Genomic DNA, 71,816 nt, shown 5'->3' on the forward strand with positions numbered 1-71,816 from the left:
AAACACACCTGGGTAAAAAGTACTCAAAATTTTTAAAAATCAGATTGAATTTGTGAAATTTCAAAAGTTCAATTGCCTGTTCTTATGAACAAAAAATTAAAGAAAAAGTGTTTTGATTTATTCATACTTCTGCACAATTTTTGTCTTGCTCATTTACTGAGGGTGCAAATCGCCAATGGTTGACTCCCTGTTGAGTTGAGGCCATAGTTACGGTCGACTTTTTTGTTCGTCTTGGTCTATAACATCTTCCCACCAAGTTTCGACAAATTCCGTGGAACTCAATGTGTGCCGAAGTCATAGTGCACTTCCTGTTTCGTGGGCGAATGGTTGAACTCGCCAAAATGCCAAGATTTGCTGTGGCCATGCCGTTTTGAATTCGCAAAACCTTTCGATAACACTTCACATTTGATGTGTCTTGTAGAAATTGCCGTGATTTTTCTATGTCGGTGCGACAATCGCGCTCGAATGCGTTCACTCATTTACGAAGGGTGCAAAATCGCCAAAATGGATTCCGAAAATTTAAAATGGCCGACTTCCTGTTGAGTTTAGGCCATGGTTACGTTCGACTTTTTTGTTCGGCTTCATCTATAACACCTTCCCACCAAGTTTCGGGAAATTCAGTGGAACTAAATTAGGGGGCGCTATAAAACCCCAGTTTTTATGCGCGTTAACCGCCTCAAAAATGACCGCAAAGCCACGGATATAAACAACATCCTGTCTCACCGTGTGTGATTGCCACTGTGATGGTGTAACACTGAAAGTGCACATGTGAACATGTCACCTGACACATAATTCATCGCCACGGAGTTGTGTGAATCGGGACATTTCAAAGCCAGAACTCTTCAAATGTTAGACCCCTGTGACCATCCATCATCCAATCCATTATATTATGCATTTATTTCCAACACTTTTTCAAAGCGTGCGTGAAATATGAAAAGAAAAAAAATCTCCGAATCTTTTCCCAGGTCCTGAAGAAACAACTTTTATTTGATCCAGATGTTTTTTTTTAGATTCATATAATCTACTCAGACAAAAACTGTGTTTCTGTGAGTTTCTGCTACTCCTGGATTCATCTCGAGTCGTGTGCTGCACAAACCCGTCTCCTAACCGCCTAAAATATGAGTCGCGCTAGCCTTACATGGATATAGCAGTTGTTGGCTCAGCCTCTGGTTGTGGTGAGAACATCGTGTGCCAAACATGTGGTTTGGGTTAAGTGGGAGAGGATGCGAGGGCACACTGACATGTTGTAACTCGGTGGTAACGTGCATATGCTTTTAAATGCCCTTCTGCAGCACTCCCGCTATATTCGATAGCTTCACCCCCGATGTTGTTGAGCGCGAGACGGAAGCGCAGACGTCGACGTTATGTCCTTGACTCGGATTAAACCGTCTCCCTCTTTTTTTCCCTTAATCTTTTAGCCGACATCGGATCCACATCTGGCGCTCGCACACAGCTGCTTTTCCTGTTAAAGCGAAGACGAGCACAGATATTTGTGCACGGCGCAGCGGCTGTGAATAAGCGCAATAGTGGATTTATTAGCTTTAAACGTCCCTCCCGAGTGCTGACTCTGCTGATAACGTGTCATCGGTTAGCTTAACTTAGCATAAAGGACGATTAAAATCAGCCGAGTTGGCGCCCGTATAGGATATCGTGTTTAGATTTAATACATGAGAAAATGGCGGCATAAAAAACACACGCTGTGGTTTTCTCTTTCTCAAGGGCACGGCATCACAAACCAGCCTTTGTTCCTCCAGCTTCTGTGAATCTGTGCAATCTCTCTTTCTGTCATCGGCGCTAAGAGACAGTTGTTTCCCTTTGGTTTGTTTTCCATGTTCTAAGAAACACAAAAAAAACCAGCAGCAGTTTAGGGATGATCCGCGCTGCCATTACAGACCATAGACACGGACAGGAAGCCAATGCGGAAGTGCCTGAGACCTGTATTTCCTTGACTGTCCATTAGGGCGCTGGCTGTAAGCTGCTTTTCAGGAAGTTATACTATAGTATGTTATCCAAAATTTGACAAAAAAAAGTCCAAAAAAGATTTTGTCTCGCTCGTACGTAGGGTGCAAAACACCAAAAATGGACGGGAAAATTCCAAAATGGCCGACTTCCTGTTGAGTTGACGCCATGGTTACGATTGACTTTTTTGTTCGTCTTGGTCTATAACATTTTCCCACCAAGTTTCGGTGAAATTCGTTGGAACGCAAAGTTCGCCGAAGTCATAGGGTACTTCCTCTTTCGTAGGGTGCAAATCGGCAAAAATGGACAACAAAATTCCAATATGGCCGACTTCCTGTTGAGTTGACGCCATGGTTACGGTTGACTTTTTTGTTCCTCTTGGCCTATAACATTTACTCACCAAGTTTCGGGGAAATTCGTTGGAACTCAACGTAAGCCGAAGTCATAAGGCACTTCCTGTTTTGCGGCGGATGATCGTAATTAGCCAAAATGTGGCCATGCCGTTTTCAATCCAAGCTGCAAACCATGTGGACTTTTTTTTTTTTTTTAACGTCAAACCATTACATTTAGCCGATAACGGCGTCTAAACAAAACATTAACATTAGGTAGTTGAATTAAAAACAATCGTTTCGCCCTTCGTTAGAGACACTGGATCTTTATATTCAATACGCAGGCGTGAGAGAACGATCGGTTCTCAGCAACAATTGCATTTTCCAAATTAATATATGGTTTTAATAAGACGCTAACTCTTATGTGACACACACAAATTCTGGTGTTTTTCCGTCCAGCCTCAGCCATTAAAAGATAAACAGTTGGTTTGGCAGTAGCGGGTTTTTCAGGCCACCTACACAGAACTGGCTCCATCAGACAAACGAGTGGAACAAATGTTCTTTTGAGCCACACCAAAGCGTGTGTAGCTGTATATATGTGTGTGTGTGTGTGAGAATGGATATATCAGGAGTGCACGAATATGTGTGTGCGTGTGCGTGCGTGTGTGTAGCCGCGCTCGCCAGACGCATATTTTATTACATATTTAGATTAATTAAAAAGAAGTCCGTGCTCCTTGTTTTATAAATAACCGCAGGGGCCTCGATGAATCTGGATTACAAGATCAGACATTGATATGCGTTTTGGCATCGGCCAGTCAACAGTGTGTGTGTGTGTGTGTGTGTGTGTGTGTGTGTGTGTGTGTGTGTGTGTGTGTGTGTGTGTGTGTGTGTGTGTGTCAGAATCACATTTATTACAAACACATTTAGTTCAATCTTAAAGAGTTCCTAACAATCAGTCCATCTCATCTCGCACTTTCACTTGCGTAAAGATTCATTTTTCCTACACTCTTAGAAATAAGGGTTCCAAAAGGGTTCTTCTACAAGGGCTGAGGTTCTACCTGGAACCATTTGCTTCCGAGGTTCTACCAAGGGTTCTTGGTAACACTAACGGTTCCAGTAAGAACCATTTTGATCCAGAGAACCCAGAGAGCCAAAAATGGTTCTCCTATGAGGACAAGCCGGAGAACCTTATATGGTTCTATTATCACTTTTATTTCTAAGAGTGTAGAAACCTTCCTACACTCTTAGAAATAAGGGTTTCAAAAGTGTTCTTCTACAAGGGCTGAGGTTCTATCTGGAACCATTTGTTTTTCAAGGGTTCTTGGGAACACTAAAGGTTCCAGTATGAACCATTTTGAGAACCCTTTTAAACCCCTTTCTTGAATAAAGGGGTTTAAAAGGGTTCTTCGTGGAACCCTCCAAAAGGGTTGCAGGTGGAACCTCTATAAAAAGGTTCTACCTGGAGCCAAAAAGTGTTCTGCAATGAGGACAAGCCGAAGAACCTTATATGGTTCTACTTCACGGTTTTATTTCTAAGAGTGTAGAAACATTCCTACACTCTTAGAAATAAGGGTTCCAAAAGGGCTCTTCTACCAGGGCTGGAACCATTTGCTTCTGGTAACACTAATGGTTCCAGTAAGAACAATTATAATCCAGAGAACCCTTTAAAACTCCTTTCCCGAATAAAGGGTTTAAAAAGGGTTCTTGGTGGAACCCTCCAAAAGGGTTCCAGGTGGAACCTTCATAAAAAGGTTCTTCCTACACTCTTAGAAATAAGGCTTCCAAAAGTGTTCTTCTACAAGGGCTGAGGTTCTAGAACCTTTATAAAAAGTTTCTACCTGGAGCCAAAAAGGGTTCTCCTATGAGGACAAGCCGAAGAACCTTATGTGGTTCTACTTAGCACTTTTATTTCGTAGAGTGTAGCGTTAGCAGCGTCGCTGACGTCTAAATTCATCTCAAAAAGTGAGTTACGACGCGTCGCTGTGAAATCCGTCTTAGAAACGTTCCACACAAACACCTGAGCTCTGGTTTCGTCGTCTCTTCACAAAGACGTTTCTCACACAGATTGCAGAACACGTGCTCAGCATGTTTTTTCCCCCCCTCACATCTGGATTAAAAAAAAAAAAAACACAACCCAGATTTTGTTCTCTCTGGTGAAGTTCAGCTCAGATCACACCTCGGACCATGTTTACCTCGGTTCTCCGCTGACTCCTCGGTGAACCGGAGACGCCGTCGCGTCACTTTGACGAGCCTTTGATCCGGAAAACAAAGCCTCCAACGATGACCGATCGCGCTCGTATCTCATCCAGGCTGAAGTCACTATCACTATCAAACGTGATAAATGAACCTCTCGGTGATTTCGTGTTACTTTAAAGCACAAAAGTTCTCGTTTCCCTTGAGTTTGGCGCCGGTTCAGTTCAGTGACGTAATGTCCTGCACATGATTTCCATTAAACTACAACTAGACCTTTAAGCCATGCCAGTATGACTGCAGTTTTCCTATTTACAGTAATGTGCGCTCATCAACGGCCACTTCATTGTTTTGTTTTTTTTAGTGTCCGTACGATAAACGCGCTAAGCCGAGTTCGTTCATCTACGAAGCGTGCAAAACTCCAAATTCAAAATGGCCGACATCGCGTTGGGTAGACGTGTTCGCGGTCGGTGTCTTGTGTCACGTATGAAGTTTCGAGGCGGTCGGTCAACGTGTGGCGAAGTTATAGGGCACTTCCTGTTTCGTGACGAATTCGCCAAACTTCCGATGTTGTTCGCGGCCACGCCCCTTTTGAATCTGCGAAACCTTTAAATAACATTTTGCCTTTGATCTATCCGGTCCAAATTGTCGCATTTTTTAAATGTCCGTACGATAAATGCACTCAGCCGAGTTCGTTCATTTAGGAAGCGAGCGAATCGCCAAGATGGACGCCAAATTCAAAATGGATGACATCGCATTGGGAAGACGTGTTCGCGGTCGTTGTCTCGTGTCACGTGTAAAGTTTCGAGGCAGTCGGTCAACGTGTTGGTGAAGTTATAGGGCACTTCCTGTTTCGTGACGAATTCGCCAAACTTCCGATGTTGTTCGCGGCCACGCCCCTTTTGAATCCGCGAAACCTTTAAATAACATTTTGTCTTTGATCTATCCGGTACAAATTGCCGCATTTTTTAAATGTCCGTACAATAAACGCGCTAGGCCGAGTTCGTTTATTTACGAAGCTAGCGGATCGCCAAGATGGACGCCAAATTCAAAATGGATGACATCGCATTGGGTAGACGTGGTGTTCGCGGTCGGTGTCTTGTGTCACGTATGAAGTTTCGAGGCGGTCGGTCAACGTGTTGGCGAAGTTATAGGGCACTTCCTGTTTCGTGACGAATTCGCCAAACTTCCGATGTTGTTCGCGGCCACGCCCCTTTTGAATCTGCAAAACCTTTAAATAACATTTTGCCTTTGATCTATCCGGTCCAAATTGTCGCATTTTTTAAATGTCCGTACGATAAACGCGCTCAGCCGAGTTCGTTCATTTAGGAAGCGAGCGAATCGCCAAGATGGACGCCAAATTCAAAATGGATGACATCGCATTGGGAAGACGTGTTCGCGGTCGTTGTCTCGTGTCACGTGTGAAGTTTCGAGGCGGTCGGTCAACGTGTGGCGAAGTTATAGGGCACTTCCTGTTTCGTGACGAATTCGCCAAACTTCCGATGTTGTTCGCGGCCACGCCCCTTTTGAATCTGCGAAACCTTTAAATAACATTTTGCCTTTGATCTATCCGGTCCAAATTGTCGCATTTTTTAAATGTCCGTACAATAAACGCACTCAGCCGAGTTCGTTCATTTAGGAAGCGAGCGAATCGCCAAGATGGACGCCAAATTCAAAATGGATGACATCGCATTGGGAAGACGTGTTCGCGGTCGTTGTCTCGTGTCACCTGTGAAGTTTCGAGGCGGTCGGTCAACGTGTTGGCGAAGTTATAGGGCACTTCCTGTTTCGTGACGAATTCGCCAAACTTCCGATGTTGTTCGCGGCCACGCCCCTTTTGAATCCGCGAAACCTTTAAATAACATTTTGTCTTTGATCTATCCGGTACAAATTGCCGCATTTTTTAAATGTCCGTACGATAAACGTGCTAGGCCGAGTTCGTTTATTTACGAAGCTAGCGGATCGCCAAGATGGACGCCAAATTTGAAAATGGCCGACATCGCGTCGGGTAGACGTGGTGTTCGCGGCCGGTGTCTTGTGTCACGTATGAAGTTTCGAGGTGATCGGCGAACATGTGGACGAAGTTACAGGTCACTTCCTGTATCTCGGCCAATGGAGAGTCGGAATTCCGATGTTTGCCGTGGCCACGCCCCTTTTGAATCCGCCAATTTTTTTCAATACAGAGTCTAATGGTTAAGATCCGCGGCTCAAACTGAGCATTAGAATATGGAAGAACGTTGATTTTGAGGGGGGGAAAAAAACGCTATGATCAAAAATAGAGAAAAATAACCGGTTGGAAGTTGAAATAAAGGCAACAGTAACTCAAATAAACGCTTGTTTGATGGTTTCTGAACGCAACCCAGACACAAGACTTCACTGATGCCGCTCCAGCTCCTCCATTAGGCGTCCAATAAGTATATATCAAGGTTGTTAAATAGCTGTCACTTGTGCGTGTGAAGCTGCGCGCAGTCTAATCTGCTGATCTGCGGTGTGGCACCTGCAGTTAGCGTGGAGCAAATCCATTAAAAACATACACTCACTGTAAAAGTGAAGATCGTAATTCTTCAACCACGAGAGTTTTTAGATTCGAGGACTTTGGTGTTTTGGCCCCGAGAGTCAGAGAGTTTAGTTCCGTTTATATTTTAGCGCTCGACAGAGAAGCTAGCTGTCACAAAAAAAGTTCAAATTTGTGAACTGGATAGCTGAATTTGAACAATTGAAAATTCCACATAAATATAATTAGAGAACTGTAAATTCCATGATTTTTTTTACCGCAATTATGAAGAAAAATGTAACCCTTGAACGTCTAAGCATCAAAATGTCCGTTATTGCCTATTTTAACCAAAACGGCGTCAGAAAATGTCCTCTGAACAAGTGTAAAATCTGGCATTATTATTATCATTTACAATTTACTGCATGTTAAAATAGAGTAGTCATGCTTTAAAATTAAGAAAACATTTTTTTATTTTTTTTCAAAATTGTGTATTAAATCCAGGCTTCCTGCAACGGCGCGAGTAAAATTTACCGTAATAACCGCGACGTTTTGCTTTGACGGTAAAATGCGCGTATAAAACTTGATACAATGTGTTTTTAACATTAAAGTAAGAGGAACTATGTCAGAAAATGAGTTGTTTTGAAAACATTTTCAATTCATTTGAACCAAACTGGGCACAAAAAACGGGAAATAATCCCAGAAAAACGAAGCAATAATGTCCAAATTATGCCGAATATTTAGACGTTTCTATGTTAACAGAAATAATAATATAAAATAAATATATATATATATATGTATGTACTAAAGAAAGAGGGCTATGTTTGACTGGTGCTGGATTATTCTCCCCTCTCTTCTGTCCCAGAGCGTCTGGAACACTCAGACCTTCACAAAGACAGACTTGTACTGAGGCTTAAAACACATTATTAGTCAGACATGGAGATACAATCCCTTTGAACAGAGCTGCCCCGCGGGTCTCCATCTCAACTTGATCTAATTTATATATATTTATAAGGATTTCTGGGTAACCGCTCCAACAACACTCCGGGTCTCTTTCCATTCCAAACATTTTGTGCCCTCTTTGGAAAGTGAAATAGCTCCGAGGAGAGTTTTAACGTCGTAGTAACGCACTTGACGGGAGGTCACGTCCTGACTCACACTCTTAACGTAACAACGGCGAGGTTTATTACAGCACGAGTTCAACAGGTGTCGCTGAGGTCAAAGGTCGATCTTCACAGGAGTGATCCTAGCTGGAGAAAAGACCCGGAGCATCGTGAGCCCCTCCACATTTATACCTGAGCAACTCCCCTTTTGCATTCTCTCCAATAGACAAAGGAGTCTGCCTTTCTAGGCGGTGTTTTCACACCTCTTTGTGTACTGTAGGTATCGGGGAGCCGACTCCCTGCAGATGTCTAATTACACAATATAGAATGGACAATACACAAAAGGTGATGGGCAGTTGCAGCTCTGAGACAGAAAAATTTAATTGAAAAAATCTATGTCCAATTTCCCCAAGTATAGTACCTTAAAGTGAAAGTTCGGAATTTTGGACATTAGACCTATTTTCCAACTCAGCCGGTGTGATGGAGACGTTTGGAGACGTTTTCAAGAAATTTCATTCACTTCTTCTAGTTGCCGAGTTTGCTGGTGCTATGGCTAGCGCAAGTCAATGGTACACCTTAGCATGGCATTAGAAACACTCATACTCATACATACGTGTTAGAAAACAACGTGAAAACTTGTTAGAAAATGACGTGAAAACTTGATAGAAAACGACGTGAAAACTTGTTAGAAAACGACGTGAAAACTTGTTTGAAAACGATGTGAAAACTTGTTGGAAAACGACGTGAAAACTTGTTCGAAAAACGACGTGAAAACTTGTCAGAAAACGACGTGAAAACTTGTTTGAAAACGATGTGAAAACTTGTGAGAAAACGACGTGAAAACTTGTTAGAAATCGACGTGAAAACTTGTTAGAAAACGACGTGAAAACTTGTTTGAAAACGATGTGAAAACTTGTTAGAAAACGACGTGAAAACTTGTTCGAAAAACGACGTGAAAACTTGTTAGAAAACGACGTGAAAACTTGTTCGAAAAACGACGTGAAAACTTGTTAGAAAACAACGTGAAAACTTGTTAGAAAACAACGTGAAAACTTGTTAGAAAACGACGTGAAAACTTGTTTGAAAACGATGTGAAAACTTGTTAGAAAACGACGTGAAAACTTGTTAGAAAACGACGTGAAAACTTGTTAGAAAACGACGTGAAAACTTGTTAGAAAACAACGTGAAAACTTGATAGAAAACGACGTGAAAACTTGTTCGAAAACGACGTGAAAACTTGTTAGAAAGCGACGTGAAAACTTGTTAGAAAACGACGTGAAAACTTGTTTGAAAACGACGTGAAAACTTGTTCGAAAACGACGTGAAAACTTGTTTGAAAACGACGTGAAAACTTGTTCGAAAACGACGTGAAAACTTGATAGAAAACGACGTGAAAACTTGTTAGAAAACGACGTGAAAACTTGTTTGAAAACGATGTGAAAACTTGTTAGAAAACGACGTGAAAACTTGTTCGAAAAACGACGTGAAAACTTGTTCGAAAACGACGTGAAAACTTGTTCGAAAAACGACGTGAAAACTTGTTAGAAAACTACGTGAAAACTTGTTAGAAAACTACGTGAAAACGTGTTAGAAAACGACGTGAAAACTTGTTAGAAAATGGCGTGAAAACTTGTTAGAAAACGACGTGAAAACTTGTTAGAAAGCGACGTGAAAACTTGTTAGAAAACGACGTGAAAACGTTTTAGAAAACGACGTGAAAACGTGTTAGAAAACGACGTGAAAACTTGTTAGAAAAGTACGTGAAAACTTGTTAGAAAACTACATGAAAACTTGTTAGAAAACGACATGAAAACTTGTTAGAAAACGACGTGAAAACTTGTTAGAAAACGACGTGAAAACTTGTTTGAAAACGATGTGAAAACTTGTTAGAAAACGACGTGAAAACTTGTTCGAAAAACGACGTGAAAACTTGTTCGAAAACGACGTGAAAACTTGTTAGAAAATGACGTGAAAACTTGTGAGAAAACGACGTGAAAACTTGTTAGAAAACGATGTGAAAACTTGTTAGAAAACGACGTGAAAACTTGTTAGAAAACTACGTGAAAACTTGTTAGAAAACTACGTGAAAACGTGTTAGAAAACGACGTGAAAACTTGTTAGAAAACGACGTGAAAACTTGGTAGAAAACGATGTGAAAACTTGTTAGAAAGCGACGTGAAAACTTGTTAGAAAACGACGTGAAAACGTGTTAGAAAATGACGTGAAAACTTAGAGGCGCGATTACTATCAGCGGCATCACTAAAACCGCTGATCTGGCTGTTTTTCGCTGTGTCGCCGTGGTACAGTTTGTACCCTGAGTGGAACTCTGCTGAGCAAAGTTGTGTGAAAACAGCAGAACATCCAAGGACAGCAGAGAGTGAGAGAGTGAGAGAGAGAGTGACTTATCTGTCTGCAGCCGGCGGCCGGCACTAAATCTGTCACACAGCTCCGCTTCGCTATCCTTCAAGACTGAAGACGAATGTGCGTAACGTGAGGAAAGTGTCTGGAAAAGCACACCGGACCATTTATTTACTTTGTCTATGAGGAAGGATTCTTTCAGCTGTTAGCGTTGCGACCTCTGCACCCCCTGTAAGCACACGTTGATTTACGACAGGGCGATACCACAATATCACCCGCAGACTCCGCGGTATCCCATTGATTTGGTGCCCTGAGCCGTAACCGCCTGACGTTTCATCACTGACGACGAGATGGTTTTACGGGAAGAAGTCGAGGAGACGGATGGCTCCCCCGAACTCCCCCGGCTAGCTACGAGCTATAGCCGCTCTGTTTTTGTGTTATATTGCTGGTGCAGTAAATCTTGTGCTGACGCGTACACTTTACTACTTTTACAGTAACCGTAACCCGTCAGAATATTTACAAACAAGGTCACCTTATCTGCCCACAAGGACAAGACCTCACAATCTGTCTAACTCGTGCTTAACGAGACACTTTTATTGGAGGTCTTGCCTCAAACTGGTCTTTTTTTTTTTTTTTTAAACGGCGATGGTTTGGCAGCTGAATTTGATTTGAGAAAACACTTCTGAATCTGAACCGAATCATCAACCGCGGGTGTTTTAGTCAGAAGTTCATTTTTTTGGTGCCCTCTCAGTTAGACTAGCATGTATTTTTTAAAGTAGGGTTTTAAGTTGACCCCCAGAGTGTGAGCATTCTATAGCCGCTAACGCTAACCTTAGCATCACAACGAAAAGCCCAAACCTAACCCTTACCTAAACCCTTACTTTTTCACTAACAGTAAACTGTAAATGGCGCTTTTCCACTACACGGTTCCAGCTCGACTCGACTCGCCTCGCCTCATGGATATTTTGCTTTTCCTTTAGCGATAGCACCTGGTGCCTGCTCAGGCGACACGCGAGCAGGACGTCCGACACGAGAATCAAACTGTAGATCAGTCAAAACTAGGTAAAAAAAAATCCTGAAAACACGTTTCCACTGTCGCTACTCGACTGGCCTCGCCTCGGCACGGTTATGCCGCTTTTCCATTAGGGGCAGTACCTGGCACCTGGTACTAAATTTAGTACTACATCCGACACTAGCAATGCAGAACTGTAGATCAATTAAAAGTATGTAAAACTAAACAAAAAATCTGTAAACATGTTTCCACTGTTGCTACTCGGCTTGCCTCACCTCAACCTGGTTATTTTGTTTTTCCATTATCGATAGTACCTTGTATACCTGGTCGTATTTTTAGTAGCACGAATCAAGCCGAACAATGCCGAACTGTAGCTCAATTAAAACGACGAAAAAAATTCTCAAAAAGTGTGCTAATCTCCAACATTTAGCACATAAAAATCTACTGAACAAATCTTTATAATGAGCTGATTCTAATGATTCAGTTACACTGAAAACAACAATCACTAGTTTGTCGTGCAATTAAATTTTTCATGCAGCCGCGCTTCGATGGGACTCTGCCCACGTTGAAGGAGGTGCTACTGTGTATTGTAATGGAAAACCAACGTAAACCGAGGCGAGTCGAGGCGGGACTGTGTAGTGGAAAAGCGCCCAAAATGTCCTCCCTTTAATACGGAAGTAAAAGTCACTATGACAGACGAATGTGTGTGCAAATATAAGACATTTTTAAGTATTTTGTCTGAATTTATTTACCGGTTTCTCCTCATTTAAAGGCACATTACACTCTGACAGTGACCTCGTATTCACAAGCTAGTTTCAAGCGTTCTCGCCGAGTAACATTAGCTGATGTCTCATTGTTTTTCTGAACAGCACTCACTCAGGCTTTGTTTTAAGATACGGGGAAAGAACTCTTAGTTCTCGAACTAAAGCTGATAAAGTGCACGGTATCTACGACGACCGCGCAGCTGATATCGGGCGAGAGGGAGTCGAGTCCAGTTAGCGTCGTCTTTGTGAACATTGAAAAAACAGCTTCAGGTGGATTTTTTTTTTAATGTCACATCTGCACAGAATTACCAAGCACAGCTGTTTTCCTGCAGCTCCAGGTCAAAGGTCGACGCTGATGAATGAATGAATGAATGTGGGACAGAATAATTGCCTGTTTGTTTGTGAGCCGTCTATTAATAACATCTCTGCTGACTGGATCCAGCTCTGTTAGCGCTGTTAGCTCTGTAGCACGTCCACTTTAATTACCGCCGCCTCTTTATTTATTTTATTCACACCGACAGGAACTGTCATTAATCACCGCGACACAAGCGAGGCCTTCGCTTTTATTAGCGCAGACGTCAGCATCAGAGCTAGGGTTAGCCCCCCTCCCCCCCTCCCCCCCCGCGCTCCGTGGCGTGGTGGTAGGTGCCATTGTCACGGATCACACTGACGACTGCGCTCAGCTATGTCGAGGCTCCCTGCAAAATGTCTGTCGTCCAGTGACTAACATTCAGGAGGTTTTATATCATTAGGCGCCGTAATAAACGCTTCCTGGTACGAATTTGTGGAAGGAACCAACTGTTAGCCATTCTATACGTGGATTTGCGATCATTTTTGAGCGGGTTACCGCGCATAAAAACACTTGAAACTTTGCAAAATTGCGATATTAGCATAGTTCCTAGACCTTTGCGTTGCTCAAGGGCTCTATAGCGCCCCCCCCCCCCCCCCAATGATGTGTAGCACGCCAACATTAAGTTGCACCGAATTTCACAAAACTTGCTAGGAAGATGTTTTAGCCCAAGACGAACGAAAAAGTCCATCGGGACCACGGCCTCAACTCAACAGGAAGTCGGCCATTTTGAATTTGGCGATTTTGCGCACTTTGCAAATGGACGAACTCGGCTGAGCGCGTTTATCGTACGGACGTTTAAAAAATGCGACAATTTGTACCAGACAGACAAAAGGCAAAATGTTATCGAAAAGGTTTTGCGGATTCAAAAAGGGGGCGTGGCCACGGCAACCATCGGAATTTCGACTCTCCATTCGCCACGACACAGGAAGTGCCCTGTAACTTCGCCACACGTTGACCGACCGCCACGAAACTTCATACGTGACCCAAGACACTGACCACTAGATGCATGAAAGGCAAAATGTTATTGAAAGGTTTTGCGGATTCAAAAAGGGGCGTCGCCACGGCAAACATCGGAAGTTTGGCGACCATTCATCGCGAAACAGGAAGTGCTCTGTAACTTCGCCACACGTTGACCGACCGCTACGAAACTTCATACGTGACACAAGACACCGACCATGAACACGTCGACTCAACGTGATGTCGGCCATTTTGAATTTAGCCACCTTATTGGCACAAAACTGACAGTGAGGTGACGTATCGTGACTGCGTGCAGTCCTTGTTTAACTTGTTCTGCGGCCTCCATGTGTGTCTAACTGGTGGTTTTTTTTAATGCACTTTCTCACAGAAACAAAAGAGAAACTGCCTCTAAAATTGTGTGTGAGCCCCACGTGTTTCAGTGTAAAACCGCTTTTTTTGTTGTTTTTGCAGCATTATGTACTTTAGGGGCAATTAGGGAAAATGATGGAAATCACATTTATAAAGTTGCACAACCGAAAAACGATGTGTCTCGAAGCAGAGGATTTATGTTTGCCGTTGCAGTTCTTGCGTTGAATTCCCTCTTCCTGCAGAATCAGTGTTGCGCGGCTCTTTCAGCCAACGCAGCTGCACCGAGCCGGTCGTCCTGATTCACTGTGATGCTGACCGAACACGGGTTTGGTTTGGCCCCGAAAGGCAGCGCAGGGAGAATTCGTTCTGTGTAGACCATTAAAACGCTGATACAGAAACCTGTCACTGACTCGAGATTTATGACAAGAAAGCAACAGAAATGTCACGGTTTTTTTCGCTGCCTGCAGGAAAGGAGGTTTTTTGAAAATGTCACTTCTCAGAACGTTCGGGTCGATCCCGGCGCGCCATGTATGTCTTGGCACGTGCTGTCGAAATTCACATCGTGACATTTAATTGCAGGTTAACTGAAGGAGTTAATGCAAAACTGTCCTTATACAAAAGGATTCAGTGTTCTTCCTGAGCTCACTGGGCTAATATAAAATATCACTAACTGTGAGTTTTTGAAAGGCTGATGTCAGAGCTTTTGCACCCAAGTGTGCTTTGCCTCCAAAGTTTTTTTATTTTTTTATTTTTTTTCACTTCTGGAAAACCAGTAGCACAAAGCTTTTGTTTCATTTAGTGCAAATGGAGCCGTCAAAGGCATATGTGGTGTTTGAGGACAGATCCTTTGTGACAGGAAATGTGAAAAGGGAAATTAAAAATTTGCTTGGAAAAGCAATAAAGACGCTGCCTTTGCTTGGCAAAACCACAGGTAAGGATTACTAACTGCTAAAACAGCACGAGTGCTTGGATAAGCAATAATGTGTGTTTTTCTCTCTCTTTTTTCTTCTTCTTCTTTGCTTCTATGAATTAGTTTCACTGTCCTAACTGCAGTTCTCTCTCCGTCTGTCTTCTCCTGTGCAGCGTACGTGATAAATTAAACTCACAAATAAACAAATAAATTAAACTCTGGTCACAAATCATGTATCTGACAGACAGTGTTGGCTTTGCCACTGTCCAGTTAATGTGATAAATATTTCTCCCTCCCAACATAGAAGAAAACATCAGCATGTTATTTATCCTGTGTATATATACACATATATATATATATATATATATATATATATAGCTGAGGTTTTTACAAACATCAGATATATGTGAGCTCACATTTTCTGAACCAAAAATGATCTTCGAGAAACCTTACATGGCTACAGACATTTAGATGAGATGGCTACGGTGGCCCTGAAGGTCAAAACACGACAACATCACAGAAAACATGACAACTTACAGAAAACGCAACATTTCAGAAAATGCGACATTTCAGAAAACGCGACATTTCAAAAAACACGATATTACAGATATTATAGAAAAAGCGTGATATTACAGAAAACGCGAAATATCAGAAAATGCGGTATTACAGAAAATGCGGCATACAGAAAACGCGAAATATCACTAAACGCCACATTACAGAAAACACGTCATTACAGAACGCGAAATATCAGAAAACGCAAAATATCAGAAAACAAGACATTTCAGAAAAACACGACATTACAGAAAATGCGACATTACAGAAAACGCGTCATTTCAGAAAACAAGACATTTCAGAAAAACACGACATTACAGAAAACGTGACATTACAGGAAACGCGAAATGTCAGAAAACAAGACATTTCAGAAAAACGCGACATTACAGGAAACGCGACATTACAGAAAACGCGATATTTCAGAAAACGCGACATTTCAGAAAACACAACATTATAGAAAACGCGACATTACAGACACGATATTACAGAAAACGCAACATTTCAGAAAACGCGTCATTACAGAAAACGCATCATTACATTACATTACATTATTGTGTTTTGACCTTCAGGGCCACTGTAGATGCAATGTTACCGGTAGCTTATTTTGGCCATATTGAGGGGCCGATGACAAGCATTTCCTGGTGATTTTCTGGTTTCTGGCTTAGAAAAGATCATAGTTATATATATATAGGGTCACGTTATATTAGCCTATTTTCCTCGGAGACTTGAGAAACTGTGAGGTTCGAACCTTGAGAACGTACAAATGCAACATTTCCCATGATTCTCTGTGAATGGAGACCAGTGCAGAGATGTAAATAAGCCATGAATAATGCATTTGTGAAACATCATTGTTTTGTCTTGTTTTTTTTGTTGTTGTTGCTTCAGGGTGTGATCGGCGGAGATATTTTGGCAGCCGTAGTGTCTGCGTCTGCGCCTTGTGTCTATCTCCGATGCAAATTGTGCGGTAATTTCATCCGAGGAAGTGAGAGACAAACCCCATGGTTGAACAAAGGTCACACACACACACACACTTTACAGATACATGTCTCTCCTGAAGGACATTCATTCATTCATTCATTAAAAAAAATAGACGTATTATATATCCATATAACCTCCACACAGCTGGCCAATGACGGCACGGACGATGACCTCTCCAGTCCGTTCCAGTCTGTCACATACACTCCGTGTTTGTGATGTTCCACTGAAACACGAACAACTCTGACACTCTGATGAGGCTAAACGGCGTAGAAAAACTTCCACATTTACCACAGGACCGTGTTTTTCTCTGGACGAATGCTGCACTTTCTCCTTTGGCGAACGCACCGACTGCAGCTGCTCTAACGCTGCGGGAGAAAAAAACATTTGGTCTGGACCAGAGCCTCGGAATAAATGCAAGGTAATCCACGGCCTTGGGCCTCGAACACGTCCATTTGTAACTTCACAGGGTTTTTTCTTGGTTCCTCTTACATTGTGTCAGACAGACGAGAGAACGTGAGGTTAAATAGTTCTTTCTGCTGCTCGTTCTTTTGTTTTCGTCTCACATTAGTTCCTCGCTACGTGAATCTGAAGCTCACGTAGCCCCATTTAAGCCGGCTAGCTTGCCACCGCCAACGCTAGCTAGCTAGCCGGCTTAAGTTGGGCTACTCTTTGCGATTTTGACGACACAAAACACTAAGCTGACGCATGACGCGTTTCCATGACGACTGACCGGAAAAAGACGCACGTGACGTCATGTTTACGTGACTCGCGATTTGTCAAAATGAGTCTTTAAAGTAACGCTAAACTTTAAAAACACAGGTACGCTGGGTATTTGTTAGCGCTGCTCTTTTTCGTTTACTAAACAGACCGCAACAACAATAAACAACAACAACAACAACAAACTTAGTTAGTACAGTATATACAACAACAACAAACTTAGTACAGTCTTTACAACAACAACAAACTTAGTACAGTATATACAACAACAAACTTAGTACAGTATATACAACAACAAACTTAGTACAGTATATACAACAACAACAACAACAAGTTTAATTAGTACAGTATATACAACAACAACAAATTTAGTTGAGTATATACAACAACAACAACAACAAACTTAGTTAGTACAGTATATACAACAACAACAACAAACTTAGTACAGTATGTACAACAACAACAAACTTAGTACAGTATATACTACAACAACAACAACAACAACAAACTTAGTACAGTATATACAACAACAACAAACTTAGTTAGTACAGTATATACAACAACAACAACAAACTAAGTACAGTATATACAACAACAAACTTAGTACAGTATATACAACAACAACAAACTTAGTACAGTATATACAACAACAACAACAAACTTAGTACAGTGTATACAACAACAACAAACTTAGTACAGTATATACTACAACAACAACAAACTTAGTTAGTACAGTATATACAACAACAACAAACTTAGTTAGTACAGTATATACAACAACAACAAACTTAGTACAGTATATACAACAACAAACTTAGTACAGTATATACAACAACAACAAACTTAGTACAGTATATACAACAACAACAACAACAACAAACTTAGTACAGTATATACAACAACAACAAACTTAGTACAGTATGTACAACAACAACAAACTTAGTACAGTTTATACAACAACAACAACAAAAACAAACTTAGTACAGTATGTACAACAACAACAAACTTAGTACAGTATATACAACAACAACAACAAAAACAAACTTAGTACAGTATATACAACAACAAACTTAGTTAGCACAGTATATACAACAACAACAACAAAAACAAACTTAGTACAGTATATACAACAACAAACTTAGTTAGCACAGTATATACAACAACAACAACACACTAAGTACAGTATATACAACAACAAACTTAGTTAGTACAGTATATACAACAACAACAATAACAAACTTAGTTAGTACAGTATATACAACAACAACAACAGTCCCGTTATCGCAGAGCCAGATATTTAACCGTTGGCGTATCAGCTCCAAGTCGTGATAATGAGGATTGTAAATAATCCAGAGTGAAGGACGACTGTGAGCGTTTGTGGACTTGACTGTATTATGATTTTGTTCTGTTTCTCTTGGCTCAGTGACACAGCCAACACTGCAGAGCTGGAGACAGTGGAGTACAGTAGAGCATGCAGAACAGTAACCGAATATTAGAAATGACCTCTGGTCTCGAGCCAGACAGCACTTTTTAAACAGTTTGCTCCCCAACGAGTGTGTGTTCAGAGGGAAAGTAGCTGAATTTGTTTCTGTTTGTCTCGTCTCTGATGAGTTTTCTCATGCGAGCATTCCGCTCTTTTTCACTTTCTCGAACAGTAGTTTTCTCCGGCGCCCAGACTGATAGTGTGTGGCTTTTTCCACTCGTAATAGCTCAGCATTTCCCTAAAATGACATTGAGGAACGCTTGAGTCCGTGACTCCGCGGTTACCCCCCCCCCCCCACCCCCACGCCACACTTAAAAAAGCATTCACGTGATGTCACATTTGTTTTATTGAAACTAGCACGTTGAAAAATGAACCTTTCTTTGGCTTGTCCTCATAGTAGAACCCTTTTTGGCTCCAGGTGGAACCTGTATAAAAAAAGGTTCTACCTTTTGGAGGGTTCCACCAAGAACCCTTGAAAAACAAACGGTTCCAGGTAGAACCTCAACCCCTGTAGAAGAACCCTTTTGGAACCCTTATTTCTAAGAGTGTAGGAAGGTTTCTACACTCTTAGTAATAAAAGTGCTAAGTAGAACCATATAAGGTTCATCGGCTTGTCCTCATAGGAGAACCCTTTTTGACTCAAGGTAGAACCTTTTTATAAAGGTTCCACCTGGAGCCCTTTTGGAGGGTTCCACCAAGAACCCTATTAAAACCCTTTATTCAGGAAAGGGGATTTAAAGGGTTCTCTGGATCAAAGTGGTTCTTACTGGAACCATTAGTGTTACTAAGAACCCTTGAAAAACAAAAGGTTCCAGGTAGAACCTCAACCCCTGTAGAAGAACACTTTTGGAACCCTTATTTCTAAGAGTGTAGGAAGGTTTCTACACTCTTAGAAATAAAAGTGCTAAGTAGAACCATATAAGGTTCTTCGGCTTGTCCTTATAGGAGAACCCTTTTTGGCTCCAGATAGAACCTTTTTATAAAGGTTCTATCTGGAGCCCTTTTGGAGGGTTCCACCAAGAACCCTTTTAAAACCCTTTATTCAGGAAAGGGGTTTTAAAGGGTTCTCTGGATCAAAATGGTTCTCACTGGAACCATTAGTGTTACCAAGAACCCTTGAAAAACAAACGGTTCCAGGTAGAACCTCAACCCTTGTAGAAGAACACTTTTGGAACCCTTATTTCTAAGAGTGTAGGAAGGTTTCTACACTCTTAGTAATAAAAGTGTTAAGTAGAACCATATAAGGTTCTTCGGCTTGTAAAAAGGTTCTACCTGGAGCCCTTTTGGAGGGTTCCACCAAGAACCCTTTTAAAACCCTTTATTCAGGAGAGTGGTTTTAAAGGGTTCTCTGGATCAAAATGGTTCTTACTGGAACCATTAGTGTTACCAAGAACCCTTGAAAAACAAATGGTTCCAGGTAGAACCTCAACCCCTGTAGAAGAACACTATTGGAACCCCTTTTTCTAAGAGTGTAGAAAGGTTTCTACACTCTTAGAAATAAAACTGCTAAGTTGAACCATATAAGGTTCTTCGGCTTGTCCTCATAGGAGAACCCTTTTTGGCTCCAGATAGAACCTTTTTATAAAGGTTCCACCTGGAGCCCTTTTGGAGGGTTCCACCAAGAACCCTTTTAAAACCCTTTATTCAGGAGAGTGGTTTTAAAGGGTTCTCTGGATCAAAATGGTTCTTACTGGAACCATTAGTGTCACCAAGAACCCTTGAAAACCCCTTTCTTCGGGGAAAGGGTTTTTCAGAAGCAAATGGTTCCAGATAGAACCTCAGCCCCTGTAGAAGAACCCTTTTGGAACCCTTATTTCTAAGAGTGTTGAATATCACTTAAGGCATAAGTGCATCGATGCTGAACTCGAATGCAAAGTGAGCTCCTGTCTGCTTGAAAGTTGAGGAACCCTCAATCTCTTTGACACACTCAGGCATGTGTTCTGCAGAGCAGCTCTGGCACAGCGTCGCCGTGGCAGCGCTTCAAGCCACGATGAAATACTCGCGTGCACATGCAACACAAAAGACCTCCCGAAGCCTCTTTTTCCCTCCTTCTCCTTCTTCATCTTCGTCGTCTTCCATCTCCACAGAAGACAGATATGTTACTGTAAACTTTTCCAGACTTGAAGGGCTCTTCCGTCTTCGCACATCGCTCCATCAGGTATGCACTTCTTTTTTCAACTCTGCGGTCCAGGGGAAAGGGGAAGGGGCGTAGAAGGAACCTCAAACCCCAGACTTGATATTGGAAAAGCCAGTGATCTGTGGAGGCCAAATGGCAGCCGCTCGTACCGAGCAATTGATTGAGGGGGGAAAACGGCGGCCAAAGGATTTCCTTTCAGAGCTGGAGGAACAACGCTCGCTCGGTGGCCAAGGAGCTTGATTGTTGCTCTGCGAGTCTGTGCGAGGATCAAGGAGGACGTGAATCAGACGTGGATTATTGGCTCTGCGGGTTCCAAGAGCAACAGAGGCCGAAACACGTCTAATCTAATGTGTTAATCACGTGTGTGTGTGTGTGTGTGTGCGTGTGTGCGTGTGTGTGTGTGTGTGTGTGTGTGCGTGTGTGTGTGTGTGGCTGAAGAAATACTGAGATGACAATGAGGAAACGTGAGTTATCCCAGGATGATCCAAAGCAAGTCGGATCCCTGAAGCTTATCCAGGTTTGATGTGAGGAGTGAAGACAGGAAGTGAGGGGAGGGGCTTCTGTCTGTTATTGTACTGTTTGTATGTTTGTTTGTTTGTATGTTTGTATGTTTGTAAAGATCATTTTGAGTTTAGTTTAGTTCGTACAAGTGTACGACTGCTTTAAAATAAGCCTCACGTGCATCGTATGATACCCCATACCTGATACTAGGGTTCCAAAAGGGTTCTTCTACAAGGGCTGAGGTTCTACCTGGAACCATTTGCTTCTGAAAAAACCCTTTCCACGAAGAAAGGGTTTTTCAAGGGTTCTTGGTAACACTAATGGTTCCAGTAAAGACCGTTTTGATCCAGAGAACCCTTTAAAACCCCTTTCCTGAATAAAGGGGTTTTAAACGGGTTCTTGGTGGAACCCTCCAAATGGTTTCCAGGTGGAACCGTTATAAAAAAAAGGTTCTACCTGGAGCCAAAAAGGGTTCTCCTATGAGGACAAGATGAAGAACCTTATATGGTTCTACTTAGCACTTTGTGTACCAGGATTTTCACACGATAGCGTGTCGATGCCAAAGGTCAGAGGAGAACGACCAGGCTGGTTGGAGACAGTACACTTTCAGAAATAAGGGTTCCAAAAGGGTTCTTCTACAAGGGCTGAGGTTCTACCTGGAACCATTTGCTTCTGAAAAACCCTTTCCTCGAAGAAAGGGTTTTTCAAGGGTTCTTGGTAACACTAATGGTTCCAATAAGAACCATGTTGATCCAGAGAACCCTTTAAAACCCTTTTCCTGAATAAAGGGCTCCAGGTGGAATCTTTATAAAAAGTTTCTATCTGGAGCCAAAAAGGGTTCTCCTATGAGGATAAGCTGAAGAACCTTATATGGTTCTACTCAGCACTTTTATTTCTAAGAGTGTAGAAACCTTCCTACACTCCTAGAAACAAGGGTTCTAAAGTATTCTTCGACAAGGGTTGAGGTTCTACCTGGAACCATTTGTTTTTCAAAGGGATCTTGGTAACACTAATGGTTCCAGTAAGAACCATTTGGATCCAGAGAACCCTTTAAAACCCCTTTCCTGAATAAATGGTTTTAAAAGGGTTCGTGGTGGAACCCTCCAAAATGGTTTCCAGGTGGAAACTTTATAAAAAAGGTTCTACCTGGAGCCAAAAAGGGTTCTCCTATGAGTGCAAGCCGAAGAACCTTACATGGTTCTACTCAGCACTTTTATTTCTAAGAGTTGCGGACGACTGTTTACTTTTGTGTCTTTACCGCGAACGTTCTTGACGTGTGTCGTCCGCGTCGAGTCAAACCCGACGTCCTGCCAAAGTTTATTAGAACCACGTCGTTCTAATGTGTCGCTCACGATAAACGTATATATTTCGAAAGTGACACACTCTCGTTTCTGTTGTATTACTTTATCACAGGGGCACGAGGCAGCAGCAGGGACACTCACATGAGCCTCGGCGGTGACACACTGCCCTCGGAGCATCTGTATGTTATGGTAATTGTGGGAACGTCAGTGCGCAGACGCCCCTGACCCCCCCCCCGAGCGTGGCCGCGGACTCGTGTTTGGTTTTTTTCTGTCCGTGTCTGCAGCAGCTGTGTTTTCACTCAGTAGTAGGTGAACCTCAGCTCACTGTCTGCCGCGGCCGAACGCTTCCACAGACATCGCCTCTTTGAACCGACAACAGACGCCCGCAGCAGTTTCACGTAATGAACGTTTCCCTAATAGATATTTCCGTTGTGATATCGCAGCGTTTGTCTGCAGCTTAAAAATATAAAAACCTTCCATCTTCCTAATTAAGCCCAATTTATACTCCTGCGTAAAGTGCTCTGCGTAGCTACGCAGAGTCCTCTGCGTCGACGCAGAACCTGTCGAAGAGCCTCTGCGTCGTCTCCGGGTGCACGGAATATTTTTTAAGTGTCCGTCACTCCGTCAAGGGACTACGGAGACGGCAAGAGCTGCGATTGGTCCTCAGGACAGGCCGAGCTAAGCTGCTCTGTGCCGGCTCTCAGTGAGCACCGAGCGTCCTGACAGAGGCAGAGCTGATCCCCGCCGATAACGCCGCTGCCGAACGATAAATACGTCATATCTTAACACACACAGCACATGTTTAGACCCTAAATGGCCAATTTCTCGCCTCAAATTATCTTAAAACTGCGTTCCGTGACACAGAAAAGTGAGAAACGGCCACTTTTTCAACAACAACAGTCTTTCTCTCTCTTTCTTTCTCGGACGCCATTGCTCACTGTAGCCAGAAGCACAACAACCTTGCGCAGCGACCCCTACTGATCGGGCGGGAAATTGCAGCGAGTGTCCGTCACCACGACGCAGAAGTATAAATGCTCGAGGCGTCTCCGTGGTGACGCAGACGGATAACGCATACGCAGTCGGAGAAGTATAATGTGGCCTTTATTCCAAAAACCAATTTGTGCGTCAGTGCCGATACGTCCACTCTCCCTTTCCCCGTGACCCGGCAGCCGATGTTGCCGTGTTGCTTCCCCCCCCCCCCCACCCCCCCGCTTCCAAAACCACAACTTGTGCAAGTATGTGTCCGCGCGCGGTTGCCAGGTCCTGTTAAAAAAAAATAAAGCAAACATGAACACCTGTCCCCAGTATGTGGCAAAAGAAGCAGAGAAATCAGAGGTACATTATGCCTCCTCATGGTTTTTCCCCCTTCAGACTGTCCATCAACACGAGGAGAAACTGACATGTTTTTCATAATTCAGCTGCAGAAAAAACCTCAGCACTAATATCAGAGTCCTTGGGAAACATCTGCATCTTTCATGAGGCCGAATCACTTCTCCAATAAACCCTCTGCGTTTGGATTCTTAAACGCGCAAAAAAAAACCAAAACAAAAACCTTTTAAGATAATTCGTCCGATCCAAGCGATTGAATCCCGCGGCTAAATGTGTGACCTTTGCGCGTTAAAGAGGCTTTGACAGCAGACTTCACTCACAGCGTCCTCCACTGGGGATCTGGGCAACTGATACCTGCAGGTTATTCTGAGCACGAGGCTAAAGCAGTAAAATAATCATAATAATCTTTGAATATAGATCCATGACTTCATTACAAAGCAGAGCAAAAGTCGTCTATAGACTCTTTAACTGTCAACGTTGTGCAGCAGTGAATGTTTAACAGAACACACCAGACTCCACCGTTAAATATGGACATTTAAGACATTTTATCTGCTAATTGTCATCACCAGCTCCAGGTGGAACCCTCCAAAAGATTGTAGAACCCTTTTAAAACCCTTTATTCAGGAAAGGGGTTTTAAAGGTTTCTCTGGATCAAAATGGTTCTTACTGGAACCATCACATCAGTGTTACCAAGAACCCTTGAAAAACCCTTTCTTCTGGAAAGTGTGTGTTTTTCAGAAGCAAATGGTTCCAGGTAGAACCTCAGCCCTTGTAGAAGAACCCTTTCGGAACCCTTATTTCTAAAAGTGTACCGTCTCCAACCGCCTCTGGTATCGACACATCATCGTTCCGGCCGCTTGTGAAAATCCTGGTACACTCTTAGAAATAAATGTGCTAAGTAGAACCATATAAGGTTCTTCGGCTTGTACACATAGGATAACCATTTTGGAGGGTTCCACCAAGAACCCCTTTTAAAACCCCTTTATTCAGGAAAGGGGTTTTAAAGGGTTCTCTGGATCAAAATGGTTCTTACTGGAACCATTAGTGTTACCAAGAACCCTTGAAAAACAAATGGTTCCAGGTAGAACCTTAGCCCTTGTAGAAGAACACTTTTGTAACCCTTATTTCTAAGAGTGTAGGAAGGTCTCTACACTCTTAGTAATGAGAGTGGTAAGTAAAACCATATAAGGTTCTTCCGCTTGTCCTCATAGGAGAACCCCTTTTGGTTCCAGGTAGGACCTTTTTATAAAGGTTCCACCTGGATCCCTTTTTGAGGGTTCTCTGGATCAAAATGGTTCTTACTGGAACTATTAGTGTGACCAAGAACCCTTGAAAAACCCTTTCTTCTGGGAAAGGGTTTTTCAGAAGCAAATGGTTCCAGGTAGAACCTCTGCGCTTGTAGAAGAACCCTTTCGGAACCCTTATTTCTAAGAGTGTTGAATATCACTTAAGCTCGCTTGGAACCTCGCCGTTCCGTGCCGAGGCGGCATAAGTGCGGTGACACTGAACTCGAACGCAAAAAAACGAAATACAATTTGCCGTAAAAACAGAGAACAGATGTGCAAATGTGCAATTTTCCACTGCAGAAATAAGAGCAAATCACTCAAGATAAACACGATTAAGTTTATCTAAATAAATCTAAAGATATCTCCGTTTCTTTTTGGTCGAGCAGCCGCCGGAGTTCACTTTATGCCGAAGGGCCAAAGTGCGGCCATATGGAAATGATGCAGACATTTGCATCCACTGCCAAAGAAAACAATACGGAGATGAAAAAGTAAAACGAGCTTCCAGATCTGCTGTTTTACTTCAGTGTCAGTCACAGATGAAGCTGATTCAATTAAAAACCTGCCGTTTATGTCGGTTTTTGGATGTGGGAGTGAGCGTCAATCAAAGACACAGATTATAGTCTCGTTTTTAAGTGGAAAATGATTCTGGTTCTTTCTTCTTGAATAAAATTCACAATTAGTTTAGCTTTTGAAAGTGACATCAAACACTTTAATGTTAACCCTTTAAGGTGCGACTCAACCGTTTGGTCGAGCACACTTTAAGTCACTCTATGTCATTGAAAAGTGCATCAAACTGAACTCACTGACACTTAATCAATGTGTCTTGTTCTGAATGTTGTACTTTATGAATTATGCAAACCAGGTTTATTATGAACAGACGTCTCAACCGTTTGGTAGAGGCCTGTATCTGAAATACTGTAGGGTCTAATTAAAAATATATATATATATATATATGTATATTGTTATCATAAGTAAATAGAATAAGAAATTATTTTTCCTTTGCTTTTTTCTTGGTGCTTACCAGTGTTTTGCCAATTCCGATCCTCAGGGAACTCTGCCCTGCCATGTTTTAGATGTTGCCCTGCTCCAAAAACACCTGATTCAGATGAAACATTACATTTTTGAAAAAAAACAAAAAATTCTGTAGAAACTAAGACAAATTGAAACATTATTTTTTTTTATTTTTTTTTTTTTTTGAAAAAAAAATCGACTTGTCAAATTTTTTTTTCCAAAAATGTAATTTCAACTTTTGTCAAAAAAAAAAAAAAACTTTCAACTTTTGGGATTTTTTTTTTTTTTTTTTTTCAAAAATGTAATGTTTCATCTGAATCAGGTGTTTTTGGAGCAGGGCAACATCTATAACCTGGCAGGGCAGAGTTCCCTGAGGATCAGGGTTGGGAAAACACTGCCTTAAAAAGGTTAATAAATAATGTGAAATACTGTACTTTTGTAAGAACTTTTATCGCGTAATATTGTGTCAATTGCACTTATTTTCCCCCAGAAATGGCAGGTTGTCTCATCATTTCAATTCAAATTCAATTTAAAACAAAACAAATGTGGACTTTGATGCTTTATGTGATTTTTTTTTTTTTTTTACTGGTTGTGTAATCCACAGATACACACACACACACACACACACACACACACAAAAACCCAGGCTTTATTTGAGATAATTTCTTGGAAACGAAGGTGACGCGTAAAAGACGCGTAAAAGTGAGTAAAAGGACAGTGACGTGTGGATGTAAACAGGAGGAGGAGGACGCGCGCATGGAGGAGGACGCGCGCATGGAGGAGCGGTGCGCACAGGAGGAGGACGCGCGCATGGAGCAGCGGTGCGCGCAGTGGGAGCGGTGCGGTGCGCACGGGAGGAGCAGAGACGCCCTCGCACACTGAAGGCGGACACACGCGCTATATAAAAAAAAAAAAAAAAAAAGGAAAACCCCGCAGTCTGTGTTTGAGCGTCAGTGGTGGATCCTTCAGTCCTGCACAGCAGCAGCAGCAGCAGCAGCAGCAGCAGCAGCGCGCACTCGTGTGCCATGCATGGAAATACGTCGATCAGGACAAGCGACGACGACCTCGACGACGCGCTGCGCTTTTCTCAGCAGGATGATTCTTTTGGAGACGTTTTCTCTGCCGCTCGTCGTGGACTTTTGTCTCTGCTGAAGCTCTGTGGATTATCGTCACTATCATCAGTGTCTGCACATCAGCACGTCGGAGCTCTCTTATGCAGTGGTGAGGACATCTTTTATATATATAAAAAAAAAAGTCACTTTTAACCAAGACTTAAAGTAACTTAATTGAAAAAAATGTAATAAAAACATTCAGCATATATGTAAACAATCACAGTCACTTTTTCTTTATGCTTTTATTCTCTTAAACACAGCTAAAACAGCTGTTTTCTTCATTATTGTCATGATATCACCTTAAATTCAGGCTCTCCAGGAAACACCTCTTCATATCACATGTGACTCACTTACACACTGGATTTTTCCCCAATATTCTGCTTTAATATACTGCTTTTATGTATATATATATATATATACATATATATATGTGTGTGTGTGTGTTTGACCTGCAGCCAAACACCAGCAGACCTCAGCACGATGACAGCTGCTGTTCTTCACGTCTTCATTTGTCTTCAGTTTTCTCATTTTCCTCTCTGCTTTTATTTTGAAGGCTCGCTCTCTTCTGTTTCTGCAACTGTTAGAAAACTTGGAAAACTTAAGACACACAACGACACGAGCCTCGTTTAACTCACAGAGCAGATTCTTCCCTGAAGATTTGGACTTATTTGGTGTTTTGACGACTGGGCTCTGAGTCACTCACTCGTCTACGGAATAACGAGCGTCTTTGCTTCATGGACAGCGTCTCCACAGGGTCACAATCTGTCATGGGTGTTTATTTTAGGTGAAATCCAGCGACTGCTATGATATTATGGAGTCTCCAAATTGGACTGTTTTATTGTTTGCAGGAACGTTCTGACGTACGGAAGAGGATTAGGGACAAAACAATATTTGAATTTTGACTTTAAAACTCTGAATTCTGACTTTTTTCTCAGAAGTCTGACTTTAAAACCTATAATTCTGACTTTGAACTCAGAAGTCTGACTTTGTTCTCAGAAGTTTGACTTTAAACTCTGAAGTCTGACTTAAATCTGACTTTATTCTCGGAATTCTGGCTTTAAATCTCACAATTCTGACTTTAAATCTCAGAATTCTGACTTTAAAACTCAGAAGTCTGACTTTAAATCTCACAATTCTGACTTTATTCTTAGAATTCTGACTTTATTCTCAGAATTCTGACTTTAAAACTCAGAAGTCTGATTTATTCTCACAATTCTGACTTTAAATCTCACAATTCTGACTTTAAATCTCATAATTCTGACTTTAAATCTCATAATTCTGACTTTAAAACTCAGAAGTCTGACTTTAAATCTCATAATTCTGACTTTAAAACTCAGAAGTCTGACTTTAAATCTCACAATTCTGACTTTATTCTTAGAATTCTGACTATTCTCAGAAGTCTGACTTTAAATCTCAGAAGTCTGACTTTAAATCTCAGAAGTCTGACTTTAAATCTCACAATTCTGACTTTATTCTCAGAATTCTGACTTTAAAACTCAGAAGTCTGACTGTAAATCTTACAATTCTGACTTGATTCTCAGAAGTCTGACTTTACTCTCAGAAATCTGACTTTATTCTCAGAAGTCTGATTTATTCTCACAATTCTGACTTTAAATCTCACAATTCTGACTTTAAAACTCAGAAGTCTGACTTTATTCCCACAATTCTGACTTTAAATCTCACAATTCTGACTTTAAATCCCACAATTCTGACTTTACTCTCAGAAGTCTGATGTTATTCTCAGAATTCTGACTTTAAAACCCATAATTCTGACTTCTAAAATCCATGTTTTTAATCCTATATCTGTGTAAAAGTCTGAATTAGTTGAACCCTAACTCAGTATGAGTTCTACGTTGATCCGCTGCTTTGGTCTGACCTGAACTGCTCTCTCTTCTCCCGCAGCCTCCCCTTGACTATGGCCGTGGTGACCTTCAGGCTTCAGTGATGTTAGCTCTGAGTCGCTACAACTCCACCGCCTCGCCGCTGCTGCTCCCCCGCCCGTCCAACGACAGCGACAGCGGGGGGAAAGCGGAGGCCCGCGTGGCCGCGGGGGGGCTGCTGTCGGGGGAACAGCAGCAGCAGCTGCAGGGCAACTTCACGCTGGTGCAGCCCACCACCAGCGGCATCATCGTGGTCATCCTGCCCATGACGCTGGGCATCATCTCCAACATCGTGGCCCTCTTCATCCTGGCCAACGCCTACTGCCTGCAGCGCCGGCGCTCCAAAGCCACGTTCCTGCTCTTCGCCACGTCGCTCGTGGTCACCGACTTCGTCGGCCACGTGATCCCCGGCGCCCTGGTGCTGCGCCTCTACCTGCACGGCGGCGTCCGCCCCGAGGACTTTTACACCTCCGACGGCATGTGCCAGTTCCTGGGCGGCAGCATGGTGTTCTTCGGCCTGTGCCCGCTCTTCATGGGCTGCGCCATGGCCGCCGAGCGCTGCCTGGGCGTCACCCGGCCGCTGCTGCACTCGTCGCTGGTCACCAAAACGCGCACGAAGATCTGCCTGTCGGTCATCTGGCTGGCGGCTCTGGGCGTGGCCGTGCTGCCCTGCTTCCAGCTGGGCTCCTACGCCTACCAGGACCCGGGCACCTGGTGCTTCATCAAGGTGCTCAGCGACACCGAGGAGGTGGACGTGGCCTTCGTGGTGCTCTTCTCCGGCCTCGGCCTGAGCTCGCTGGCCGTGGCGCTCGTGTGCAACACCATCAGCGGCCTGACGCTGGTGCTGGCGCGGCTCAGGAGGAGGAAGCCCGGCTCGCACCGCTCCGCCCGCTCCCACGACATAGAGATGGTGGTGCAGCTGGTGGGCATCATGGTCACCTCCTGCATCTGCTGGAGCCCTCTGCTGGTGAGTGTCTGCAAGTGAGGCAAATCGCACGCTCTTAAGAAACAAGGGTCCTTCTACAAGGGCTGAGGTTCTACCTGGAACCATTTGCTTCTTTTCAGGGGTTCTTGGTAACACTAATGGTTCCAGTAAGAACCGTTTTTTTTTTAAAAACGCCTTCCCTGAATAAAGGGTTTTAAAAGGGTTCTTGGTGGAACCCTCCAAAAGGGTTCCAGGTTCTACCTGGAGCCAAAAAGGGTTCTCCTATGAGGACAATAGGAGCTGTAGTCAGACTTCTGACTTTATTCTCAGAAATCTTACTTTATTCTTAGAAGTCTGACAAACTCAGAATTCTTACTTTATTCTCAGAAGTCTGACTTTATTCTAAGAAGTCTGACTTAAACTCAGAAGTCTGACTTTAAAACTCAAAATTCTGACTTTATTCTCAGAAGTCTGACTTTAAAGCTCTGAAGTCTGACTTTAAAACTCATAATTCTGACTTTATACTAAGAAGTCTGACTTAAACTCAGAAGTCTGACTTTAAAACTCAGAATTCTGACTTTAAAACTCAGAATTCTGACTTTATTCTCAGAATTCTTACTTTATTCTTAGAAGTTTGACTTAAACTCAGAAGTCTGACTTTAAAACTCAGAATTCTGACTTAAAAACTCAGAATTCTGACTTTATTCTTAGAAGTCTGACTTTATTCTAAAAAGTCTGACTTAAACTCAGAAATCTGACTTTAAAGCTCTGAAGTCTGACTTTATTCTCAGAATTCTGACTTTAAAGCTCTGAAGTCTGACTTTAAAACTCACAATTCTGACTTTATTCTCAGAATTCTGACTTCTCAAATCCACGTTATTATCCTATCGTATCCTATATAGACTCAAAGATGTGCAGCCATCTGCCTCGGCCGGTTGGGGTGAACGGAAAAATTGTGTGGAGTTGTACGTTTCTACAGGACATGGTTATAGGACTATGATGTCATTTATATAAGCAGCAGCAGCAGCAGCAAAGTAGCCTCGAAACAGGATCTGGATCCTGCAACCTGCAAGATGAGGACACAGCGAGAGAGAGCGAGGGAAGACACAAGGTTAATGATGTCGTATAAGGTCACAAGTGTTCTCACCCCTGAGTGAACTCTGTCCATTTACATTTGAAGGAGGAGGAGGGGTGGAAAAAAAAGCTCAAAAACACCCACTTAAAGTATATTATCAGTAACAGGAAGCCCACACTAATCCATCTCAGAGCGCTCGCTGTCTGAAATCCACTTCAAGGTCTCGTTCTCTCAAATTCAAGGACCGAGCGAAAGCAGAGTTCTTGAGACGTTTGGATCAAGGCTAACGACTGTAATAACAGCTGAAAGGAGACGGGACTCGCACACGCAGACACGTAGTCTTCTCGTTAAGTGAAAACACCTGCTGCAGGGTCTTTAAGAGGCTTTTTTTTTTTTTTTTTTTACTACTTTGTACTTTTTTGTGGCTAATAATCATAATAAGAAGAATAATTCCACTGCAGATAGTTTGGCTCAGTGCAGCACATGTGTTCCAGATAACATTAATGATGATGAGCTGATTAATTACACCATTTACCACCTTTTTTGCTTTTCAAACCTGGCAACCGCTGTTTTTTTTTGTTTTTTTTTGGCACTACGCGGTCCGAAAAAGCCCAGGTGTTTCCCCGATAACACAAGCTAAGTTTCACAAGCGTCTGCCGTTGAAAATACCTTCTCTTTTTGGGCCAATTCCAATTCCTATCTTAAGCCTCAATCTTAACCCTTAATCTTAACTGATCCTCGAAACCAAGGTGTTGAGGGTTATTTTGTCACTTAGAAATGGGACACCCCTTAAATGCAGATACGTCTTCAGACTGTAGGGGGCAGAATAACGCGAAAGCTGCGTCCAGTCTGTCAACTCCAAAAAAGAAGAAGAAGAAGAAGAAGAACGCATTTACGTCAGTTTATTGAAACGTAAGTAAACGATAGCAAACGATCGCTTGTCCGCAACCGGCCGGCTATTGACAAAAGATCGTAAAATAAACGTTACGCGACAATGACGTCAGTAATCCATAATATGGGCCTAAACTAAGATAATACAATGGTTTTCATTGTTTTTATACCTCTATTAACAAAGAAAATACTTTATTTGTAGCGTACTCGTTTCGCTGCTTTCGGCGTCCATCTTTGTTATGGCAAAACACGCAATGCATTCTGGGTAGCCCTTGGGGGTAAATCTCAGCAAAAATCTCGGAAAATCTCAATATTGAGGGCGATACAGCCCTTAAACTCGGCCCTCAACTTAATTTTGCGTGTTTCGACGTAACAAAGATGGCGCCGAAAGCAGCGAAGCGAGCTAATTTGCATCTGTGAATTAGTAGAATTCGTTTTTTAGTTTAGTTGACGGGGTCCATGTACAGAACCGGGTCTATAGCAGAGTTAGCTAACTAGCTAATTTGCGTTTGTGAAATTTAATATAATAATAATAACTTGACCGACAAACGCATCGTAATAAATAATCGCGACGTAAATGCGTTCTTCTTCTTCTTCTTTTTTGGAGTTGACAGACTGGACGCAGCTTTCGCGTTATTCTGCCCCCTACAGTCTGAAGACGGATCTGCATTTAAGGGGTGTCCCATTTCTAAGTGACAAAATAACAGTTACCTAACAGCCAGTTAAGATTAAGGGTTGAGCTTAAGATTGAGGGTTAATACTAATAAATTAATAAAAAAAATAAAAAAAAGATTGTAACGTAGATTTACACATTTACCCCTAAAACAACCCTTTATTATTATTAATAATAATAGTAATAATAATAAAAGTACATCCACATTGACGATAATAAATCTTGGTATACGGTGAGCATTTGTTATTGTGCTATTTTATTATTCCGTCGTATCAAAACCATATTGAGGTATCAAATAACGCAGACTTTAAACCATGATAGTTTAATTTAACCTGAACCAGGCCTTGGCTAAACGACTCCGTCAGGTCAAGGTACAGTCAAGGCCCGACTCTGACGGAGCAGCACGGAATGATTTTGTATATTTTGAATTTGATATTTTTTGAATGACCTTCAGTTCACAAAATTATATTTAAAAAAAAAAAAACAATACTGGTGAATGTCTGCTCTGGAGACTAGCAAAAAAAGTGTTTTTAGTCCATTAACAGTCACTTAAAAGCACATTTGGTTTAAAATACAAGGTTTTTGGTTTTTGCAGCTTTATAATTAGTCTTTAATGTGTAATTTGGGCATTTAAAACAGATTTGCATCTGTGAATTACTAGAATTTGTTTAGTTGACAGGGACCATGTACAGAACCGAGTCAGAGCAGAGTTAGCTAGCTAGCTAATTTGCATCTGTGAATTAGTTTAGTTTATTAGTTTAGTTGACAGGGGCCATATACAGAACCGGGTCTATAGCAGAGTTAGCAACTAGCTAATTTGCATCTGTGAATTAGTAGAATTGGTATAGTTTATTAGTTTAGTTGACGGGGACCATGTACAGAACCGGGTCTATGGCAGTTAGCTAGCTAGCTAATTTGCATCTGTGAATTACTTTAGTTAACAGGGTCCATATACAGAACCGGGTCTATAGCAGAATTTGCTAACTAGCTAGTTTGCATCTGTGAATTAGTTTAGTTGACAGGGACCATGTACAGAACCGTGTCTATAGCAGAGTAAGCTAGCTAACTAATTTGCATCTGTGAATTAGTACAATTAGTTTAGTTTATTTGTTTAGTTTATTAGTTTAGTTGACAGGGACCATGTACAGAACCAGGTCTATAGCAGAGTTAGCTAACTAGCTAATTTGCATCTGTAAATTAGTTTAGTTTATTAGTTTAGTTGACAGGGACCATGTACAGAACCCGGTCTATAGCCGAGTTAGCTAGCTAGCTAATTTGCATCTGTGAATTAGTACAATTAGTTTAGTCTATTCGTTTAGTTTATTAGTTTAGTTGACAGGGACCATGTACTATAGCAGAGTTAGCTAACTAGCTAATGTGAATTAGTAGAATTCACTTGAAAAACATATAGTTTTTTTGTGTTTTCAGTCGTTTGTGGAGCTATTCATTAATTTCATCTCTGTCTCGCGCATGCAGATCTTTGGCCTGATGTCAGTGATCCGCTCCTACATGGGCGCCATCGGCGACGACCTGTCCAGCTACAAGACCCTGATGGTGATGGGCGTGAGGCTGGCCACGTGGAACCAGATCCTGGACCCGTGGGTCTACATCCTGCTGCGGCGCACCGTCCTCCGCAAGATCTACCTCATCGCTAAGTGCCAAGCGGGCCTGAGGGGCAGCGTGCTGGGCCGCTGGGAGCCCACCTCCTTCCCCAGCTCGGACAAGAAGGACGTCAACCACCTGTGACGACGAGCCGGGACGGACGCTAACGTGAAGCGGTTTTAGATATTTTGGGAAAAAAAAAAGGTTCTCGACCGGCCTGCAGTCATTGGTTTCTCCGTTCGCGCGCCATAGAAGCTCGCTAATGCTGTGATTTTGCACAAAAACATCACCGACGTCAAAACTGTTTCAGCCGTCGTGAAGTGAACATTTCCCTCGTGTTTTCCTGTCATTTTTGGGAAACTCAACTTTGATTTTGTTCTCACCGGGTTTTAAAAAGCACAGTGACTTTGTTCTCTCCATTAGAGCTGAGCTGCATCCACTAGAGGGCGCAGTATCACAAGAGTGTGTAATTATTCTGCTGAATGTACTTCATAAAGGAATGTTATTATTCAAATACTGTGGAGTTTGTGAATGTTTCCATGTGTTTTTTTGTTTTTTTTTAAAGATAATTTTATAAGTTAATACTTGAACTGTTGTACCCTCAGTTTGTTGAGGACCTTGTAAATATGTTTGATTGTAAGTAAGACGATGCAATGTGACGTTGTACAAATACATTTTACCCTGAATGTTTTCGGGTTTTCACGTGATTTTCTGAACAAAAAAAACACAGACGTGGTTTTGTCTGGAGTGTTTTTTTCAGTTTTTTTTTTAGTCCAAACTAATTTAAAGGTGCATTATGTAATAAATCTAAATCAACTGGCCATAAAATCCTCCTAATACATAACAACATAAATATAATATAATATAAACTCACCAACAACAACAGTACAGCCAAAATATTTGAATTAAAAAAAATATTTTCATCATGTTTTGGCGTCATGTGGCGCCACCTACCGCCGTCTACCAACCATTGCAGTCAGTAGAGTCCTAGCTGCCGAGCAACCACGGGTTGCCAGTTACGTCAGAAAACGAAACCTAAAAGACCTCTGTATTTTGAATTTGAATGTAGTAACCGTTTTTGGACACATTCTTACATATGGCACCTTTAAAGGTAAACTCTGAATTACTGACTTTAAACTCGGAATTACCGACTTTATTCTCCAAATTCTGACTTTAAATTAAGAATTCTAACTTTATTCTCAGAATTCTGAGTTAACTCAGAATTACTGACTTTAAAACTCATAATTACTGACTTTAAATCTCAGAATTCTGACTTTATTCTTAGAATCCTGACTTTAAATGTCTACCAATCATTGCAGTCAGTAGAGTCTCCGTTGCCGAGCAACCACAGGTTGCCAGTTACGTCAGAAAACGAAACCTAAAAGACCTCGGTATTTTGAATTTGAATGTAGTAACTGTTTTTAGCCACATTCTTACATATGACACCTTTAAAGTTAGACTCGGAATTACTGACTTTATTTCCCAAATTCTGACTTTTAATTAAGAATTCTAACTTTATTCTCAGAATTCTGACTTTAAAGTCAGAATCACTGACTTTATTCTCAGAATTCTGAGTTAACTCAGAATTACTGACTTTAAACTCCAAATTCTGAGTTAATTCTGAATTACTGATTTTAAAACTCAGAACCCTGACTTTAAATCTTAGAATCCTGACTTTAAACGTCTACCGATCATTGCAGTCAGTAGAGTCTCAGCTGCCGAGCGACCACGGGTTGCCAGTTACGTCAGAAAACGAAACCTAAAAAGACCCTTTTTGGGCCACATTCTTACACATATGGCACCTTTAAAGTTATATTGATGTTTAAGATGAGTTTAATCCGTGGGTTTCAACACCAACGTTCAAGACTGCTCTGTTTTTCGGAGCTAGTTAGTGAAAAGAAAACTTTAATGACACCGAATCTCACTCTGCAGTCATAACAAACACCACCCTGCTCGGCGTTCATGGAATTTCTTACTTTTTCACTGCTGCAGCCAACACGAGGTAAAGGATTACTGTCTTTGCAAGCCGCGCATGCACGAGCGTGAAAGACGAGGATTTTGTTTGCATGACCGTGATTACGTGCCTTGCTTATGGACGCTGGTGGACGACCCGTCGCATCCAAGGCAAGAGACAAGTGCAGCTTTGTTTAAAAAAGGATGTGGAGAGGAAATCTGCAGAGAAGAAGGCCGTGCTTTTAAGTCATCTTCTTCTTCCACATCCAGATATCTTCCAGGTCCTAGAGGAGAAGAAGAAGAAGAACCACCGTCACTTATTTAAAGGTGCATTATGTAATAAATCTGGCCATAAAATCCTCCCTAAAATGTCACACAGACTCAGGAATAATGTTCATATAACAAACTGAACTCACCAACAACAACAGTACAGACAAAATATTTGCATAAAAAAAAAATATTTTGCAGGCTGCAAATCATGTTTATGTTTTGAAATCATGTTTTTAGCATGTGGCGCCACCTACCGCCGTCTACCAATCATTGCAGTCACTAGAGTCTCAGCTGCCGAGCGACCGCGGGTTGCCAGTTACGTCAGAAAACTAAACCTAAAAGACCCTTTTTGGCCACATTCTTACATATGGCGCCTTTAACGATAATGTAACAGTTTGCTGCTAATTTAATTTAATTTATTTTATAGATGCATTAAAATCCTTAGAACACAGAGTTTATTTGGGCTGCTTTTTCTCCATGACCATGTTAAAATGTAGAGTTTATACAGAGGCTATACGAATGTGCAATACAGACTGTCTTATATCCTTTTCAGCACACACACACACACAAAAAAAAACGTTTTTATGAACAAAAAGAAAAGAAAAACACTCTAATATTGTGCGTTTTGCACAATTATTCACACTGTATATCATGAGTTGTGTATTATTCTCATATTGCGGAATTACAATACAAAAAAATGCAGGTTTCCCCAGTGCAGAAATAGATAAAATATAGGAAAAATAATATAGAAGTAAGAAAATAAATATACATATGAATATGTTAAATTATCAAGTATCAAGTGTGAATTCCAAATATTCCAAATATTATTTATGTGACTGACTGAGAATCCATTTATTTATTCATTTATGTTAAAATTTAAACTGCGTTTTATAAAATATATTATACGTATTTATATATTTATATAATATATTATATATAATATTAATCTAAATATAAAGAAATTGTATATTGCGTTTTCATTCAACATGCTGTGTCCACTCCGGTCCAGCAGGTGGCGGTACGCGTCCTTTAATGCCTGTGCTCTGAGCCGTCATTCAAGTAGATGAAAGCAAAAAAAAACAACACACAAAAAAACAGTGGCGTTAGCACCGAAAGGATCCCTAGCTTTAGCTGCTTTTACTGTTTCTCTGTCAAAGGTGAGTTCCTCCGTAACTGTGCCGAATTCACGGCGACCGAGTGCCGCGCCGCGGCGTGGTGTGCGTGGGCGTGTAGCTAACGCGAGCTCCGTGACTCGCACCGTTTTACGCCGTGATGTGACTGCGGTACGACAGCTAGCTAGCCATCACCACCACCACGGTAGTAGTAGTAGTAGCAGCAGCGGAGGGGAGTGCGCGGACAGGTGTTTAGCGTGTAACATGATATATATGTGTGTATATATACGACGTCCTCCTCCTCCTACAGTCGCGCACGGTGCTAATAATAACACGGTTGCTTGTTGCAGGCGGTAGCTTCGGTCGTGACAGTATGGCGGCCGCCGCAGCGTCGTGGAGCGAGCACCAGGCGTATAAAGAGCTGCTGTACTGGGACAGTCTGATCCAGGACGGCCACCGGCTCCTGCCGCACGATTTTGACAGGTATTTACACTCACCCACAACACTGCGTGTGGCTCTATGTATTTATATATATAGATAAATAGTTGAAATTACTGCTGCTTTCAGTGTAAATGTGCGAAAGGAAAATCAATAGTATTCTTTATTTACATAATGCATACTTTAGCTACACCACCAAATAATGCATGCACACCTTACACAGTAAACACAATTAATCAGTCAGCGACATCTAGTGGTTTGCGGGAAGTTTAGCACGCGTAGAAGAAGTAAAGTCGGCACATAATGTGAATGTTTGGGGGAATATAGAGCTGCAATTGACGATTATTATCGTTTTTGTCCTTGTTTATAATGATTTCTTTGTGATATGGAGCAAAAATATTCACGTTTAAGAAGCAATGATACAATCCAAAGCGTTGTTGTTGTTTTTTAATTTAACAATAAAAAACACAATACACAACATTCCTTGACAACTAGAGCTGCGAATAACGATTATTTTCGTAATCGATTAGTCTGTCGATTATTTTCGCGATGAATCGTTTGGTCCATATAATCAGGTCAGTGTTTGTGTTTGTCAAACCTGGAAATGAAGATGTTCTCGAACGTCTTGTTTTGTTCACAAACCAAAATGATTCAGTTTTAATGATTTCTTTGTTTACGTGGAGCAAAGAAACCAAGAAAATATTCACGTTTAAGAAGCTAAAACGATCAGAATTCTTGTTTATATCATGAAAAAAGCTTCAAACACATTATCGATTAATTTAGTAATCGATTCATCGTTTCAGCTCTATTGACATCGGTACAGAATATATGACAATGCAAAAAAACAGAAGACATATTAGGGGCTGGCAAGCTGAATAACAACAATGAGTACATTATAAGTAGGTATAATTAAATAAACACATGAATAAATGAGTGAAAGAAAGAATAATGGACAATTAGGGCAGTGCAATAGGTAACCACCTCCTCTTAAAGACATCCGACCGTAATTGTCGAAAATATTGTTTTAATCGTGAAAAAAGCATCAAAAATAGTCGATTAATTTAGTGATCGATTAATAATGAAGTGATTGTTTCAGCTCTATGGGAATCTACTGTTTTTAAGTGGGAATCGTGTTTGATTTAATGAGCTATAATAACTCATTGTACTCTTATACAAGTGGAACTTCTGAGGAAACAAAACAATAACGTCTCTAACAGCACTGTTCGACACAAAAACAAGAGGAAGGCGAGGATGCGAAATGCAACAGATATTGATGGATACGTTAGCTTCACCTGTCTTTGATCTGTACGATAATCACCGTGGCAACCGTGGGTGAATTCCAGGTGACTTACTAATGAATATAGGTGCTGTTTTTATATATATATATATAGGTATATATTTGAAAGCACATGTAAACGTTGAACATTCAAACATACTAAAATGTCGATCGCCTTGTCATAAGTTCCATCCTCTTCTCAGGTACGAGGAGCTGCGCTATTGGTACGACTGCCTGTGCTACGAGGAGGAGCTGCGACAGTACCACGACTACATCGCCGCCGTAGAGGAGATCGAGGATCACCGGCACAATCAGGTTTTTCTTTTTAATCGGAACCGTCTCTTAACTCGAGTGTTTTCAATCGTCGTTTTTGCCAAATAAGCTCCTAACTCCTCCGTTCGATTAAGGAGCCCGATTCCTCCAAGCTCGTCAAGTACGATCGGCGGTGGCGGTCGTACGATCGCCATGTGGTGGACAAGCACTCCGAAGTGTATCCGTCCCCAGAGGAGCTGGCAGCGGTGCAGGACGTCGTCTCCAACGTGGAGTCTGCTCTGAAGTCCGTGTCCGACCAGATGGACACGCCGAAAGACGACAAAGACGCAGAGACGCCGAGGTACGTGGCGTCTCGGCGTCTTCAAATCTCATGAGGCCAAATATGTACGATTGTTTCACGTCGGTGTGTTTTTTTTCTCTCCTTATCTTTTAAAAGTACCAAGTCAAAAGATCCGGTCCTGCGTGGCATAATGCGGGTCGGACTCGTGGCCAAGGGCCTCCTCTTGAAGGGAGACCAGGACCTGGAGCTGGTGCTGCTTTGCTCCGACAAGCCCACGGCCACGTTGCTCCAAGAAGTGGCTGAAAGGCTAACGGCAGAGTTGGAGGTAGGAACGAGTACCTGTTTTGTAAAAAATGATAGGGGCGGGAATCTTTTTAGGATCTCATGATTGGATTCAAAACGACGATTTCTGCATGTATACATGCTTAGATGGAGTTGTTGTAACTGTTGTATAAAAGCAATATCGCATATTGCACAAGTAACAGAAATGAAAGTGCCTCTTTATTAGCGCCGGGCACGTTAAAATGAGTCTCTAACACTAAAAACAGAGGCACAGGTGCACTCCAGTTCAGCTGTAGGCATGCTAACGGAGCTAACTGGTAAACGGTGCCTGGACTCCGGTGCCGCTGCACGTAAAATATGACGTCTTTTTCCGGTCAGTCGTCGTGGAAACGTGCCATGCGTTAACGTGCGTTATTGTATGTTGATGTAAACAATAATACTGCCTTATTTCTTAATTCTTGGCCTTGATCCAGATAATCAGATTAGCCCCATTTAAGCTGGCTAGCAAGCCATCGCCAAAGCCAGCCAGCTAGAAAAAAAAAAAAACATGACGCCACGCGCGTCTTTTCTCCGGTCAGTGGTCGTGGAAACGCGCCATGCGCTAACATGCGTTATTTCATGTTGATGTAAACAATAATACTGCACTTGACCCAACCTAGCTAGCCAGATTAAATTGGGCTACTCTTTGCAATTTTGACAACACAAAAGACTAAACTACGAGTGACTGGAAAAAGATGCGCGTGGCGTCATCTTTACGTGACTCCCGATTGTTAAAATTAGTCTCTAAAGTAATGCTAAACTTTATAAACGGAGGTACGCTGGTGATTTGTAGCGCTGCTCTTTTCCTTTAATAAACAGACCGCTCCATTGTAAGCACGCTAATGGCGCTAAAAGAGCTAACTGAGCTAACCGGTCAGTTGTTGTGGAAATCTGTTAACATACGTTATTTCATGTTGATGTAAAGGATAATACTGCACTTGACCCAACCTAGCTAGCCAGCTTAAATTGGGCTACTCTTTGTAATTTTGACAACACAGAACACTAAAACTTTTGCTAACGTGTTGTTTCTCTCGTCGATAGACCATTTCGTCCGGGACGTACACGGTGAGCCCGTCTGCGGAGGACGCGGCCATCGTCGTGAGCACAAGCCTGCCCAACCTGAATCTGACCGTCCACCTGACATCACCCGCCGTCAGGTCGGAGCCTGAGGAAGAAGCGGCCGAGGGCGAAGCAACCGAGGGCGAATCGGCCGAGGAAGAAGGTAGATATGTTGGTGTAGCCTCAGCTGCTGTACCCACTGGGGTGTGTGTGTGTGTGTGTGTGAGTGTGTGTGTGTGTGTGTGTCCAGTACGCAGACACTGCACTGCTCCACTGATCCAAGCCTTCAAAAATCACGCCCGCATCACCGCGCGAGGCGTCCGTGGAGCTTGTGCAGTGGCTGCGTGACGCCAGTGAACAACCAATCCATGTTGGCTCTTCACTCGTGAGTCCTGTCATTTTTTTATTTTTTATTTAATTAATTTTTTTTTTTGCGACAAAAAAAACTTGGCCACAACCACATTCACCCCCCCCCTCCCCCCCCACCCTCTCTGTAGTCGCTGATGTTGTGAATAACACTGTCTCTCAGTCATAAAACAACTTTGTCTATTCTTGTTGAAGTGTTTTCATGTTTTAAAAGTGAAGGCTTTTTCTCAAGAATAACAGGTCAATGCGCGCAGATGCATGTACTTGATGCTGAACATGTACAGTTTGGCACCGGCTGCAGCAAAACTGATCGGTGACGATGAGCGAAGAGAGAGGGAGAGAGGAGTGTTTTTAGCTTAGTTTTAGCTTCCGTGTTAAAGACGACAGGCCACAGTGGGAGTTTGCTTCAGCTCCGTGTACAGAACCATACCAGTGTCGGTGCAGTTTTGGTCCATAGACTACAAGCCACACTGCAGCTGCACGTTCAAAATGTCCACTGTGTCATATACAAATATTATATATATATATCGCCCTTCACTTACAAATCTGTGTAGCCTTCAGTTTCTCAGATTCTCTTACTTCCTGCCAAAGGAAATTTGACACTCTGGAACTTTTATTTGAAGTCATGACGTAATTGTGATGACTTTGACGTCAGCATTTTATTATAAAGATAATTTAGACGACTGTTGTGTACGTTCTTCTTCACTAGAATTCATTCAATTCATTTTTATTCAACGTCGTCAGGTTGCGTAGCTGCGGCGCCAATTTTTTATCACTTTAATTAAAATATTTGTAACAGTTTTCCCTACTTAAGATGAACGTTAAAGACGGTTGTTTACGTTACACTAACAAAGAGGTTATTATAGTTAACGAAACTACAAAATGAACTAAAATCGGAGCGAAAAAAATGTGCTTAGTTTTTGCCTATTTTTAGTAAATAATATAAGTGTGTTATTACCACAGCAATTTACCAAGGCTGCACCCGTGTGAGCACTAAGGCGTATTACGGGTTTTTAATAGGAAAGCACCAACATGAAAGTTGTTGGCGGAAACACTGGAAGAAATTATTACGCCAATTCTGTACCATTTGTTTTCTTTAATCTAAATTATGTTGTTATGACTGAGACTGTGTGTACTTATTCGGGCTGCAACTAACGCTTATTTCGATAATCGATTGATCTCGTCGAATATTTTTTGGATTCATCGGATAAAAAGGGGGAAAAAAAGCACACAATTTGATTCCACAACGTCGCGTTATACACCGTTTTTCAGCTAATCATCGTCTACCTTTTTTCGGCAAATTTGTGTCCGTTTAGACAGGCAAACGCACGATTGATAAGTGATAAATTAATTGGTCGTTTGATCATTTAAACTGACCTTGGACAGACTTTAAGCGGGAATAGACAGACACGCCTTTTTCCGTGTTAAAAGTCTTTCGGCAAACCGAAAATGCCTTTTTTGAAATTTTTTGGTCAAATTTTGAATCTCGCACCTGGTAAATATTCCCTCCCTATTACAAAAAAAACTTAAACTAGCACAAAAACTAAAACGAGGCAATCGGAGATGGCAGACTTCACCCCAGTGAAGCCTCTGGCGGCCTCTGTTGGTCATGTTGGCAAGTGCAAGTCACACAGAGCAACCAAAAACAATACTTCACTCCATGGGGGGAAGTAATAGAACTAGCAAACCCTCTTTAAAAGCTAATTAAAACTATCAAATCTTATAAACAAAAAGTCAAAACTATTATAACCTGTTTCGGTCGCGTTGTTTCCGTGTTAAAAGTTTTTCGGCCGAACACTTTGGGTATTTTTTCCGGCCGATATGTTTCAGTCGCCGAATTTTCGGTGCATCTCTAACAAAAAACGAGGCAATCGGAGATGGCAGACTTCACCCCAGTCACGCAACAAGCCTCTGGCGGCCTCTGTTGGTCATGTTGGCAAGTGCAAGTCACACAGAGCCACCAAAAACAATACTTCACTCCGTGGGGTATAGTAATAATAAAACTAGCAAACCCTCTCTAAATGTTAATGAAAACTAATTAGAGCTGAGCACGTTATTGCGCTAACGGCGTCAACGTTAACGCACGTAAAAACATGACGTCACGTGTCTCTAAGGTAACGCTAAACTTTAAAAACAGAGGTTTTTAGGTCCAGGTACGCTGGTTATTTGTAGCGCCACTCTTTTCGTTTTTATTAACGGACCGATCCACTTCCACTGTAGGCGCGCTAAAGGAGCTAACGGAGCTAACTGGTAAACTCGACTCGATAAGCTCTTACAGGTAGAGTCGCTGACTTCCTGTTGTGACACGCGGCTCAAAACTTGCACAAAGCTGGTATGGCTCTTTGTGTCTCTGACTTTTTAAAGCCCTGTTGGATCATTCGTGTCATTGTTATATTTATTTATATCTATATATATCTATATAAAACAGGAGCTCCCATCAATTTTGCTGCAGTTTGGCGCAGACGTGTAGATTTCTTTAAATCAATGATTGTGATCATTCTTTTTTTTTTTTTTTTTTTTTACAACTGACTGCCTTTTAGTTTGTCAAGTTTTTTTAGGAATGCTGGACCTTTGACCAACTGGACACACTGTCTCAGGAGGGGGGGAAAGCAGCAAACCCATGCCTGTGCAGCTCAAGGGAAAGAGGGGGGCGCTAGCTAGAGTGACACGGACAACATGCTATACCATGTTGTATGGTTATACCATTGTGTCTTTATTTACATATATATATATGACAGAGGAGTTAAGCGTTTGTTGGGAGCAAAGGTTTTAGGTTTTTGGGACACCCTCCCCCCCCCCTTCCCTGCTGCTGGTTTGTGGAAAGCTGCTTCTCCCTGAGCTGCAAGACAGAGCCAACCCCCTTGGTCAAACTGTACCTCTTTCTTCTTACCCCACCCTCGACAATAGAAACGCGAACAGTCAACGATCCGCTGGACGTTCTGGACAGGCAGAAATGCCTTACCGCCTTGGCGTCTCTCCGCCACGCCAAGTGGTTCCAGGTTTGCATTCACGTCCTTATTTGTACATAAGGTTGAACTTTTGTTCCTTTTTTGAATCATCTTTTGTTTTGGTTTTTTTTTTTATGTTGTGTTGTTTTCCTCTTAGAGACGTAAAACTGTGCTTTTGATGTGTTGTATAATAATGGAGAAGTGATCTGCTGTTTCACACCAATGACACATTTAAAGGTCCCATATTATACCCTAAGTTAGCATAGCTCCCTGGTGTCCTAATGAACATGTCTGTGACATGTCAAAACAGTAAAACGAATGGTCTTAAGGGACAGGAAATGACATCAGGCACAGAGGCTACTGGGCGCTAACAGAAGTTAACATTTGGAAAAGTGATCAGTGGACAGATAAATCCTCTGAGGCTGGACAATTGTGTAGAACTCTGTGCTGCACTGTGGAGCCAAGAAAATAACTTTTCGCCGTCTTTGTGGACTTCCGGTTTTCGGATGCCGTCGCCTGCACTCTCCCGTGTTTTACGGACTAAGCGGAGCTCCGCGAGACAACAATTCAGTAGCCACAGAGGCTACTGGGAGCTAACAGCAGTTAGCATTTGGAAAAGTGATCATTTGCAGGCTCTAGCAGGCACAACATGTATGCACTGGATAGATAAATCATCTGAGGCTGGAAATTTGTGTAGAACTCTGTGCTGCACAAAGCAGAGCTCCGTGAGACGACAATTCAGCCACAGAGGCTACTGGGAGCTAACAGCAGTTAGCATTTGGAAAAGTGTTCATTTGCAGGCTCTAGCAGGCACAACATGTATGCACTGGATAGATAAATCATCTGAGGCTGGAAAGTTGTGTAGAACTCTGTGCTGCACAAAGCAGAGCTCCGTGAGACGACAATTCAGCCACAGAGGCTACTGGGAGCTAACAGCAGCTAGCATTTGGAAAAGTGTTCATTTGCAGGCACATTGACGTCATATATAACATGTATCCGACTGGACAGATAAATCCTCTGAGGCTGGAAATTTGCGTAGCACTCTGTGCTGCACTGTGGAGCCAAGAATAGTACTTTTCGCCGACTTCCGGTTTTTGGATACCGTTGCCGTCATATATAACATGCATCCACTGGACAGATAAATCTCCGAGGCTGCAAGTTTGTGTAGAACTCTGTGCTGCACTGTGGAGCCAAGAAAATAACTTTTCGCCGACTTTGCGGACTTCCGGTTTTCGGATGCTGTCGCCTGCACTCTCGCGTGTTTTACGGGCAAAGCAGAGCTCCGCGAGACAACAATTCAGTAGCCACAGAGGCTACTGGGAGCTAACGGCAGTTAGCATTTGGAAAAGTGTTCATTTGCAGGCACATTGCCGTCATATATAACGTGTATCCGACTGGACAGATAAATCCTCTGAGGCTGGAAATTTGCGTAGCACTCTGTGCTGCACTGTGGAGCCAAGAATAGAACTTTCTCGCCGACTTCCGGTTTTCGGATACCGTTGCCCTCGCCAGCATTCTCGCGTGTTTTACAGACAAAGCGGAGCTCCGCGAGACGACAATTCAGCCACAGAGGCTACTGGGAGCTAACAGCAGTTAGCATTTGGAAAAGTGTTCATTTGCAGGCACATTGCCGTCATATACAACACGTATCCGACTGGACAGATAAATCCTCTGAGGCTGGAAATTTGCGTAGCACTCTGTGCTGCACTGTGGAGCCAAGAATAGAACTTTTCGCCGATTTCCGGTTTTCGGATACCGTTGCCCTCTCCAGCACTCTAGCGTGTTTTTACGGACAAAGCCGAGCTCCACGAGACGACAATTCCAGGAATTTAGCACATCGTGTCGTCCCAAGGAGCGCGGAAGTCAACATTATCTCCTGTACTTAGAATTCACACTTTACCGACTGGTAGGTTCCAAATATAAGGATTTAAATGATTAAAAAGTTGATTTTTGCTATAATATGGGACCTTTAAATAAATCATCGGTATCAACACGACACGTTTGAACAGCGTAAGAGTCTAATGCTTAACGTAATAAACGGAAGGCTCGGTTCTTCTGACTTTTTCCATGCTGTGGTTCTTTATTGTGAGAACCCAGAAAGCACAGTGGTCATCATCAGGTCGCAGCGACGCCGCCCGCTCCTCTTGAGTCCAACTGCCTTCTCTTTGTGTCTCTAGGCCAAAGTCAGCGGCCTGAGTTCTGCCGTCATTGTCATCCGCGTCATGAGGGACTTGTGTAACCGCGTTCCCACCTGGACGCCGCTCACCGGATGGGTAAGGACGAACGTTTCCCAGCGCCGTCGGCAACCCCGATGACGGAATTAGAACAGAAATAGCGATATTGTTTATTGATATCGGTGTATCCACGTTTATTTCCTCTCCACGCAGCCTCTTGAACTGCTGGTGGAGAAGGCGATCGCCACGTGTGAGAGGCCGCTGGGAGCAGGAGAGGCCTTCCGCCGGGTGTTTGAGTGCGTCGCCTCTGGAATTCTCCTGCGAGGTGAGCTTCGTCGACACATGTTCGTATCCTGCGACCTGACTTGTATTTATTTTTTTATTTATTTATTTATTTATTTATTTAACTGAGCTGTGTGTGTGTGTGTGCGCACAGACGGCCCAGGAATCAAAGACCCCTGTGAAAAGGAACCGATTGACGCCGCTGAAAAGTTAACGCCGCAGCAGTGCGAAGACATCACGCAGAGCGCTCAGGTAAAGCGAGGCGGAAAACAAACTTGTGTTTCTGAAGGGTAGAAAAAAGGGTAGAAAATATTAAAGAAGCTGAAAAATGACAGAAACATGAAAATATTCACATTTAAAAAGCTGTAAAATGACAGAAACATGAAAATATTCACATTTAAGAAGCTGAAAAAATGACAAAGTAGAAAATATTCACATTTAAGAATCGGAAAAATGACAGAAACTAAAAAATAGTCACATATAAGAAGCTGAAAAATGACAGAAACATGAAAATATTCACATTTAAGAAGCTGGAAAATGACAGAAAGTAGAAATTATTCACATTTAAGAAGCTGAAAAATGACAAACACGAAAATATTCACATTTAAGAAGCTGAAAAATGACAGAAAGTAGAAAATATTCACATTTAAGAAGCTGAAAAATCACAAAGTAGAAAATATTTGCATTTAAGAAGCTGAAAAATTGCAGAAAGTAGAAAATATTCACATTTAAGAAGCTGAAAAATGACAGAAAGTAGAAAATATTCACATTTAAGAAGCTGAAAAATGACAGAAAGTAGAAAATATTCACATTTAAGAAGCTGAAAAATTACAGAAAGTAGAAAATATTCACATTTAAGAAGCTGAAAAATTACAGAAACGTGAAAATATTCACATTTAAGAAGCTGAAAAATGACAGAAAGTAGAAAATATTCACATTTAAGAAGCTGAAAAATTACAGAAAGTAGAAAATATTCACATTTAAGAAGCTGAAAAATTACAGAAACGTGAAAATATTCACATTTAAGAAGCTGAAAAATGACAGAAACATGAAAATATTCACATTTAAGAAGCTGAAAAATTACAGAAACGTGAAAATATTCACATTTAAGAAGCTGAAAAATGACAGAAACATGAAAATATTCACGTTTAAGAAGCTGAAAAATGACAATAACATGAAAATATTCACATTTAAGAAGCTGAAAAATGACAGAAACATGAAAATATTCACATTTAAGAAGCTGAAAAATAACAGAAACATGAAAATATTCACATTTAAGAAGCTGAAAAATGACAGAGACATGAAAATATTCACATTTAAGAAGCTGAAAAATGACAGAAACTAGAAAATATTCACATTTAAGAAGCTGAAAAATGACAGAAACATGAAAATATTCACATTTAAGAAGCTGAAAAATGACAGAAACATGAAAATATTCACATTTAAGAAGCTGGAAAATGACAATAACATGAAAATATTCACATTTAAGAAGCTGAAAAATAACAGAAACATGAAAATATTCACATTTAAGAAGCTGAAGAATGACAAAAGCGACTGTTTTCATGTTTCCCAGTTCGCCTTGAGGCTGTGTGCGTTTGGACAGATGCACAAAGTCGTGGGGCGGGAGTACATCCCTGTGAAACTGCACAAATCCTTTGACGTTGGCGGCAATGAAGACGCAGGTACGCCACCGTCGCCGTGCGGTCCGACTTTTCTCATCTCCACGTGTCGATCGGAGAAACCATATTTTTGTGTTTTCGTCTTGCGTCTCGTAGCCCAGATCCCTCCGGCTCTGTCGTCCGTCAGTCTGCCGGCCAAGAGGCCGTACAACGAGCTGGACCGAGACGAGACGGCGTCGCAGCTCCACGGCAAAGCCAGGAAGTTCGCCAAGTTCCAGAAAGGAAGGAAATCATGTCAGTAACGATTGAATACGTCACAACATGATCTGGATTCCTTATCACGTTTTGGTGAATACAACAAATATTAAAGTGCTTTTTTTCTCCGCTCTCTCTCTTCGTCTTCGTAGTCACCGAGGATTTCAACATCAACGCAGTGATGCGTCTGAACCAGTACAGACCCGGCCTGGAGTACCGCCTCCTGTCTCAGACCGGTCCGGTCCACGAGCCGGTCTTCACCATGGCCGTGGACCTGAACGCCGTCACGTACGAGTCCACGGGGCCGTCCAAGCGAGCCGCCAAGCTCAACGTGGCCACCAAGGTGCGAGGGCTTTCACTGCGTTGGTCATCTGTCGGGAGATTAGGATTATATTTTCGTCACTCTCATTATTCCTGCAGGTCCTGCAGGATCTGGGCCTCCCGACGGGCTCGGAAACAAAGCCCGAAACCAGCGAGGACGTTGAAGGAACGGCGAAGGACTCGTCGGCTGCAGCCTCGACTACGTCAGAAGATGTACGCCTCACTCTCCTCTCCTCACTACTCATGTATCCGTGTATTTTATTGATTTATTTAACCGAAACGGTCGTTTTTGTCCGCTTGAAACAGAGCGGTATGGGACCCATCCTGACCAAACACGGCAAGAACCCGGTGATGGAGCTCAACGAGAAGCGACGCAGCCTGAAGTACGAGCTGTCCGCTGAGACGGGAGGCTCCCACGAAAAGTGTTTCGTCATGGAGGCGAGTCGGCATCGTCGCACGCCTAATATTCACATTTAAGAAGCTGAAGAATCGCAGAAACTGGAAAATATTCACATTTAAGAAGCTGAAAAATGACAGAAACGCGAAAATATTCACATTTAAGAAGCTGAAAAATATAAGAAATTTAAAAATATTCACATTTTAGAAGCTGAAAAATGACAGAAACATGAAAATATTCACGTTTTAGAAGCTGAAAAATGACAGAAACACAAAAATATTCACATTTAAGAAGCTGAAAAATGACAGAAAAGAAAAAAAATTCACATTTAAGAAGCTGAAAAATATAAGAAATTTAAAAATATTCACATTTTAGAAGCTGAAAAATGACAGAAACATGAAAATATTCATGTTTTAGAAGCTGAAAAATGACAGAAACACAAAAATATTCACATTTTAGAAGCTGAAAAATGACAGGAAGGAAAAAAATATTCACATTGAAGAAGCTGAAAAGTCACAGAAAGTAGAGAATATTCATATTTAAAAAGCTGAAAAATGACAGAAACACAAAAATATTCACATTTAAAAAGCTGGAAGTAGAAATTATTCACATTTTAGAAGCTGAAAAATGACAGAAACATGAAAATATTCACATTTAAGAAGCTGAAAAATGACAGAAACATGAAAATATTCACATTTAAGAAGCTGAAAAATGACAGAAACACAAAAATATTCACATTTAAGAAGCTGAAAAATTACAGAAAGTAGAAAATATTCACATTTAAGAAGCTGAAAAATGACAGAAACGTGAAAATATTCACATTTAAGAAGCTGAAAAATGAAAGAAACTGAAAAATGATAACGTTTTAGAAGCTGAAAAATGACAGAAACATGAAAATATTCACATTTACGAAGCTGAAAAATGACAGAAACACAAAAATATTCACATTTAAGAAGCTGAAAAATGACAGAAACATGAAAATATTCACATTAATTGTAAAAGGAACTCTTCATCTCTGTCTCTTGTCTCTCAGGTGGAGGTGGACGGGCAGAAGTTCAAAGGCCGAGGCTCCAATAAGAAGGAGGCGAAGGCGTTCGCTGCCCTCGCTGCTCTGGAGAAGCTCTTCCCAGATGACAGTGGAATGTCAAACCCCAGCAGAAACTTCACAAAGAAGAAGCTCACGTACACCGACATGGTATCACGGCCCACCTCCCGTTTCTTTAACCCGTGTCAGACGACGATTGTTTTTCACGATCAAATGAAATGACTCCCGTGTCGTGTTTCCGCAGCACATCCCAGGTTTTGGGACCATTCGTGGAATTCCCTCGGACTCCGCCTCCCGTGGCTGGGGGGGTCCCCACAGAGGTCGAGGCAGGGGCCGGGGCAAACCGTTCTCTTCGGGACCCAGCTACAACAACAGTAAGAAACCGCCGTACAAAGAAGCGTGCGTCATGTCACCTCGATGAGGAAAATCAACTGAACTGGTTTCTCTCCGTTGTTTTTGAAAAGCCAACTACAGTTATGAGGGCGGCTCTGGCGCAGGCTACCGTAAGTATCCGCTACTCGCCTTTGCTGTGTCACGCTCGTTTACGTTGGGTGCGAATCGCCAAAATGGACACCAAATATTCCAAAATGGCCGACTTCCTGTTGAGTCGAGGCCCTGGTTACGGTCGACTTTATTATTCGTCTTGATCGATAACATCTTCCCGCCAAGTTTCGTGAAATTCGGCGGAACTCGAGCGTGTGCCGAAGTCTTAGGTCACTTCCTGTTTCGCAGCGAATGGTCAAAAGTCGCCAAAACGCACAGGGTCGTTGTGGGGGCCCCCGTTTTGAATCCGCAAAACCTTTCGACAACTGGCGCGCGTTCGCTCATTTACGTAGGGTGCAAATCGCCAAAATGGACGCCAAATATTCCAAAATGGCCGACTTTCTGTTGAGTTGAGGCCATGGTTACGGTCGACTTTTTTGTTCGTCTTGGTCTATAACATCCTCCCGCCAAGTTTCGGAAAATTCGGTGGAACTCGAACGTGTGCCGAAGTCATAGTGCACTTCCTCTTTCGTAGCAAATGGTCGAAATTCGTGGCCACGCCGCTTTGAATCCGCGAAACCTTTCGACAACTTTTCACCTTTGTGTCTACTACAAATTTTTTTTTTTTTTGCATGTTCTTTTATGTGGGTACGACATACTCGCTCAGACGAGTTCGCTCATTTACGTAGGGTTGCACATCGGCAAAATTCAAAATGGCCGACTTCCTGTCGCGCTCAGGCTATGGTTACGGTCGACTTTTTTGTTCGTCCTGATCGGTAACGTCTTCTCGCCGAGTTTCGGGAAATTCGGTGGAACTCAATTTTGTCTCCGTTTTCACCTTAGGGGGCGCTACAGAGCCCTTGAGCAACACACGGTTACTATGCAAATATGTCATTTTCGCCAGTCCTGACCTCCATGCCAAGTTTCAAGAATTTTTATGCACGTTATAACGCCCCTCAAAAATGACCACAAATCTACGGATATAATAATAATCTGAAGTTTTTTGGGTTTTTTTAGATAATCTCTACGGTAACAACGCAGCCAAAGCCACCGGATCGGGGGAATCGGACGGCAGCGCCGGCTACGGCACTTTTTACCCCGAGAGCAGCAGCGGCAGCGCCGCCGCCTCCGCCGCCACGTATTCCTGCCCGCCCTCCTCCAACGTAAACCCCGACTCCGGCGACACAAAGGGAGAGAGCTACCAGTCGATGCCGCCCCCTGCTGACCAGGAGAGCCCTTACAGCTACGGCTACGGCGACGAGAAGAAGAAGATGCTGACGCAGAGTTCCAGCGAGGCCCAGGGAGGAAACTACTCCATGTACAGCACGGCTTACCCCAGCTCAGTGACGGGAGGCCAAGTGTATAACAATAATTATGGTGAGTGACGGTGTCGCGAGTGGGAATCCACTTCCTGCTATGCTACGCGCTATGTTACGTATTACTACGAGTATGGAATTAGATTTGCGTCAATCAAAACACTTTTTAAGAAGGAAATCAAATATCGATTTAATTTAATTGTATTTTATTGTTTGAAAATCCACTTGGTTCTTGGCGCTCCCTCGCTTGTTCTTTGCATCGTGGTTTTCTCGTTTGTGGGCGGGCCTTAGGAAGCTGCCCGCTGATTGGCTACTGCGTTTTAGAGTGACGGCTCAATGGAGCGGAACTCCGCCTGGAACTCGTTCCCCGAGTTATCCCGGTCGACATCCGACAAAATAATTGTAAATATCTAACGGACTTTTGTCAGATTATATGATGGAGCATGAAAAGCAAGTGAGGGAGCGCAAAACAAGTGAGGGAGCGCAAACAACAAGTGAGGGAGAGCAAACAACAAGTGAGGTAGCGTAAACAACAAGTGAGGGAGAGCAAACGAGTGAGGGAGCGTAAACAACAAGTGAGGGAGCACAAAACAAGTAAGGGAGCGCATAACAAGTGAGGGAGCGCAAAGAATTGGTGAGGAAGCGCAAAAAACAAATGAGGGAGCGCATAACAAGTGAGGGAGCGCAAAGAATTAGTGAGGAAGCGCAAAAAACATGAGGGAGCGCAAAGAACAAGTGAGGGAGTGCAAACAAGTGAGGGAGCGCAAACAACAAATGAGGGAGCGCAAACAACAAGTGAGGGAGCGCATAACAAGTGAGGGAGCGCAAAGAATTAGTGAGGAAGCGCAAAAAACAAATGAGGGAGTGCAAAGAACAAGTAAGGGAGCGCAAACAACAAGTGAGGGAGCGCAAACAACAAGTGAGGGAGCGCAAACAAGTGATGGAGCGCAAATAACAAGTGAGGTAGCGCAAAACAAGTGAGGGAGCGCAAACAACAAGTGAGGGAGCACAAACAAGTGATGTAGCGCGAAGAACAAGTGAGGAAGCGCAAATAATTAGTGAAGAAGCGCAAAAAACAAATGAGGGAGTGCAAAGAACAAGTGAGGAAGCAAAGAGAACAAATGTATTTTCAAACAATAAAATACAATATTTTTGAAGGATTAAATCGACATTTTATTTAATTAAAACGTTTATTTTGTTTTTGAAAATATATCTTAGACGAACACTAAAATGACTCGTGGTTTTTGCGTTTTTTCCTGCCTCAGGCTGGGAGAACCAGTCGTCCTGGGGGAATCAGCAGAGCTACAACATGTACCAGGGCTACGAAGGACAACAGAACCAGAGCTCGTACTCTGGATACAGCAACGACGACAACAACAGCAACATGAATTATTAAAGACCACACACACACACACACACACACACACACGTGTACAGACTCCTCCCCCTCATCTTCTGAATCTGACTTCCTGTGAATAGATTTTATCGCGGCGTTCCCTTCTTCCCGCCTCAGAAACGTGATGTATTTTTTGTTTTGCTGACTGTTGACGTCTGTGGTGAAAAGTCATTTTAGAGTTTTCTTTTAACTGATGCAGCCGCTGTGTGCATGTTGACGTGTGAGGAAGAAAAAACAACAACAACAAAAACATGCTCTGTTCATTCATTTCTTTAGTGTTTTTTTATTATTATTATTATTATTATTATTATTTCTAGCATACTGGTTCTGTGTTGGCGTATGGGTTTGATTTGATGCTGCTTGTTGTTGCCCATTTATGTCACAAAATGTCTACTAACTGAAAAATAAACGACTCTTACTTTGGAGTTTGTGACGACTATTTCTGATCGTCTCCTTGAACAGGATTTGAATCATCGCAGGTTAACTTGAGCTTGAGACACTTGAGAAAAATTCCAGGGTTATTCCTGCACACGTGTGTTAGCGAGGAGGTTTTTCTGTAGGCGTGTGCGTCCATGATATCAAGATATGTGTTAAGGTCATAAATGTATATATTATATACTGTTATAACAGCCACAAAACAGCAAACTGAACAGAAAATGAAGAGAAATTACAAAATGAGATCTCATGAATTAATTTTTTAAAATCTCATAATTATGGCATTTACCCTCGCAATTTAGAATATTATTATAATTTCTCTAATTTTTTTCAAATTTTTCTCATAATTTCGATTCAATTATGACTTTAATCTTATAATTATGACTTATCTCATAATTCTGTATTTAATCTCATAATTTAGACTTTTTTTATCATATCTTTGACTTTTTATCTCATAATTCCGATTATCAATCTCATAATTTTGATTTTTTTTTTTCCATTTCATAATTCTGACTTTAATCTCAATTTAGACTTTTTTAAATCTCATAATTTCAACTTTTTTTAAACTTATAATTTCGACCTTTCAAAATGTTGACTTTTTATCTCATAATATCGATTTTTAATCTCATTTTTTTCATCTCATAATTATGACTTTTTAATCTCATAATTACATTTTTTTATATCATGATTATGACTTTTTATCTCATAATTATGACTTTTTATCTCATAATTATAACTTTTTACCTCATAATTATGACTTTTTATCTCATTATATGACTTTTTACCTCATAACTGTAACTTTTTATCTCATAATTATAACTTTTTATCTCATATGACTTTTTACCTCATAATTATAACTTTTTATCTCGTAATTATAACTTTTTATCTCATTATATGACTTTTTTATCTCATTATATGACTTTTTTATCTCATATGACTTTTTATCTCATTATATGACTTTTTATCTCATTATATGACTTTTTATCTCATTATATGACTTTTTTATCTCATTATATGACTTTTTTCTCATATGACTTTTTTATCTCATTATATGACTTTTTTAATCTCATTATATGACTTTTTATCTCATTATATGACTTTTTTATCTCATTATCTGACTTTTTTCTCATATGACTTTTTTATCTCATTATATGACTTTTTTAATCTCATTATATGACTTTTTTATCTCATTATATGACTTTTTACCTCATAATTGTAACTTTTTATCTCATTATATGACTTTTTACCTCATAATTATAACTTTTTATCTCATAATTATAACTTTTTATCTCATAATTATAACTTTTTATCTCATTATATGACTTTTTATCTCATTATATGACTTTTTTTTATCTCATTATATGACTTTTTATCTCATTATATGACTTTTTTTATCTCATTATATGACTTTTTACCTCATAATTATGACTATAATTCACGGTGGTTTCCCGTGTCCCTAACAAAGCGGCTGCTCTGTTGTTTCCTGTTCTCAGTCGAGCCGACGCGTATTTTTAGAGGGAAAAAACGAGTGATTAACACAGCGGAGGAACAAGTGGAGTCTGGACAGCGGCTATAAAAACCTCTGCAGGTCACATGAGGTCACATGGATCAGCCTCCAGTCCTCAGGCTGAGTCACAGCCTCCTCCATAAAAGGACGAGGACAGATCTGAGGACAGATCTGAGGACGCAGACGTGTCCTGAAGACGTGTCCTGAAGACGTGTCCTGAAGACGTGTCCTGAAGACGTGTCCTGAAGACGTGTCCTGAAGACGTGTCCTGAAGACGTGTCCTGAAGACGTGTCCTGAAGACGTGTCCTGAAGACGTGTCCTGAAGACGTGTCCTGAAGACGTGTCCTGAAGACGTGTCCTGAAGACGTGTCCTGAAGACACCTTCATCAGCCGTGAGTGGTTTTTTATCTTTGACCTTGTTTCTGTTCAGCTCACACATTAGAGATTAGATAACGACTGACTGGTGCCCGTCAGCCTCCATCATCTTCAGCTGGACTGTGTCTTCAGCCAATCACAAGGCACCATTAGGCATAAAGAGACCAGAGAGCATGCTGGGAGTTTTTTTTTTTTTCTTTTGTTTGGTGTTGTAAGGTTTGTGGGAAGGTGAGAGGAAGCAGAGGCTAACGGTGAGTTACAGCTGTGGGTTTGTCGCGTTTCCTCTTCTGAGCCGAGTTTCCTCTTATTTCTGACTCTGTAAAGTTTTCTGAAGGTTTTCTGAAGGTTTTCTGAAAAGGTTTTTTTTTTTAGCACACTTGTGTGTTTCTTGTCTGTTAAAGATGGCGCTCACGCTGATGTCCATCTGGATCGCTGCCGTCTCTGTGGCCTGCTGTTCCCCCACTGTCTTCCAAGACCTGGGTGAAAGCAGCAGTGAGTATCTTTGTTTTCACATCGGCTGAAATGAGCTCGTACGGAAGAGGATTAGAGCCACACAGGAAAAAATATTTGAGTTCTGAGTTTAAACTCAGAATTCTGACTTTATTCTCCAAATTCTGACTTTAGACTCCGAATTCTGACTTTAAACTCCAAATTTCTGACTTTATTCTCAGAATTTCTGACTTTATTCTCTAATTTCTGACTTTAAACTCAGAATTATTGACTTTAAAACTCCGAATTCTGACTTTAAACTCTGAATTCTGACTTTAAAACTCTGAATTCTGACTTTAAAACTCCGAATTCTGACTTTAAAACTCCGAATTCTGACTTTTAACTCTGAATTCTGACTTTAAAACTCCGAACTCTGACTTTAAAACTCCGAACTCTGACTTTAAAACTCCGAACTCTGACTTTAAAACTCCGAACTCTGACTTTAAAACTCTGAACTCTGACTTTAAAACTCCGAACTCTGACTTTAAAACTCTGAACTCTGACTTTAAAACTCCAAACTCTGACTTTAAAACTCCGAACTCTGACTTTAAAACTCCGAACTCTGACTTTAAAACTCCGAACTCTGACTTTAAAACTCCGAACTCTGACTTTAAAACTCCGAACTCTGACTTTAAAACTCCGAACTCTGACTTTAAACTCCAAATTCTGAGTTAATTCTGACTTTAAATCTCAGAATTCTGACTTTAAAACTCAGAATTCAGACAGAAAACTCGGAATTACTGACTTTAAACTCGAAATTACTGACTTAATTTTCCGAATTCTGATTTTATTCTCCAAATTCTGACTAAAATTCTGAATTTCTTACTTTAAATCTCAGAATTCTGACTTTAAAACTCAGAATCCTGACTTTATTCTTAGAATCCTGACTTTAAAACTCTTAATTACTGACTTTAAAACTCAGAATCCTGCCTTTAAAGTCAGAACTCAAATATTGTTTTCCTGTGACCCTAATCCTCTTCCCTAATATTGAGTCCATGAGCTCCTCAGACTTTCGTGTTTTTTCCTCCCCAGAAAACCGAACCTCGCTCAGGTTCCTGGCCGTAGGCGACTGGGGTGGCGTTCCTTACCCTCCGTACGTCACCGGCGTGCAGAAGGCGACGGCTCGTGAGATGAGCAGGATCGCCGAGCAGATGGGCGCCGACTTTGTCCTGTCGCTCGGCGACAACTTCTACTTCAAGGGCGTGGACAGCGCGGGTTCTCCTCGCTTCAAGGTCAGTCAGTCAGTCGGCGAAGTGCGTCGACCCGTTGCATCATGGGAGAGAGGGTTTTGAGCCAGTTTCCTCATTCGAGCTGTTCCCGTTAGGAAACCTTTGAGTCCGTGTACTCGGCAAAGTCTCTCAGAGTTCCCTGGTATGTGCTTGCTGGCAATCACGACCACGCTGGGAACGTCAAAGCCCAGATCGATTACACGCAGAAATCTGACCGATGGTAAGAGCCCAAAACGCCCAAAACGCTAAAATAAAAGAGGCTAAATCACCAGAATAAAGAGAATAAAGTTGTTGTTTTTGTCAGGAAATTCCCCTCTTATTATTACGAGCTCAACTTCCGCATCCCCAACACCGGGAAGACGCTGAGCGTCATCATGCTGGACACCATCATGCTGTGCGGCAACTCCAACGACTTCCTGGACGAGAAGCCCCGGGGCCCCCTGCGCGCGGTGGACGCTAACCGTCAGCTGGCCTGGCTGCAGCAGCGGCTGGCGCGCTCCAGGGCCGACTTCCTGCTGGTGGCCGGCCACTACCCGGTGTGGTCGGTGTCCGAGCACGGCCCCACCGAGTGTCTGCTGCAGAGGCTCCGACCGCTGCTCGTCAAATACAAGGCCACGGCGTATCTCTGTGGACACGACCACAACCTGCAGGTCAGTTCGCCGCCGCTACGCTTACGGGAGGGGAGTAGGGTCATACAGGGAAAAACAATGTTTAAAAGTCAGGATTCAGAGTTTTTAAAGTGAGGATTCAGAGTTTTTAAAGTGAGGATTCAGAGTTTTTAAAGTGAGGATTCAGAGTTTTCAAAGTCAGACTCCTGAGTTTTCAAAGTCAGACTCCAGAGTTTTCAAAGTCAGACTTCTGAGTTTTTTAAAGTCAGACTTCTGAGTTTTTTAAAGTCAGACTTCTGAGTTTTTGAAAGTCAGACTCCTGAGTTTCTAAAGTCAGACTCCTGAGTTTTCTAAAGTCAGACTCCTGAGTTTTCTAAAGTCAGACTCCTGAGTTTTCTAAAGTCAGACTCCTGAGTTTTCTAAAGTCAGACTCCTAAGTTTTGAAAGTGAGGATTCTGACTTTTGAAATTCCGACTTTTGAAATTCCGACTTTTGAAATTCCGACTTTTGAAAGTCGGACTTTTGAAATTCCGACTTTTGAAAGTCGGACTTTTGAAATTCCAAATTCTGAATTTCTGAGTTTAAAACCCAGAATTCTGACTTCAGAGAATAAAGTCAGAAATTCTGGCTTTTAAAGTGAGAATTCTGAGTTTTAAAAGTGAGGATTCAGATTTTTAAAGTTCTTACTTTAAACATAAATTCTAACTTTCTGAATTCAGAACCCAGAATTCTGAGTTTTTAAAGTCGAAATTCTGAGTTTTTAAAGTTGAAATTCTGAGTTTTTAAAGTTGAAATTCTGAGTTTTTAAAGTTGAAGTTCTGAGTTTTTAAAGTTGAAATTCTGAGTTTTTAAAGTCTCTCTCTGCTCCTTCAGTACATCGAAGAGTCTGGAATCGGCTACGTGGTGAGCGGCGCCGGTAACTTCCTGGACCCGGACGTCCGTCACTGGAACCACAATCCCAAAGGCTCCGTCAAGTTCTTCACGGGTCAGGCGTCCACGCTGGGCGGCTTCGTCCACGCCGAGGTCACCAAGGACAAGATGGCGTTGACCTTCGTGCAGGCCAAGGGCACGTCGCTCTATCGCGCCGTCCTCTCGCAGAGGAAGCTCCGCTAAGACCGCGGCGGCGGCGATGTGGGCGTCGACTCTGCGGCGTCGTTTTGAGAGTTTTTTAAACGTTTGCAATGATATTTCAAAGCATTTGATTTTGTTTTAAATGAATCGGCTAATTTTTACGTGTACATTTATTGTCTAATTTAATAAAAACGTGGTTTGTAAAGCGTCTGGAAGTCTCGTGACCTCAGTGTTGTGAATTTTCTGCCACAGAATTGAACCGATTGGTTTCCTTTGACTGGAATTTCCTTATCTTTATGGTTTTGTCTGAGACGTTTGTTTCCTGTTATGAGCTTTGATTTGGTTTTTTTGGAAACACAAAATCGCTGCAACCTCCTGTTCTACTCTAACAATAACAGTACAGGACAAAAACACCAACCTTCTAAAAAGGACAATAGATAAATAGGGAAACTTCGCACAATTGTACTACAAAGTTTTTAAGGTTGCCAATTTTTCCAGAATTTCTCTCTGGATCAAATGTCCTTTTGCATTTTTTGTGTAAATTTGTTTTTGGTTGCTGTTTTAAAGTCCGAATTCTGAGTTTTAAAGTCAGAAATTTGGAGTTTCAAAGTCGGAATTTGGGGTTCTGAATTCAGGGTTTTACAGTCGGAATGCGGGGTGTTTTAAAGTCAGAAATTTGGGTGTTTTAATGTTGGAATTTGGGGTTTTGAATTTGGGGTTTTAAAGTGGGAATTCGGGGTTTTAAAGTGGGAATTCGGGTTTTTAAAGTCGGATTTCAGGGTTTTAAAATTGGAATTCGGGGTGTTTTTAAGTTTGAAATTTGGGTGTTTTCAAGTCAGAATTCGGGGTTTTAAAGTCCGAAATTTGGAGTTTTAAGTGTTAATTTTAATTTTGTTCTCAAAATTAAAAAAAACGTCTCATATTTTTAAAAAAAATTCTCAACATTTTTTTTAAACATTTCTCAACATTTTTTAAAAAATTCTCAAAATTATAAATTTTTTCTCAATTTTAAATGTTTTCTCAATTTTAAATTTTTTCTCAAAGTTTTAAATTTTTTCTCAAAATTGTAAATTTTTTCTCAAAATTTTAATTTTTTTTCTCAAAATTTTAATTTTTAAATTTTTTCTCAATTTAAATTTTTTTCTCAAAATTAAAATTTTTTTCTCAAAATTTAAATTTTTTTCTCAAAATTTAAATTTTTTTCTCAAAATTTAAAATTTTTTCTCAAAATGTTTTATTCATTGAAAAGGTGCTTTTCCTTAAGAAAAAAAAAAAGGTAAAAAAAAAATTCTCCTTTCTCAAACTTTTTTTTCCTCAAAATTTAATTTCTTTCTCAAAATTATATTTTTCCTCAATATTTCTTGTATATATGTATGTACATGTTTATATGTAGGTACGTATATGTACATGTATTTTCTTTACTTGAATGTCTCGGGAGGTACATTGTGTACCGCTGACACATGACCACAGCTCATTTGTCATTTAAAGACCCAGAGCCGGGATCACGAGGTGTCATCTGTGACGTTTGTCCTCTCTCAGGTTGGACGACCGCCCGCCGTCTGACGATCTAATTCCGTGGCTTAAAAGAAGTAATAAACGGACGCTGTATTAAAGGCTGAGCTGCTCCTCTAATCTCCTCCTCCTTAATCTGCACCTGACGCTGAATACAGAGACACTCTGGGTTTAGACGAATGACCAAAAACAACAATGTTAACAAAGACAATGGAGACGATAACGGCGCGATGATGATGTGCAGTGACGACTTTAATCACATGGACACATGTGAAACATGCTTGTCCTAATATGCTAATTCTTAAAGAGGTCACCGCCCCTAATTGAATTAACTCCACCCTATTAGCTGGCAATTAAGGCCGATCCTCCTAAAGACTGAAATATATTCAAGTCTGGGGATAAAGCGGTGACAGCAGTCAGCGAAAATACACTCTGGTCTTTATTTGACTCCAGCATAATCCTGGGTCAATGAGCTTGGATTAAAGAGTCCCTGCTCAGGCAAAGGAGCGCCAACTGTCCGGGGACCCTTTCCCTCTCCCGTCCCCTCACGCCTCGCTCTCCTTTGGGATGGACTGATTGTGGAGGGTGGGGCTGCCGATGTGCACGGAGTTGGGGAAGAACGAAGGCAAGTACGGGATGGCGGCCATGAGGGGGCTGGACGCCGGGCTGCCGCTCTGCTGCGTCATCGGGATGATGACGCCGTCCTGGTCCCACACGTGGAATGCGTTGGGGTGGGAGTGGCTGAGCGGCGGGGGCGGCGGCGGCGGCGGCGCCATGTTGAGCAGGCTGACCCCCTCCACCTCTCTGTCCTTTTTCAAGTCGTCCTCGATGGGACCCAGTAAACAGTCTGTGGACGGACGGAGATCAAGTCTGAGCGCTTTGAAAGTTATAAAACCTACAAATATTCACTTTCAGTCAGTATAGTAAAGTGTAAAGAGTTATGCTACTCCACCACCAGAGGTCAGTAGTGTACATAATACTGATAACTGACAATTTATTTACACATATAAACAATTGAACAGTATATATATATATATATATCATAACATATATATATGTAAATATATGTTTATGTTTACATATATAAACAATTGAACAGTATTTATAACATATATTTACATATATACATGTATATATGTATGTACATATATTTACATATATATGTATGCACATATTTACATATATATTTTACAAATATGTGTATATGTATACATATATATGTAAACATATATATTTTACATATGTATGTATATATATATACACAAACATATGTATGTGTTTATATATATGTATATATATATGTATATATATGTGTATGTACAATATATTTACATATATATTTTACATATATATATATGTATGTACAATATATTTACATATATCTATATATGTAAATATATATATATATTTACATGTGTATATGTATGTGTATATATTTATACATTATGTATACGTATAAACATACATATACACGAACATATGTGTGTGTGTGTGTGTGTATATATATGTACAATATATGTCCTTGTTAGGGAGGGATACTCAATATTTCTTAATTTTAGCCATGAATATATCATCAACAAACCTGTCTACGCCGCAAAAAAACATATATACGTATATATACATATGTATGTACATATATTTACATATATATATACGTATATGTGTATATATATATATATATATATGTAAATGCATATATTTATATTTACATATGTGTATATGTATGTGTATATATATACATTATGTATAGGTATATACATACATATACACAAATATATTTGTGTATATATGTACAATATGTGAATCTCAATATTTCTTGACTTCAGCCATGAATATCAACAAACCTGTCTATGCCGCAAAAAACATATATATTTATATGTAGGTACATATATTTACATATATATATGTATATACACATATGTATGTATGTGTGTGTGTATGTATATACGTATATATATGTGTATATTTGTGTGTATATGTACAATATATGTCCTTGTTAGTGAGGGAAACTCAATATTTCGCCGATTTCAGCCGTGAACATCAACAAACCTGTCTAAAAAGACTTTATTGTAGAAAACAGAAACATACTTATGGCTGGAGCGGAAACATACATACATACATACATACATACAAACATACATGAATAATGGAGTAAATCAGACCTGTTATGTCCAGCATGAGGTCTTTGATGAGGTGGCCCACGATGGCGTAAGCGACGGCGACCACGACCAGGGCGGCCATGGTGAGGTAGACCACAGCTTTGGGGAGCTGGATGAGGTCTCTGGGCGGAGGCTTGTACTCCTTGTACAGAGGCCCCCCGCCGTCAACCAAGTACGACAGTCCGCCTTCATCGGTGTAATTAAAGCTGTCCATGTTCACCAGATACGGGTCATTCCATTGTTGTTCAAAGGGTTCCTGATTTGGTTTGTCCTCACGTCCCTTAAGAGCAGAAAGGTTAGAGTGTAAAGTTAGATGTGCTGACTCAAAATGAAAGATTTCATCATCATCATCATCATCATCATCATCAGTGTATGAATTCACCCACCTGTCAAAGCGAGGCCTCTGCAGCTTCATCTCACCCATGTCCACGCTGTGCTGTGTCGTCGCCACTGAAATAATCCAGAGAGGAAGGCAGGGATTACACTTCCAATCACTGCAGCGATCAATCAGTCCCTCATCTCCCCACAATCCCACACAGATTACTTAATAATCCACCGCAGACAATCAAGTGCTCAGAGACCTTTCAAACCACAGAGACCCACGTTTGACAAGAAATACTTCATTAAGTGACTTCCTGGCTGAATATACAGTATATCTCTGTGTACTTCATGATACTTTACTTTATATACTTCATGATACTTTACTTTATGTACTTCATCATACTTTACTTGATTCAGTTAATCTACAAATGACAAGTTAGTGAAGTAATTGAACGTCACTCAATTATTTCCATTTTGGTAATGACAGAACGTATAAAGTGGCTAAACCAAGTTGAGCTTGACATTTATTTATATTTATTAATATATATTTAAAATGTATATTATGTATATATATATATATATATATATATATATATATATATATATATATATATATATTATTGTATTTTAAGCACTTTGGGAACCAGGGGTTTGTTGTTTGTAAATGTGCCACTTAAATAAACTCAAATTGTACTCGTGGGTTACTTTTAATACGTAATTTATAAGTGTTAATGACCTGCCGCAAATAAATCTGTAAAAAAAAAAACTAACATTAAGGTGATAATAGCTAAAATAATTCCCTATTGTTCGAGTGTTAGCATACATTTGTGCTAGCAGCAGTCAGGTAAGAAGACTTCTCTTTTTGCCAGTAGAGATTATATTATATATATTTATATATTATTATTATTATAATTATTATTTCCGCTCTATTTAAAACATTAAACATAGGAGGAACTGTGCGGGTTTTTGTCTTGATTTGTGAACTGATAGCAAACCACAGGTTTAGCTAGGAAGGGAGCAGTGCATTAGCGCTTAGCTAGCTAGCGAACGTTAGCATTATGTTCAGAGATAGCTACATATTCAGCAGAAAGTCTTATTAACATAAAATGTACATATATATATATATATGTATATATATAGTGACGATATATATATGACGTGTGACGCTAAAGAGAGTGTTATGTGTTTTGGCTGTGAGAGTTTAGGTTTTTAAGATGTATGTTAGCATTAGATGCTCTAGCTCTGTTTGAAGACAAATCAGATGAGCATTGGCGATGATGTGCTTTTGACAGGAGTTGCTATTTCAAGTTTATTTATTTATTGATGTATTTATTTATTTATTTATTTATTTATTGTCTTGTTAAATCCATTTTAGATTCAAAATGGATCCTTTCTTCCAGAACACGTTTCCACCAAACGCCCTCTCCACTCCCAAATCCAGGCAGGAAGACTCACAGACGGTAAACAACTTGTTTCTTTCATCGTATAAGTCTCAAATATAGTGTTTTATTTGTCAGAGACATACTTGCTTTTAGTTTCAATCATCTAGATCACCACCAAAATCTTATTATTACTTCTTTGTGCCATGACCAAATACCATATATATACAAATTACCATAACAAATACACGTTTTATTATGCTGTTCTTCTGGAGCCTACCAGGAAATAAGAATATAATGACATTAACCTACCTTAGTATCCGAGGAAAGGTACACATATAGTATCCTATATATGTACGTACTGTACATATATTTACATATAAGTAAATATGTTTGTTTACATATATATAAACAATTGAACAGTATTTATAACATATATATTTACGTTTTTGTATTTTCGTATATGTACGTACATATATTTACATATATATGTATGCACATATTTACATTTATGTGTATATGTATACATATGTAAACATATATATTTAACATATATGTGTATATGTATGTATATATATACAAAATACCATAGCAAATACACATTTTATTATGCTGTTCTTCTGGACCCTACCAGGAAATAAGAATATAATGACATTAATCTACCTTACTACACCAGTTTTGTGGTTCATACATACAAATACAATAAAAAAATGTTTATTGCCTTTCGTCTCGTTCTCTCTGTAATTACAGACACAGGAGGAAGATCCTGATGCATCAGTGAGGAAGCCTTCAAATGCGAGCACGAGTGAAGACCTCAATGCCAGGTGCACAATCTCCTCCACAACAGTAAACACGGACAACGTCGCAGGAATAACATTGTTGTGCTTTATTACTGTCGTCTCTGCTCTAGCTCCGTTATAGATTCCATCACGGGGAGAATGCAGGCCTTGGTAGAAAACATCAACAACAGCCGCACCAGTGACCAGAAGGTGATGGACAGCTTTCATGGCAAGTTGGTGGAGAAGGTACGCCACTTATATTTGGCGCGCGCCTGGTCTCGCTCAGTGTGGCGTCGTCGTCGTAATATCGCCGTATTTTTTTACGATTTGGCTCCAGGTCACCGAGGCGAGCCAGCAGATGAAGGAGCACATGTACACGGTGTACGAGGAGAACAGTGGCGAGATGCAGGTGAAGCTGCAGGAGTTGTCCGAGGTTCTGGAGAGCTGCACCGCGCTCCACAAAGAGCTCCTGGACGCCATACGCACCCTGTCGGGCCTCAGAGAGGGCCTGGCCATTAATGAGACGCCGGACGCTTAGCGCCGCACCGTTCTGACGCATGGTTAGGAGACGGCAGTTAATGTGTTTTACCGTTTTGAGCGTTCAATTTGTTCTGGAGGGGATGTTATTACTCATGATGTTTTGTTTTCCGCTTTCTTCTTCCTCTTTTTTTTCCAAGAATACACAGTCGTCTGTGTCTGTAGTTCAGGTTAGCGCTCGTGAGAAACGGCTCGGCCGAGAAAACAAACCTCTCGTATTCCATGTATCGAAGAACCAATAAAGATCCAGTTATTTGTTCGCCCTTTATTTACACGACTAATTATCAAACCAAGGCATCAAAGGGGGTTTTTTGCACATACGGTAGCTGAGCTAACCTTTTCCCTCCATCACCGTTTATTTACATACTGTTCAGCGCCGCGTAACGTGGAGACGCTGGTTATATTTGAAGTACATAACTGTACACGTCTTAGTTGAGTTCTTAGTTTCTTGGCATCCTGGGGGGAAAAAAGAAGTTAATTTCCAACAGTGAAAGACTGCAATCCAGTGATGGCTCGGCCCAGGATCAAGGCGTGAATGTCGTGAGTTCCTAAAAAACCCCAAAAACATAGATATATATAAGTCACTGACAGACTTCAAATCTCCAGTCACTCAGTATTAATGTGTACACTACTGACCTCTGGTGGTGGAGTGGCATAACTCCACTTTACTATACTGAACACCGTGATAACAAGCGTTCAAGAGTCTATGTCATGGATGTATAATATGAACTGGATAGAGCACCGCCCCCCTCTGCCTTGAATACAATTTTTACATGGTGGCCACTGTGGGTACTGCAACGGAAAACCCCACAATTGCCCAAAAAGCAATTTTTTCATTGACCGCAATAGTAAAAGAGACGCCTGTAAAAGTGTCCACAGCACACCTCGAGACATGGACACGGGCTTTTATAGATCTTTATATGGTAGCGACACTACTGCGCATGCTCTATGGGCCCCATAACCCCGGAAATAAACGCGGAAGTCAAAAAACTTTTTTGGCATATGCGCTGGGTGAGCAGCTTCATAGGAATGAACGGAAGCGAAGGGGCGGAGCTCTATGCAGTTCATATAATACATCCATGGTCTATGTGCACGCCTACCCTCGTATGTGTTGACCGCCTCCAGGTTCATCACGTGGCGGATGACGTGGTATTCGTCTGCGATGCCATTCCCTCCCAACATGTCCCTGGCTTGTCTGGCAATATCCAGCGCCTTGCCGCAGCTATTCCTCTTCATCATGGAGATCATGTCCGGCGCAGCTCTATTAGAAGGATGAAAATTAAAAAGGCAAACAAAATTTATGGAGGAAAAATGGCAAAAAAAAAAAAAAAAATGTAAAAAAATACATTTTAAGACAGAAGGAGAAGGCTCACTTCTTCTCATCAATGAGTCTGCCCAGGGTCAGACAGGACTGCAGGCCAATCGTGATCTCCGTCAGCATGTCGGCCATCTTCTTCTGCATCAGCTGGTTTCTGGCCAGCGGCACGCCGAACTGGACTCTGTTTGGACGGAGGCGAGAAAGACCGTCAAGTAAAAGACAATCAAAGATCTGCTCAGTGTGACGATGACACGCTCAGGGTTTCCCTTGAGTCAGAGGGTTCAGTTTGGTGCGTTTTCATTCGGAATAGCACCAAAAATAACCCTTCCCTTGGGGGTATCGGAGTAAAATGGTACGGTACAGTCAGGGTGGATCTGGACCAGCTCCAAACGTCACTCATTTAACATTTAAGCATTTAGCAGACGCTTTTATCCAAAGCTACCAGTCCTGGGTGCGTTAGTGGCGGTTAACGGCGTTAACGCACAGCGAGTTTCCTTGACGACTGACTGGGAAAAAACGCGCGCGACGTCATGTTTACGTGACTCCCGATTTGTTAAAATGAGTCTCTCAAGTAACGCTAAACTTTAAAAACAGAGGTAACATACGCAGTACACGGGTACGCTGGTTATTTGTAGCGCTGCTCTTTTCGTTTAATAAACAAAGCGCTCCAGTTCGACTGTAGGCGCGCTAACGGCGCTAAGGGAGCTCACTGGTAAACGGTGCATGGACTTCGGCGTAGCGGCACGTAAAACATGACGTCACGCGCGTCGTTTCCCCGTCAGTCGTCATGGAAACGCGCGGCGCGCTAACCTAGTGCCCAGCGCTAAACGCTACGTAGAAATTAGCATGAAGACGAGGCACTCCGAAGGTTCCCCGCACCCTCACAAATATACATCATCTCACATCGTGTCAACAGGACATTGCTCACCTGTCCAGAGTGTACTGTCGAGCAGCATGGAAGCAGAACTCCGCGGCTCCCAAAGCTCCCCAGGCAATGCCATAACGGGCATTGTTGAGACATCCAAAGGGACCCTGGTCAAGTAGAAAAAAAAGTAAAAGTTGATCAAAGTAACATTAAAATGTCATCCTGGAGATCATCCTGAGACGAGTAGAGCCACTTACAGCCAGACCAGAGACGTTGGGGAGCAGGTTCTCCTGCGGAACCTCCACTTCGTCCATCACGATCATGCCCGTGGCGGACGCCCTCAGCGAGAACTTGCCCTCGATCTTGGGCGTGGCGAAGCCCTCCATGCCGCGCTCCAGGATGAAACCCCTCACCCTGCCGTCTTCACACTTGGCCCACACCACCGCGACATCTGCCACGGGGGAATTTGTGATCCTGAGAGCGCAAAGAGAGCGAGAGTCACTTCAGTTCACCACCTGTTGGGCTACCCTATCACAAGTGGAACATGCTGATGATGATTGGTTTCCACCCGAGCTGGTGGAGAGAGAGAGAGCCCTGATTGGTTCTCACCCTGCAGGAGTCGATTATATAAGGAAGGCCTGAAGAGGAGCTCTTTTCCTCTCGTTTGCTTGACTTCCTGCAGCATTGGTTCAGCCTGCGAGAGCACTGCTAGGTTCTGCTTCTGAGCTATGACCCGGGGGAACCCTCTACATCCACCTCATAGCAGGATCTATGTTAAACACACTAGGTAAGTGTATGTGTCTTTGAGTGGTTTTAGTTTGACTCGATTAGTGAGGGCTAGGCTTTGTTTTCATTGGCACTGCACCATAGTCCTGTTCTCCCCCACAGAGGTGTTCTGTTGGTTGTTTACACATAAAACATTCCCTTTTTTTGGAACCAGGGCTGCAATGACTACTCGAGTAACTCGATTACAAAAATTCCCTCGAGGCAAAAACGCCGCCTCTAGTATTCGTTTAATTCCTATCTCGCGCGTTATGCGGCCCATTCAGCGCAGGGATCATTGTTCCACACGGACTGTTTTAGCAGACGCACACCTGGATTCCAGCTAGCTTCATGACGGAGAGTGAAACAGCACATAAAAGCAGGAAATGTCCAAAGTGTGGGACCATTTCACGCTTAAACAAGAAGCCAACAAGGCCACCACAACTGGACGTCCTCAATGATTCAGCATCTGAGCCGATAGCATCCGGTTGCTAATGCTAACGCCGCCGGCACTCGCTAATGTAAACGATGTTCGCTGATTTAATGTAGCTTACCGGAGTGTAAGTTTTGAATTGTTTAAATAATAAACTTCTGCAGGTTTCAACAAGTCAAATTTAAGACTTTTTTAAAGACTTTTTTAAAGACCATAATGAATACAATTTAAGACCCATTTCACATCCATACTGCCAAAAAAGTACAAAAGACGCGAAGGAAAATCGGAGCCACAAATCGTAGAACTTGCAATTCGGCTTAGCTGTGGGCTTTCGTCAAGTTTTCTCCGCTGCTATGCTAAGCGGTAACACACAGTGGCGCGCGCGCAGCACACTAGCTAGGTGGTGCTCGATAAAAGCGAGAGTGAAGTTTATGCACGTTTTAAATAAAAGTCACGTTAATAGATTAAGACCTTTTTAAGAGATTTTAGGAGAATTTTAGACATTTTAAGGCCTTAAATTCAAATGATTGGATTTAAGACTTTTTAAGACTTTTTAAGACCCCGCGGATACCCTGTTATTCATGATAATGAATGAGAGTATTATTGCCTATGCGCAAGAACACAAGAAAAATTTGATTTTTTCCCGATTACTCAAGGAATAATTGGTAGAATAATCGACTACAAAAAGCTGCAGCCCTATTTGGAACCATGACTGGTTTTCAGCTAGCTATATCTGCATGCTGTGGCCAGCTGAACTTGTCCGTTACAAACAAACCTACCAGGTCTTGGCTCCACTGATAGTGAAGGTATTGCTGGATGGATTGTACTTGGCCTTGGTCTCCATGCTGCTGGGATCACTGCCGTGGTTGGGCTCCGTCAGGCCAAAACAACCAAGGATTTCTCCGCGAGCTGCAAAGCAAAACAAAATAAAAAACAAAGTTATCTTGGGCTTTGCTCAACGAAACGATCTGAACAAAACAAGCTCGTTACCGAGCCTCGGCAGGTACTTCTCCTTCTGAGCCTCGGTGCCGTAAGCGTTGATGGGGTGCATGACCAGCGAGGACTGCACGCTCATGACCGAGCGATAGCCGCTGTCCACTCTCTCGACCTCTCTGGCAATCAAACCGTACGCCACGTAGCTGGTGCCGGCACAGCCGTATCCTGTAAGGTAAATTACGGATATGGTGGAGTCCTTGCGAATGATCCTATACTTGTGATAATCGTGTTTTGTTGTTTTGTTTTTGTTTACCTTTAATGGTTGGGCCAAGGACGCCCAGCTCGCCCATCTCTGAGACGATCTCACGGTGGAAATCTGCAGCACAGAAGTGGAGACCGATAATCAAATATTTGGAAGAAATAAAACGCGACGCCGGAGTTGGTCTCAATCCGATTCGATGACGAGATCACCGTCCGTCATCGACCCCCCTTTGTCTGATCGGCGCTCACGTTCGTGTCTGTTGGCCATGAGGACGCGCGGCATGAGTTTTTCCTGGCAGTAGTCGCGGAACGAGTCCCGGATCATGATCTCCTCCTCCGTCAGCTGAGCCTCCAGATTCAGAGCGTCGCGCCAGTTGAACGGCACCTTGGCTGAGGGGGTCAAAACAAACAATAATCACATGCGGTGATGACATAACGCGTGAAGGATCACTTGCAACACGTTTTAAAAACGTCCCTTACCTGCTTTTGTTGGTTTCTTGACTTCTTCTGCATCTAAAACAATTAAATGATGATTTAAAAAGCAATGAGTCCTGTGGTGGATAACGCTTACTTGCAATTTTCACATCCTAAAACACACACACACAATTAAAAAGATGTACCTGTGTGAGCTGCAGCAGTGGTGCACTGGGCTCTGGACGCTGTGACGGCAGCACATCTTTGACCGCTGGAGATCAGACGACCGACCGCACTTCTGAGAGCCATGAGTTCTCTGAATATGAAGAGGGGGGGGGAAAAAAACAAGAGATCTGCTGTTGTTTTTCTCATCTTTTAAAAAACTTTGTCTTTATGTGGTAAAATAGAACACATTTAATAACCAAATGATACACAACAATACAAAATTAAAGGCACCATATGTAAGAATGTGGCCAAAAACAGTTACTACATTCAGATTCAAAATACAGAGGTCTTTTAGGTTTCGTTTTCTGACGGTACTGGCAATCCGTGGTTGCTCTGCAGCTGAGACTCTACTGACTGCAATGATTGGTA

General features: G+C 41.7%; 4 protein-coding genes across 6 annotated transcripts in view; 3 read left to right on the plus strand and 1 right to left on the minus strand.

The window, feature by feature from the left end:
- Positions 1-29,145: 29,145 nt before the first annotated feature.
- On the plus strand, positions 29,146-34,391 carry LOC310940591 (prostaglandin E2 receptor EP1 subtype-like; the record flags this gene model as incomplete). Its single annotated transcript, XM_083905581.1, has 2 exons — positions 29,146-30,048; positions 34,122-34,391. The coding sequence occupies 2 exons, from the start codon at positions 29,146-29,148 to the stop codon at positions 34,389-34,391; spliced, it is 1,173 nt and encodes a 390-aa protein (XP_083761707.1).
- A 3,157-nt stretch (positions 34,392-37,548) lies between these two features.
- On the plus strand, positions 37,549-54,222 carry LOC310941144 (interleukin enhancer-binding factor 3-like). Of its 3 annotated transcripts, XM_083906260.1 has the most exons (20): positions 37,549-37,627; positions 37,933-38,065; positions 39,500-39,611; positions 39,704-39,909; positions 40,006-40,174; positions 41,212-41,392; positions 44,503-44,594; positions 46,721-46,816; positions 46,931-47,042; positions 47,154-47,251; positions 48,573-48,681; positions 48,775-48,912; positions 49,026-49,216; positions 49,294-49,407; positions 49,501-49,632; positions 50,625-50,786; positions 50,881-51,010; positions 51,101-51,139; positions 52,137-52,496; positions 53,701-54,222. In XM_083906260.1, the coding sequence occupies exons 2-20, from the start codon at positions 37,956-37,958 to the stop codon at positions 53,829-53,831; spliced, it is 2,682 nt and encodes an 893-aa protein (XP_083762386.1). In that variant the 5' UTR covers positions 37,549-37,627; positions 37,933-37,955; the 3' UTR covers positions 53,832-54,222. The 3 variants fall into 3 exon arrangements, with proteins under 3 accessions (XP_083762386.1, XP_083762384.1, XP_083762385.1); XM_083906258.1 differs by having other exon boundaries at positions 49,294-49,632; XM_083906259.1 differs by lacking the exon at positions 51,101-51,139 and having other exon boundaries at positions 49,294-49,632.
- Positions 54,223-56,550: 2,328 nt separating this feature from the next.
- Positions 56,551-59,588, plus strand: acp5a (acid phosphatase 5a, tartrate resistant; the record flags this gene model as incomplete). The annotated part of the gene is made up of 5 exons (XM_083905583.1): positions 56,551-56,641; positions 57,671-57,870; positions 57,963-58,087; positions 58,172-58,517; positions 59,349-59,588. The coding sequence occupies 5 exons, from the start codon at positions 56,551-56,553 to the stop codon at positions 59,586-59,588; spliced, it is 1,002 nt and encodes a 333-aa protein (XP_083761709.1).
- A 6,262-nt stretch (positions 59,589-65,850) lies between these two features.
- Positions 65,851-71,816, minus strand: part of LOC310940946 (glutaryl-CoA dehydrogenase, mitochondrial-like) — a 6,836-nt gene continuing 870 nt past the window's right edge. Inside the window, exons 2-12 of the mRNA XM_083906007.1 lie at positions 71,429-71,538; positions 71,289-71,321; positions 71,058-71,198; positions 70,861-70,923; positions 70,602-70,772; positions 70,391-70,520; positions 68,674-68,890; positions 68,480-68,583; positions 67,607-67,732; positions 67,334-67,494; positions 65,851-66,781 (exon numbers count right to left, since the gene is read on the minus strand). Coding sequence (XP_083762133.1) covers positions 66,708-66,781; positions 67,334-67,494; positions 67,607-67,732; positions 68,480-68,583; positions 68,674-68,890; positions 70,391-70,520; positions 70,602-70,772; positions 70,861-70,923; positions 71,058-71,198; positions 71,289-71,321; positions 71,429-71,531 — 1,323 coding nt within the window. The 5' untranslated portion in view covers positions 71,532-71,538 and the 3' untranslated portion in view covers positions 65,851-66,707. The remainder of the gene's footprint in view (positions 66,782-67,333; positions 67,495-67,606; positions 67,733-68,479; positions 68,584-68,673; positions 68,891-70,390; positions 70,521-70,601; positions 70,773-70,860; positions 70,924-71,057; positions 71,199-71,288; positions 71,322-71,428; positions 71,539-71,816) is intronic.

This window comes from Microchirus variegatus, assembly GCF_963457635.1.
Source record: "Microchirus variegatus genome assembly, chromosome: 19".
Classification (NCBI taxonomy): domain Eukaryota; kingdom Metazoa; phylum Chordata; class Actinopteri; order Pleuronectiformes; family Soleidae; genus Microchirus; species Microchirus variegatus.

Bases quoted from the DNA above. Each gene is read 5' to 3' on its own strand.
- LOC310941144 (XM_083906258.1), top strand. From the start codon at position 37,956: ATGGCGGCCGCCGCAGCGTCGTGGAGCGAGCACCAGGCGTATAAAGAG. The intron at 46,817-46,930 runs GTAAGGACGAAC...CTCTCCACGCAG, and splicing joins GGACGCCGCTCACCGGATGG to CCTCTTGAACTGCTGGTGGA. The intron at 49,633-50,624 runs GCGAGTCGGCAT...CTTGTCTCTCAG, and splicing joins AAAAGTGTTTCGTCATGGAG to GTGGAGGTGGACGGGCAGAA.